Genomic DNA, 72089 nt, shown 5'->3' with positions numbered 1-72089 from the left:
TAGAGAGATGCTAGAGCTTTATCTTCCAATTCTGGCATGTTTTATCTGAAATAGCAAATGAATGCATTCCATTTTTAGAAGATCACTGAGTTTCCCTAAATAAAATTGTTCCTTACAAGATCAACAAGAAAATAGTACTAAAAATGGAATGCATTTGGAAAGCCTCTATTCCACCTTTTTAGAATGTTTGACTATAGCTGCATGGTTCTTCGTGTAGCTCCCATCTTCAGAGGCAGTCTTTGGATACTTGTGTTAAGTTACTTAATAGAGCAAAGTTTATGAGGCAGTCACTGATGTAGTCCTCTCTGTTGGCTTATGGCTGTTAATTTACATGTATTTATTTATTCATGACAAATGAATTCACCATGAGAAATTGCACTTCCCCYTCAAAAGAACAGTCAGGGTTACCAAGTCTCACTGTGACTGGCTCATATATATATATATATACACATGTATATTTTTATCCCTAGTCCCAGGAGTCAAGCAAATGAGAGGAGTTTATCGGCTTTCACTGAGAAGAAAAATTCTAGTCTTCACCATTTCAGTGAAAGTCTTGAGAATATGATCCATACAGTTAAGAAACCAGAAGCTGAAACTCATTTTTTAAATCTCATTATTTTTTGGTTCCTCATGGAATTTGTAAGTCTTGGGATTGGCAGTAGTAATGAAGCCCACAGAAAGCTCTTAGGATGAGGCAAGAGGTTTGGATAGCATAGGGAAGCTATCAGATATATAGTCCCAGTCAGGAAACACTACTGAAGCTGGGCAGAATTATTAGTGGATGCTATCTTGGTTAAGAGTAATTCAGTAGATTTGCAGACTTCTGGATACTTTCCACAGTGAAACTGGATCATTTCTGCTTTCAGCTAGGCTCATATCAGTGCTGAATTTTCTGATAGAGTTTTGCACATTGACAGACCATAATGAAACAAAAATATAAAGTTTCCCAGCAAAATTAGTTGTCAAAATTGTCCTTTTTAAGCTATTGCACAAAGTGTGGAAAACTTGTCGCGTAAGTCCTTTTCCACTGCTACCTTGTTTAAAGTTTCTATATTTTGTATGTGGAATTGGTAGAAGCATCATAAAATTAAGGTAAGTAACATCTCTAGAAATACAGTCACGTAGACTTTATTTGCTGAGTAAATCTTTCTAGTTTCCTCAAAAAGCTGGATTTGTTGGACATGGCAGGAGTCATACAGTATGAGCTCTGCAGTAAATTCTAGGCAATCTATTAAGAACACCGCACTGTGTTCTTCATTTCATGTCCTTTCCAAGGTGAACAGAAGTGTCATCAGCAAGTGGTTTGTGAAGGTGTCTGTGAGTGTTGGCAGGTAAATAATTTTTTTTAAACCAAAGTTAACAGTCCATGTAATCATGTGCATCAATCTGATTTCTGTAGAGGCAGCTGTTCTGCTTAGTCTACTTTGGTAAGAAGTCCAAAATATGCAAGACGAATGGGAGCACAAGGCTGGCGAAGGAGCATAACGAGAGCATTCAGTGAAGTTGGAATGCAGGTGTTACAAGCGCTGGCAGCGTGGCGTACAGAGGGGCTGTGCCCGATCTGTGCAAACAGAATAAGAGATACTCAGGGGCCTACTGTTTTGTAGGTGTTTGTTTATGTAATTCTCCTGTGATTGCTGCAAGAGAGCTATAGCATTCCTCTCAGAAAGGGAAAAAAATAGTAAAATACCTATCTATTAAGATGCCAGCATTGTGTTTAAGAAACCTATCTGGCATGCAAACACCTCTCAACCTTGTGATGTCTGCATCAGCTGGCTAACCTCAATCTGGGAAAGTGTTTGCTTAATGATGTCGGGCCAGTGGGGCAGCTAGAGCCAAATCCTGCAGTCAGCTCCACTCCTTTTTAAAGGGTTCCTGTAGCCCTGACTAACCTTTGCTCATGCAAGTCTTTTAAGGGAATCTTCCTCTGCATTATGGGTCTGTTCTGCTGCTTTGAAAGGCGTGGTATAAAATACACATCAGACCTTGAGATCTCCCTAGTGATAAGATCCTTGGGTGCTGTATGTCCAGGAAATCCTAACCTTGAAGAGGCAGAATAAAGAAACGTAGATAGACAAATTCTGAATTACTTTTTTCTAACAAAAACCAGCTCGAGGGAACTTTCATCACTACTGAAAGAGTAAGGGGAGTGCTGAGTAATCTGTGATCAAATAGGTCCTAATGGCAGCCAGCCATAGAGAGGCTTTTTGGGTGCATTTTACAACCAATTCTATTAACAAAATTTCATGCCTCCGTAATATGTTGCATTGAAGACCATTCATATTTTAATTAAGATACTTTTTTCCCTTTGTATGTCATCTTTTAATACCATAATCCTCATGTTATTAGGTTTATTGGCCAAAGAAACCACCTGCTGGGTGGATTTAGACATCATCCACACCTTCTATGGACAGTGAACCTAAACCTTCTATGGACAGTGAACCTAAAGAATTGAAACTCCTCTTAATCCATTTTTCTGCCCTCCAAATAATATTTTGCTGCAGTGCATCCAGCAGAACTGCAGTGCTCCAATCTTCTCTTGCAGTCAATCACAGTTACAGTTTGTGTGGCTTTCCCAGGTGAATGATGGCCCAGTGCTGTCATTTTAAGGATGTATTACTCACTCAAGGTATTTACATCTTGAGCTGGACTGTCAAGAAGATGAAAGGGAGGTTTCGTTGCTTGGCCAGCTTTTGTTTTATAATTTAAAACAGCCTTTGTATTCATCCCTATTTCAGTGTCTCTATTTCATCCAGAAGCTGAAAAAATTTATAGCTCCCAGATCTCACATCTTTTTTTAAATACTGTGAATAATCACAGAGAGTACACTGATAAACAGCAATTAAAAGGCCATTTCTTGTTAACYATTTATAGTTCTGCATTATGTATTTCAGTGGTAGGATAAATGAGACATACAGAAAGTAAAGATGTTAGTTTGCCACTTTGATTGCAATCCACACAGATCAAATATTTCACACTTGACGTCCGAAGGTAGTAAGGGTTTCCAAAGATGCTTCTCTTTTTAGTTGGAAGAAAGATACCTTAAAGAAGTCTAGAGTTATGTTCTGTGAAAACCCAGAGAATCTAGCTAGTGTTTGCAATTTCTCCCCCTTGTAAACCATCAAGAGCCTAAAGATCATTTGAGGCCATTTTGAAAGGCATTTGTTTCGATTTAAGAGTGACTTTTTAAAAAAAAAAAAAAAAAAAAAAAAAAAAAAAAAAAAAAAAAAAAAAGTGGAATAAATCATTACTTACTTAAACTGCAGTCACACTCCAAGGTTCTGGTAGTGCTCACAGTCCATTATGCTGGGTGCTACATGAACACATAGGAGAACATGTTCCATACAAAGAAAAGCTCGGTGTGAATAAAAACCTTCTCATTTTTTTGTATGCTRTATCAGCAACTCGCACTTTTTTTCGATAAACTTTTCCCCAAAATCTCCTTAGAAGAGACCATACAAACACAGAGAGCAGCAGATGGCACCCAGCAGGCGTCTGCATGAAATGCTGCTCCTGAAGAGACTTCCCAGAGCTATTGCACTGCCTTTACCTTTGATCTTTTCCTCACCCAAAAGTGTGTTGTGTTTTTGTTATGTTTTGTTCTCCCTCCTGCTACTCASCCTCAGCCACAAACACGTTCGATAGAATTTCTGCCCTTCATGTTTTTCAGCCAGGATGAGAGGTTTGAAATCCGACTGGCAAGGCCAACTATCTTATCTCGTTGTCTAAACACCAATTATTTACAAGAACCTTTAAGCYTTCAGGTCATTTAGGGAGTCCTGCATGACTCTGAATATGAACACCAGGCCACAGACACCTTGTCTACATCCTGTTACTGAGTACGGTAGCTAATGTTGATTCAAGCTTTATAAAACTAGGGAGCCATTTAGAATTCAGAAGTCTTTAAATTGTCACTTGAATTATTATAGATACTGTTCCAGCTCATCAGCTGATGAATATTCATGTAAAGATATTACTAATAAAGGCAAATATACACTCCTATGCACTGAAAATCAGGCCAAATACTTATTTAAAAACATCTGTCTTATGGTACACTATAGGTACTTTGTCATGCTACCTTGTTAGCAAATATAAAGATGCAATATTTGCTGCAAGATGTTTACTGTCTGAAATGAATACAGAATTGTGGTGGTAATATGGAAAGAAAGCTTGTCTGCAGAGAAGAAAAATCGAGTTGTGAGTGCTGGAGACTGACAGCCTTTTTCCTGCGCTGTACATCCCTTGCTGGGCGAGCTGCCTGCCCCCGCTTCCCAAGTGAGGAGGGAGAGGGATTAACATGTCTGTAGAGCCAGGCCAGGGATCAAGGCTAGCAATTCAGCTTATGTTTAAAAAGAGGTGGTGCAGAGGTTCTCAAAACCTTGGTCTTGATGCTGGTGATGTTCTTCTCTGTTTCTGTGCATTCACYCACTTCATGGCAATGAAGAGTTCAGCTGTTTGTTGAAGCAGCTGCATTAAGAGGTACCATCTTCGTCATTTTTAAGCAGCTACTCTAATTGCCAGAGGGATCTGAATTAGTATTATCTTCAGAGGGAGAGGGAATGTATTCCGTGCAGCAGTAACTGGAGGAGTAAGTGGTCCTCGGATAGGTTTTCTAGTAAGCCAAGCTACGAAAAATGTGACAGTGCCCAGGATGGAAAAGAAGGTGGCATGATGACAGGGCCTGCAAAGAACTCTCTCGTGCTTTTAGACACCACAGCAATTCTCATTTTTTAACCTGAAAAGAACAGTCAGTCAAATCATTTCCTTCCAGGGCAAAGACTTGYTAACATAGGCTTGTGCTGCTGCTCAGGGCTACAAATTCAGCCGGGAGTTTCCTTCACCTCYTGACTCCGCACACCCCGCCTTTGCCCCTCGCCTGGGAGCCTTCGCCGAGGACTGCCCAGCCGGCCGCAGCCTGCTGCTCCCGCTTCACCCAGTTAGCGCCTGGCGCGGCTGCATCCCCGTCAGTCGTGGTCACGCCGGCGGGGCTGCTCCCAGCCATGCCAGCTCAACAAACACCGGACAAACAGCCTAATGGTGCCAGCAGCTGAAGTCAGGCTGAGGCTGAATAACCGTTTCAAGTATCTGGGACATTACTAAAATACACTCACCTACACAAGAACAAATCGCTATAGACATACGGGGATGGCAAAGTGACATGTGAGCTTCGCTCTTTGATACCAGCTGTAGTTCTTGCCTGTTGCCAGCAGCAGGAGTGTTCACTWATTGAACGGAAAGCGGTAGGACCTGCCTGCACATCCGCTCCTCCTTGGAAGCCAGAGTCAGTCAAGCGCGATGTTGCCATTGCGGTGACTTTCACACTTCCTCGGATTCAGCAGGAATACTGCTACGTACCGATAGGAGGCACATTCACAGCCTGGCCCACAGAGACGGCAGGCCTCGGTCTCTGCCATCATATGATTAACAAAGATGAGCAGCAGCTGTTTTATATTTTAAGAGACAGAAATTAATCATTCTTGGTTGGAGAGAAAAATAAATGAGTCTCTGAACCAATCCACCTGCAAGCACTACTGAGTGCTTCACACAAGTTCTTGTTGCAAGCAGCCCTTGGGCTGCCTGATATGTCATGAAAGAGATGCTACCTCTCCCTTTCTGTATGCATACCCAGTAACATTTCTGCAGCTTTACTGCACTATTTGACTTGTTTATTTACAGCTGCAGCACAAACTTTTGATTTTATTTCCTCAGAAGAGTCTGCTGAGAAAAAAAGCATCTCCTGCCCTACTAAGACTGAATATTTGGACTCATTAACCYGACTTTTACTGGTTATGCCTTCATTTCTTCCTGCTTTGTCTAAAATTTCCTAGTCATAGGATTCCTAATCAGAGCACAAATTCCRCAGCAAGGGTGGCAGTATCATGCTTTGCGTGCTGTTTAACACTGACATGATATYCTTCCTCTTCAGAGATGCAGATTCCCTGCGGATATATGATCTGGTTTATTTGTGTGCACATTAAAGAACACAGAGAACAGTCGAGTCACTAGTCATAAAAATCCATGAGAAAAGTCAAAAATAAAAACACTACTGCCAGTTCCCTGCCTAACAACAATTCCCGTTTCCTAACATCTATTCAGCGTGTGTTACCACACCAGCAACGTGAAATTCACTTCCATTAAAAATAATCTTTGAGCTAAAGGACTTCAAAAAATCATCTTTGCTCTGTGTTTTCATAGTTCCTTCCCACTATTGCCAATGGCCTTGCAGATCACAGGTGACTAGCGTGGTTTGGGAAGCTGTAATCTTACCATTCTCCTCAAATATCTTTGTAAAATTCTTCAAAGATGATGATTCTGCTCTATCCATAAGTAATCTGTTTCCATGCTTCACATGAGAAAAACTGACTGTTATCATTTTCCTTAATGAAAGTGAAATGGTATACTTCTTGTTCTAGTCTCCATAGACAAATAGAACAATTCAGTGGCAATATATTTAAAAATTATTATCATCCTCATCTCTTCTTCAGTCTTTTCTTCAATAAACCAATCCAAGTCTTTTTTCAACATTTCCTGCCATTTTTATCCCTCTCCTCTGTTTTCTGTTCATTTTATCACAGAATCACAGAATCAGAGAATGGTTGAGGTTGGAAGGGACCTCTGGAGATCATCTAATCCACCCACCCCCCTGCCCAAATGTGGTCTCCTAGAACACATTGMACAGGATCACGTCCAGGTGGGTTTTGAATATCTCYAGAGAGGGAGACTCCACAACCTCTCTGGGCAACCTGTTCCAGCGCTCTGTCACTCTCACAGAGAAGACGTTTYTCCTCATGTTTAGGTGGAGCTTCCTGTGTTTCAGTTTGTGCCCATTGCCTCTTGTCCTGTCGCATGGCACTACTGAAGACTCTGGTCCCATGCTCTTGACACCTTSTCTTAAGACRTTTGTRTACACTGATAAGATCCCTTCTCTCTCAGTCTTCTCTTACCCTAAACTATCCTATCTAAACTATCCTAAGCTAAACAGGCCCAGCTCTCGCAGCTGTTCCGCATAGGGCAGAGGCTGCAGTCCTCTAATCATCTTTGTAGCCCTATGCTGGACTCTCTCCAGTAGAGCCATGTCTCTCTTGTACTGGRGAGCCTAGAATTGGATGTGGCCTCACCAGGACTGAGCAGAGGGAGAGGATCACCTCCTGATAACACTCTTCCTAATGCACCCCAGGAGACCATTGGCCTTCTTGGCCACAAGAGCACGTTGCTGGCTCATGGTCAACTTGTCATCCACCAGCACTCCCAGGTCTTTCTCCTCAGAGCTGCTTTCCAGCAGGTCAGCCCCCAGCCCATACTGGTGCATGGGATTCTTTCTCCCTACGTGCAGGACCATGCACTTGCCTTTGTTGAACTTCATGAGGTTCCCCTCCAACTCTCCAGCCTGTCCAGGTCTCTCTGAATGGCAGCACAGCCTTCTGGTGTATCAGCCACTCCTCCTCGTTTGGTATCATCAGCARACTTGCTGAGGAGGCACTCCGTCCCTTCATCCAAGTCACTGATGAATAAGTTGAACAAGACTGGACTCAGTACTGGCCTGGGGTACATCACTAGCTGCTGGCCTCCAACTAGACTGCACCACTGATCACAACTCTCTGAGATCTGCATATCAGTAAGTTCTCAATCTGCCTCGCTGTCCATTCGTCTAACTCACACTTCCTGAGCTTACCTATGAGGACATTATGGGAGACAGTGTCGAAAGCCTTAATGAAGTCAAGGTAGAMAACATCCACTGCTCTCCCCTCACCTAACCAGCCAGTCATTCCATCATAGAAGGCTATCACGCACGGTTAAGTATGATTTCCCCTTGGTGAACCCATGCTGACTGCTCCTGATAACCTTCTTTTCCTCCAAATGCTTAGATATGCCATCCAGCATGAGCTATTCCATCACCTTTCCAGGGGTGCAGGTGAGCCTGTAGTTGCCTGGGTCCTCCTTCTTGCTCTTTTTGAAGACTGGAGTGACACTGTCTTTCTTCCAGTTCYCAGGCTTCTCTCCTGTTCTCCAGGACCTTTCAGAGATGATAGAGTGGCCTAGCAACAACAACAGCTATCCTAAAGCATGAATTTCAGATCCAGAGATACACTTCACCGAAGAGTTAGTGCTGGTTGCAGAGAAATAATTACCACTTGTATTTTAACAAAATTGCATTTATTTTGTATTTTTCTGTCATAGCATGACCTTACTGACTCTCAKATAATTTATGGTCCACTATTACTCCCACATACTTTATGCATTATGATGCTTTTTATATGCTTTTCTGGCTACAGTACTTAGCAATTATTTGGTTGGATTTCATCTTATATTTGTCTTATATCTGATCGGCCAATCTAACATAGAAGATCTCTCTGTTTCAGTCTGTAAAGCTGCAGAATATGTAATACCTCACATGACCAAGCTTGTTATGAGGAGGGAAGGGGTCCTATGTCTCTGCATCTGACAGCAAAGACTTGGAATCTGCATTCTAGACTTACTAGTAATTTTCTATTAGAATAATATTTAAAACAAAGAAAAAAGTAAGTATGAAATGCTAATAGGAAGTGTTACAGCTTATTTGGTGGAGTGTGGTTCGTTGACCCGGTCAGTGTCAATATATGTGGGGTTTTTAAGCATCATTACATACAGTATTGATGCTTCTCTGCTTATTGCTGTGGAAATACATTTGGCACAAGGGACATATATAATGCTAACATTTCTATGATATACATACCCAATAAAAGCTTTTTCAATTTCATTATTTTGACAGGCAGATTCCATTAATACATCCACAACAATCATGTTCCTTTTCTTTAGAAGCTAAGAGAAGAGGATTATTAAAAATTACAGGCAATRCCCCCATACACTTAATCTCCCCAAATTCTCTTTACAATTGCTGTCAACATCAATAATGTCAGAAAGTATAATCAGGTTTGCATAAAACATCAGAACCTGGGTATTCTCCGAAGGGATTTCTCCCCCCCAACAACACAACTGATTTGCTTCATCACAAAAAGATGCTCCCAAATGCCTTATAAAGAAGATGTGTGTTGTATGATAGCCAGGTTTCAGCTCTTTTCTCCTGCTATTTCATCCCATTTTCCTTACAATACCTTTGGTCCACCTTTCCATTTCAAAAACCATGCAGGAAATAGTGAGAGGAACAGGCTTCCCAATATCACAGGAGCTTTTCTGTAGGAGAAGAGGGAGATTAGAAAATTCGTGTCCTTTCTTCCTCTACTCTCATAGCTTGCAGATTCATAACCAGGAGCGTGCGGGTACAAGCCAATGACAAAATTAGATTTACTAAATTTACAGTGCATGATAAACATTCTCATCACCAACAAGTGTGCTGCAAAGTAAATGTACTTTKGCTGAGCTGTTTTTTTTGATATGCTTAGCTTTGAGGCATGTCCAGCAGCTGTAGTGGCATTCTTAAACACAGTTAATGCTGGTCTAGTTCAGCTCATACTAATTTTGATGCATGGAGCATGGAACAATTGAATCCTTTTGAAAATCAACATTTTCCATTAAGCCATCCTGGGAAAAAAATCATACTATCTTCATATATTTTTCTTATAAATGAAACAATGCCTGCTGATTTCATCTTTATTTTTACTGATACTACATTCCAGAATGTTGGTATCATCTCTCCTTCTGTACCAACCGTGTGTGCAACATTTGTAAAACCAGTTTCCATCACAACTTTGTACGAAACGGCTGTGGCCACCCACTTTCACACCTGGCATACAGTTAACTTATTAAACAAACTACAGCTTAGTTTTTCCATTGGGCTCCTGGAAAGTCAAGCTGATTTGAGCAACTGGAGCTTGTTACTGGTGTTTGATACAGTTTTGCAACAGTTCTCTGAGTTGTCATGGAATGGTAACTATTATATAGAGGTATTAGCTTTGATTTAAAGTGAAAAGTGGCTTTCACACTGCTAAATGTTGTCTGTACAGGTTTCCAACAGTGTATTGTTAAGTACTGATGACTTAATGGCACCCACTTTATATTGAACGAGGGGCTTTTATCCTTTTATATTCCAGTGGTGTGTAAATTTATTGCAAGTATCTCTGACAGGGGAAACACATAATAGAGAATGGCTCTAATGTCTGAGCAATAATACAACATCAACAGCATATAGGCTTAATAAGTTTAATAAGAATGATGACCCCTAATCCCAGCACAGTCCGGGCCTCAGTCAGATAATCTGGTTCTTAATGCCCAGTTTGTAAACCACAGAATAGATACTTCCGATATATGCATACGGATATCGATCAAAGGGTGACTGCACATGTTGGCAGGACACTAATTAAACTGATCCACAGTTAGTGATTCACCTGTTCTGCGCTGTTGATTTTGCAAGTGATAAGATAGGCTGCCTTCTTTCTCTAATTAAAGAGGCACTGATCCTATCTCTTCAAGATAGTGAGTGCCACCTACTGTACATGCTCTGTCTCAGAACTGCCGAGAATTCCTTCTTTTAACACAAGCACACCTGAACAAAGAGAGTGCACTGCAGTAATACAGAAAAGTGCTTCTTTCTTCAGAGCTGAAGTCTTAGTTCTGGCCTATGGTATGTAAATGGCCAGATTCTTTGCAATGAATTATTAAAAAAAGGAATGAAATTTTTATGCAAATCTCCAGAAAATTGGTGAGTAATGGTTCTTCCATCGGTTGTTGTACATGGTCATGCAAGTGTTTTCATAGGCAGTGATGAAGAGGAATSTAGAAGTTGTGAGTGTGATACCTCCCAGTACTAAGACATTGCTTTTTTGCTACACGCTCCATGGATGTGCTATGATCACACCTTWGCTGAGATCTGAAGGTAAAAGTATTGAAGTACTTCCTAGTATAGATATTTAGAAATAAAAAATAGTCATATTTCTGGTAATGATTCCAGTGAACAAAGGCAGGAAAAAAGAGATTATAAGGCACTTATCAAAACTTCTTTATCAAGAGGAATTTCACGGGTAATTATCAGAAAAAGTGCTTTACGGGAGTTCAACAAGCCGTTAAGTGACTGTGCAAAGAAAAGTGATAGAAGAATACCTGTAAAATTTGACTCTATTAAGAGAAGCTACATGGATTCAATAATGTCTTTAAGATTCTGTAGTATACCAGGCAGAACTATCATTTTGCATCCTTAGAAATAGCCCTGTTGTGTCAAGAAACAATACTAAGAGCTTTATTGACAAATGGTTACCAAAGAGGTTACTCAAATGCACGTTACTGTGCATGCAGTACATTTTACTGTCTAACAAAAGGAGATAAGCATGACTCCTCTGATGGAGGGGATGAGGCAAAGCAAGGGGAGTTCCAATGAAAAGGCAGAAGCGCTGAAGTTTTACTGAAATGAAAACAAATTCAAGAAAGGAATTCTAGTCAGTTCATTTTTTTCTGTATTTCACTCTAGTAGGAGTTTAGAAGCTGAAGGTGTGCTTTAAATGACCGCATAGAAAACTTTGCAACTCTTTTATGGCAAGGATTTCCCTGTAAGCTAAAGAAAAAGATACAGATTGCTGAAAGCTTATGTACCTTGTTTAGGGTCTGAACCAAGCACCATAGAATTAAAAAAATGTATTTTCGTATTTCATAGAGCTTTGATTCAGGTASCTGGCAATGAAAAACTGAAAAAAATGAAATTGAGAAGTAAAAACAGTTCAAGGTCAAAAGAATTTACAAATGATAAGCTAACACATTACAGCTATGTATATTTAATACATATTGATGAACATCTCAGGAACAAAGGATTTAGGATGGATCCATACTTTATTGCAAACCTTTCCTTCAATCTAATAGATTTTACTGTTTGTAGGCCAGATGCATAATTTAAGGGAAGGATTTTCGAGAGGAGACAAAAGGATGTAAGCACTCAGCTGTTCATGAAGTTCAATGGCATTTGAGTGTCTGACTCCCCCAGGCTCTATTAGGAATTYTAACTAGAAATTCTTGAAAACAGACTTTCAGTTCAGAAAGAACAAAATGACCATCCTATACAACAACAGAGTATTTGTTTTGTAGCTGTAACAAGAGTCTTGTCTGTCCTTCAGGGAAAATTTTGTTGTCAAAAATTGACATTATTTATTATTGACGTTATTTATTATTAAATTGACATAATTTACCCCAGTGGAAAATTTGGCTTTGTGTATGTGAGACTACTGACTTTACTATAGATTTACAAGTACGTTATCACCTGCTGTAGTTTCTCACATCCAGATAGTTTTTCCCTCCTGTCTGGTGACCATGTCTCTTCAGCAGGCCTTCAGTCCAGCCTTTATACAGGCTTCCTCAGCATTTCTATCCGAAGCCTGATCCACAGACTTTATTCCCTTAGCTGCCTTAGCTCAGGAATCAGTGTGATTCCAGAAAACATCCCAGCTCCTCACTGGGGATGGTGTTTCTATCTGTCTGTAAGATTCTAGGTTATGCCTTATGACAGAAAAACAGGCTTGACTTAGGCAGAGAGGAACCTTGAGCATCAGGTAAAGATCCATTTTGTAGTCTTTATATGGAAAATTTTGCTGGACTAAATTCTAATAAATGTCTGCATATATACAAAAGGGAATCTGCCCCTGCAGCTGAGCTATACTTGGTGTGAGATCTGGAGAGAGGAGCAAGCAGAGCTTAGAGCCATATTTTGCTCTCCTGATAGTTGAGCTGGCGAAAGGCAGGGACAAATGCCTGTTTTACCATTATTCATGTTAGATAAAGGATATTAAACTTTATAGCTGCCATTGCATAGCATTTCTTGACTACTAAAATGTCTGCTAAAAAGTGCAAGGAGACAGGGAGGAAATTGAATGCCTTTGCAATAGGGCCAAAATGAGGATGGTCATAGCTGTTATGGGAATACTTAATAAGGTCTCTGTGTTGCTCTAGCAGCTCAACATATMCTTTTGACACAGTGCCTATAAATAGTGATTACTGCTTGAGTGAGGGTGTGAGGAGGGAAATTCTAAGACCAAGTTAATTTACATCTTACAAGAGTTTCTTTTTTTAAAAAAAACACATCATAGTAACAAAATTTCAATATTGTAATGATTAATGGCACCACACTATACTGGCTCTAGTGCCTCATAATTAAGTAGAAGATACTCAGTTGTATAGCACTTGAATATGATAATAGGCTATGTATTAACTCATTCACCTTGCAATTTCTTGACCTATTTTTCRTTTTTAGATACACATAGTGATGGAATATATACAGCAGCATAAACTCTAAAAGTGGTCTCTAAGTATTCACGGAGGAAGGAGAGATGCTGTTGATACTGGCTTTATCCAAGCCTTCCTGATAAACTCAAATCAAAACCTGGAAGTATGTTTTAGAGGACTTCTAGGAATTCCAATTTAAGTACAGGAACTAAGTATTTCCCAGAATATGGTTGTAAAAATCATCCATTTTTTCATCTGAGCCAATGAACTAAATGACAGCTGAAAAGGAAAACTGGGAACAATAAAGTTCCCATTGTGAATTACCGCTTGTTGATAGTAAGGTTTGTCTTCATCCACTAAGAAGGAGAGAACACTTAATGTACTGTTCAAGCACACCTTTCCTGTGTGCTTAAACATCCCCAACATCCCCAGCATCCTTCCCATCCCTATTTGGAGATAGATCTGCTTTCATCTATTTCAGTAGAAACATTTCCATTGCTTTGGAAAAAAATAGAACTGACTCTTCATTTCTATTGGAGAAGCAAAATTACAGATATTTATGCATAAACCCCTATTTGCTCCAAAATAAAGTACTTTTGTTCAGCCTCAAGCTTTCCACAGCCTACTTCCTTTTCAGTCAGTTCATAATGAATACTTCATTACCCACTTGTTAATATTTCCAAAAAGCGTTTTTGTGAATTCTCGTGTGTTGCCTTTCATTCTTGGGAAGAGGTCTACACACAAATACTGACTTTCAGTAAAAACATACAAAGGAAATCTAGGAATGCTTAGGCTGCTATGACCTCGAAGAAGGCTATCCAACTGACTAATACTGTTTTTAAACAATATTAGTTYTTATGCTACCACATCTCCAGACAGGTACATCTATTGCATCTCTTATTCTTGATATGGAAGCTTGTTTGGGTCCTTGTGTGCACAGCATCTAATACAGTGGGACTATAGACCAGGATTATGGTCTGCAAGTACTAACAGCAATAAAATATCTACATAGCTTCTTCAATTCCATCTTTGTCTTCATCCCCAGATTTACATATTATAATTCATCTTATTATTAATAAAGTAACCCATAAAACCAGCCATAATCTCCAGGCAAACAAGCTCATGTAGAATGCTGTGTTCTGTTTCTTCCTCCASTGGTTATTGTATGTAAATGATTACTTAGATTTTTCAACTCATGTTTGAGCCCAATTTCCCCATTATCAGTCATATCATAGTGTTAGCTTGCTCTCTGGCTGTGTTTTGGAATAAGCCACCTGGATCTCGAGCAAGGAAACTTAGACTATGCCCTAATTATTGGCCTTCTGTTATGGTATGTAAATGATGGCAAAGGTGGCATCATTTACATACCATAACATAACGGCATATCCTGTCTGCAATGTTTGAAGCAAATATTAATTTTCATAACAGAAAAGCATAATACAATGAGAAGTGATGAGGAGCAGAGGATTTCACTGCAAGTGAGTGAGCTGCCTGGGGCAAGGGGTGGCAAAGGACTGCTCTCTCTCAAAACATCTCTATGGAAAGGTAGGCCTGCAGCTAAGGCCCGGAGGTTTTATTTGGTTGTGTTTGTTTTGCGCTATAATTCCTCTCTTTCTTGGGGCACAGTGGCTATTCAGGAGATCAGTGGGATTAGTGACTTGATTTGGCCTTTTTGTAGGGCATGTAGGCTATTGCACAGTAGGGATTTAATCCTTAATTTTTCTGTTCAAGTAAAACTCCCACTGGCTTCCATTTGGCATGTTGCCTGTGTAAGGAGGGCACAATTGAGCTGTAAAATGATAAAGGGGTAGGTGTGTAATTGTTGTAATTCAAATGTCAAGCAACCAGCCAACCTGTTGTGTCTTTCCTTCTTGTTCCTTTCTATATTTCCGCCTTCTGCCATTCTACAGTGCCTTTGCAGTCTTACCTGTTTCAACAAGATCAGTCTACATTTCTTTTGGACTGTAGTCGAGTAAGGAAGCAGTAATCCAGAAAGTGGRAAAAAAAAAATCATAAGCATTTTGAGCCTAAGACAAAATTCACAACAACAGTGCTTCTCAGCAGTGGTAAAACCACCTGCGCATTTAAAGAGTTTGGGATTTTAAATCAAGAAAGTTGTTTGTTTGGGGTTTTTTCCCTGTTTTTGTCAATGCCTCGTCCTGTGATGTTTGCCAGGTATCTTATGACAACTATTTGAGTGCCTGAAGTTAACCATTGTAGCTCACCAATATACTGAAATAAACCTGAATTTTTGTGTGAACTCCCACACTCTCCATTCAAGGCAAGCACATGCATAAATTGTTTCACCCTCGTCATGTTCTTGTTAGGAAATATCCAGCAACTTCACAGCAAGGTGTCAGTTTTCTTCCTSATTTCTGAAATAAATAGCTTGTCTACATGAAAGCACAGACTCTGTATAATATTGGATCTTTAGCTTAAAAAATTCATATCCTGTTGAATATTTATTTAGCATATAAGCATAGTATCCATTCAGAAATACTTCACATTTCTATCTAGGRTACTTACATGATTCCTATTACTGTCCTGTCAAAACACCTCATAATCTTTAGAAGTATTTCTTTGAGATAGGAAGAACCATTGATTCCATTTTACAGTAGGGAGACATAGGAAATAGACTATTTTTAATGATACTTAGCCATTTGATTCCCATTAATTCCAGTGGAAGTTAGACACTTAATACATTTTAAAAAGCTCGCTGCTAGAGTTTACAAAAGAGTCTCATGAAGTAGGAATTTCAGAGTTAAAGATTAGCAATCACCATGTTGGGATATCTAGTTTCCTGATTTTCTTCTCATTCTGAGAGTACTTTATCCATAACTATGTGTATACAGCAATATTAGCTTACATTTTCAGCTCATGTTTGAGCCCAGTTTCCCCATTATCAGTCATATTGTAGTGTTAGCTTGCTCTCTGGCAGTGTTTTGGAATAGGCCACCTGGATCTCGAAGCAAGGAAACTTAGACTCTGCTTTAATTATTGGCCTTGGCAGTGCTCACCAGCTCCTGGACTAGATGGGACTTTTGCAGCTCTGTTGTAACAAGACACTCATGTTTGTGTTTCCTCTACCTAAAGTCATGGTTTTCATGGTAAGCGRTACTGTTCTGTTTGTAATTTGAGTACTCTTGCATGTATGGAGTTTCCCTGGAGACACAGCACTGCTCTGAGACAGCTTGTCTAGGCTTACATTACACCTGTAGTACAGTGCTCTACTAACAGGCAATATTAAACCCTTCAAGCTTTAGTGTTGAGTCATTCCAGAATTCTTTCTGTTCTTTCTTGCATTTGAAAAGACACAGTTCTACATTGTGATTTCTAGAATTATTTGAACAAAAAAAGCCAAGATTCTTCATTTTGCCCAGATTTTACAGTCCAAGTTTTCTCTAGCTTCTGACATCATTGGCAAAGTTAAGTTGTTTTTCCAAATTCCTTAACTTTGTCTCCCTTTAAATACCTGCTTTCTGTAGCATCCTCTCTTCAGCAAGGATTCCTCCTGTGTAATGCTGGCTGAAGTAGGTAGAAGGACTATGTTAACAGAGTCATGTACACTCTGACCAAGAAATATATAGACCTCATCCCCTGCTTATTTGCTTCGTTTCATCTCGCTGGCTTCATTAGAATCATTCCTGATTTGCCCTAGTATAACAGAAAGAAGGACCAGGCACCAGAGTGAGAAATCCTTTCCACTGTAGATGGAAATAGGAACTCACTTGTCATTGCTACTTTCATATGAATTTCTAAATGAGAATAACTTTTATACTGTCAATAATATAACACAGAGATGACCATCAGTAAAGATGGTTCTGTGATGGTCCACATTTTTTACTAGAATGTAGGATTTTTCCTCGGTTTCTAGTTTTTGAAATAGGTATGTTTATTACTTTCTCTTCTGCAAATCAGCTTGCTCGTCTCTTCCAATATGTGGGCGTTCTACTTTCCCACTTCTGAGGAATTAATTCAGAACCTAGAAATGTGATGGTTGCCTTGCCAGCTGTTTACAAATCTCCCTACATAACTGAATCATTGCATGTCATCTCAGAGATGACTTGCAACAACCCTACTAACCCATCTCTTGGCCTTTCATAAGGAGAGGCTGCAACTATGACATGCTGCAGCACTTTGCAAATGACTAGAGAAAAGAGATKAAGACAGGAACAATTAAGATCATTTTCAGCAGCTGCTTAATTAGGGTTTGACCCACGGTCCCAGAGGACTGCATGTTTCATTGCCTTTCTCCATGGTTTCGCTCCTGGACAATAGCCTTAGTGCAGCAGACAGCAGATTTCAAGTTGGCAAATTTCAGACTATCTCCAAGGACACTCATATTCGCAAGAACTTCAGCTTGACATTATCAAATGTCTCCTTGAGCCGTGATTTAGGCATTTAAATACACTGAGCGAAGGCAGAGAACCATCCTCTACCTCTTTTGTTTCTCCTTTTGATGGTCAATTACTGCAGTGTGTAAAGGACTATCATATCTTCTCTGTTTATAGAATTTATATTTTTGAATACTGAAAATACCTCTTGGAATAAGTAAATTGCTCACATGGAAAGTTACATATTCAAGGCCAGTTTTGAGCAAAAATCTCCTTTTTGTGCTCCTAAGTGGTCATTTGCTGGTGTTAATGGACTCTCCCATATGCCCTATACTTTTGGAAATCATTTGAATGAAACCCTTTGGAAAGGCTAACAGAATGAAATGAGCTAGACAGAGAACATGCAGCTAGAAAGAAAATATAGAACTCTTTCGTATTGGTCATTCTTACTGTCTCTTCCTTGAAACAAAGTGGAGAAGTGGAAAAACGTTGTTTGTAATGGACATAGCCTAATCCAAAAAAACATAAGCACCTGCTTAAGATTTTCATATTACTGTTCTCTCATTCTTTTTTCTCAGTACTGCTGTATAACCATTAAATGGTATTTTCCTCACTTGATGCTGTTTTGATTGGCTATGTCATACGAAAGAAAACCCTTTCTCTCCACTGACCACATCAAAATACGTAATTTTATAAAGAGCTTTATTTTGAAAGCAGCTACACTAAAGGTCCTTCCTTATTTTTCCCTTCCTGCTACTGGGGCCTACATAACTGGCCTATATACGCCATCTTCTGGATAATTACAGAACTATCTTCACACATAAAAGGCCTCAATCAGAAGCATTAGCCTTGATATAATTTGCTAACTGCATCCTTGAAATATATTTTTTTTATTTTATAGAATTTAGAACAAAGCAAAATTTACTGAATTATTAACAACATTGCATTCAGCATTTATGAATAATCAATACATTTTACAAAAAAAGATCTTCRTAAGCGTGGTCCAAGCAATATTGATATATTCAGTGATGTTATGTTTTGAGAGAAAATACTGTTTTATAGTTACATTTTACTAGTGAGAGCTCCATTTTCTCCAAATATTGGCATTTAGAGGATAAGTAGAAAGAGGGAATAGATGTTTGTTGTGTTGTATAATATGTTACTGTGCTGTCTAACACTCAGTTACTATTTTGATGCAGGTGGAATAAGGCCCTGCAAAGAACACATCATGTTGTATGGGCTTCTGGAAATTTTAGCTTATTCATTTAACCATCTGTGCCAAAATCTCACATTCAGTAATTACCTCTTTCCAGAAGACAGGGAGAAGGCTGAAGGAAACTCCAGTGTCTTCTGTTACTTCATTAACTTAATTTTGCACCCCAAATTTATGTCTTAAGTTGCTGCAATAAGGAGTGGATACCTTGCAACCCCATGTGTCTTTCCTCTGCAGGGAAGAGGTGGCACAGGCAGAGCACAARAAATGCAGGAATGTATTCTTCAGGATGAAACATGTTTTGTGAGTACAAGATTCACTTCATACTTCATAGGGTAACTGGAAATGGACTCCTGTACAACCTACATAGCCTACCAGAGGTGTTAGGAAAAACAAAGTGGACATCTAAAATATTAGTGTAAGTTTTTCAAATGCCTTCTGTTTCCTGAGAAATGCACCAGTCCCTAAGAAAAATGCATTCAAGATAGTATTAAGTAATTACAGTAGACACTGAATTATCTTATTCTAGACATTGAGAAAGTATCCAAGTCAGATCCAGGTCAGTGTGCCACATCTCAGCGTTCAGGATCAGCATAGGAGAGAAAGGAGGTTACCAAAGCAATTATTTATTGCTTTCTCTTGTCCTAAGTAGCTCATTGCCAGGACTGTAATACGAGAGTATTRTATCTTCCTCTCCTCTCCCTCTCCCTCTCTTCAGCATTTGACTTCCTAATACTGGATTCAGTGAAAAATAGTTCCAAAAAGCAGATTCAGGCAAAGCAAGAGGTGGCTTGATGAAAAAAAAATCTGTAGGGAAGCCCCAGATGCACCTTCTCTGAGAACGGGTCAGACCCACAAATCCAGGGAGGCCCCTTCAGCCAGGGCAAAAGCATTTGTTCCTGAAGGATGGAAGAGACTGAATTAAGACAGTCAGTTGATATGTGCTCAGTTAAATATTTCTATTTTGAAGACTTCTCATCACTTTCAAAAAGGGTGAAATCATGGGAGCGTGAAAGGGAGAAATGGCACAAGGAAAATGACGGTGCAACAGCCACTTGCCTGTGCTTTGCACATTTCCCTCCACTTTTCGCCAGTCACCAGCTTTCCCATCTAAATGCAATTATAGGTAAGCTGGAAGACCACAATTGAATAACATAATTCATTATTCTCAGTCTTCAGGACCAGCACACTGTAAGAAAGAAAAAGCCCATTTTCAGTTTCTTTAAAGGTATCAGTGGTTTTCGGACAGAATCGAGAAGCTTTGCCACTAGCACAGTTGCTACAAAATCTGTTCACTGCTTGCTACCAGCAAACCTTGAAAAAGTCTCCAGCTTGGGCTTCTTTTTTTTTTTTTTTTTTAGCACTAATCCAACACTCTGCTACTAAGCATTTAATTATTAGGACTGTGAAGTATGACAACACCTAAGGCATTACAGAAGTAACTAATTATAGCCCGCTCATCACGTGGTTTACCCTTCACTTTAAAAAGTCTCCTGTCATTTATTTGTCCTTTGATGACTTCTTGTAATACCTTAATCTGGAGAAACAAGTCCTTCAAAAGGGAGAAGATGACCCTAAAAACTGGCGCAGGAAGATTTGATTAAAACTTCTCCTTCGGTGGCAATGTAAAAATCCTAGGGGATCTGCCATTGCTCAAGCAGAGCAGGGGAAATAAAGCAGACAGGGGAAATGCTTTCTTTTGGAGACAAAAGGATTTTATTACTAACATGCCGGCATCCACTCTCTCCAGGACCATCCTATGATCAAGCTCTTTCCTTTAAAACTCACAGGCAAGAGTTTGGTTCCAGTGTGATTAATTTCTCCTTTGCTGATTTTGTGTCATTTACTTTTAAGTAAGGTTTTTATAAATGAGGCAAAACAAAGACACAGATGAAGACTGTGCGGAGATAAACATTTGTGCTGCTGGGACTCCCGCTGACTTGGGCGCAGCAGGGGCAGAAGTAATGGGGATTCACAGGCATCATGATTAGACCTCTCGCTGCGAACAGGTAATTGAAGCACTCTAGCCCATCACCAGCATTTACGAAATGGCAAGCCATGAAGGTGCCTAGTTAAAGCAGACCCTGAATAAGCCAGAGGATCACACGCTTCCTCTGCCATTATGTACGATCCAAGCATAAGCTTAGGCCATCAGTAGCATATAGCTCTTTAATTTTAATCCTCAGGGCATGTTCAGGGAGAACGGAGGATTAAGCCCCCGTGCATTTCTTCCTCTAAATTGGCAGCAGCCGCAGCTGTTTTACGCCTGTTAGCGGGCCAGGTTAGTTGTGGTGTCACCGCAAGCGCGTGCCCACGGGGAGTCTCGTGCGTGCAGGGCGATGGGGGCGATCGGGCTGCGCGCCCCGCGCGGCCCAGCCATCGCGGGGGCCAGCACAGCTCCAGCCTTCCCGCCCCAGGCCGCCACAGCACCCCGGGCGCTGCGCAGCGCCAGGCTGTGGTTGCCGGGCAACTGGAGTCTGCCTGGCAACTGGATTACGTCAGCATTGGCCGTGGCCAATGGGAGGACAACTGCCCAACACATGGCGCACCCGGCGCCATTTTGTGGGCTGAGAGCCACCAGGCAGGGTGAGGGCGGCTGCAGGGCCGCAGCTTTTTCCTGCTCCCGACCGGTGGACGCCTGCATCCAGTGCCTTTCCCAAAGGTGCAGCAACACTGGCCTCAGCCAGCATGCATGGAGATGGGCATGCAGGGAAAAAGTGTCCTTTTTTCACACATCAGGCAAAGCTCTGAAGCCAGCTCAGTATGCCCTGGTGCTGTCCCCTGAGGAATAGCTATCTCTGTGTGGTTACTTGTGAGGATAATTCGTGAGCTGCCTACCTGGCCTTGTGTGGGCCACCAGGCACAAGCAGAGAGGCCTTGAGAGGAAACATGCCAAGCTGCCCTGGCTGAATGGCCTGTCTCTCCGCCCAGGTTTGCTCCTTCCCCTTTTTGCAGACACAAAAGGGGCACATGTCAGGCTGGGAGCTCGTGTCAACCCCTACGTGGACATCTGGAAGCACACTCAGGGCCTGAGAGCCTGGTGGTTCGCTGTCACCCTCAGTGGAGACAGGATAACAGCAAGCAGTTTTGTGGGAGCAAAGACTGCCTGGGACATCATCCCAGTAAGGTTATAGTCACAGTGTATTGTGTGACTCAAGTAAACAAGCTGCCTCGGACACCTGCCTGCATATCTGTCTCCAGATGCATCCCTCAGCCTCACACAACAAAGAACCATTTATTGACTAGCTTGCTGCAGCAGTCTTTAAAAGTTGGTGGAAATGTAGGAGAGATACGCTCTGATTCATGCCGCATTTTCACTGCTTATTATGTCTCTTAAAAGCCTCCAAATAATCCTCTTTAGTTGTAGTAGTTTGTAACAAAGCCATACCTCGTCAGCTTGGGCTTCCCTGCTGCCAAACTCCACTAAAAAAGTATCTCAAGCAGATGTTTCTAGTTTTTAAGCCAGTGGGAGATTAATAGGCTATTTTAGGTTTTCTTCACTCCCATTTGAGAAGAAACGTCAACTCAAAGCTTAGGCACAGAGGTAGAAAGAAGAAAATGTCATGTGGAGCTGAGACACAGGCCAACAACTCTAGACTTTCTGGATCCTCTCTTGAGGTTTGCTGTTGTGCCGAGACCTCTAGTTAATGTGTGACGGTTCTCTTACCTATAGTTTGGCAGCAGGGATAATAGCAGTTTAGTAATCTGAGAGGAATTATTTCGCTGTTTATAGCATGCTTTGTGATTCCTATGTGAAAGTACTCATCTCTATTAAGAGGCAGATAGTGATGTGAAGAAGTGTGACATGACCCAATTTGTGACCACAAATGCTTAATGAGAAAAAGAAGGAATACTTTTTGTCCGGGTAGTTGGCAGGTAAATGACGGGTTTGACAAGAGTTGTGAATAGAATGGCAGTTCTGTGACTATAGTGCTAAGATGGGATTCTGAAAAAGATCTGCATCTGTTCTCTACTTTTCCAAGTCTCTTTTTGACTATCGGAGCAGATTTAACAATTTCAGTGCATCAGTCCCTTTCTATAAAATGAAGATTTTAATTATTTCTTGATTTTCTTCATTGTTTGTTTCAAGACTGCATATGTAAAAGATCTTCTACTGTTCTGAGCAAAGGTGCCTCTTTCAACCTTTGTTTCTGTTGTTTAGACTGTAAACACAGCATCCTGTCCATCACAATCATGTTGGGAAGCTGCATTAGTTTACTATATTTGAAGGTCTTTTAGATCGTTGAGTAGAAGACTTTGAAGGAGTGGATGTCACTGCCTGCATGGACACATTGTATGTGACGGTAACAACCTCCAGCAAATGTTCTCATTTGCTATACAGGTGGCTTTTAGTTGAAACAGTTCTTTTTTTTTCATTTAAGAGAGAATTTTTTTAGCACTAGCAACAGTGGGTCTGATCACATCTTATGATTTTAGTGGTTTGTAAGGCATGGTAAACTGTAGACACAATACTTCCATTATTGTTTTTAATCTTGCTTCATTTTCAGTGGAAATAGCAAAACACAGCACAATTCTAATCTTACCTATATGGTTATAGTTTGCAATAAAAAAGTCATCTTGGTTATTGACAGTGCTGCAAAATCGCTGGACTGATTTAAACTTTTCTATCTGGAATTATAAGTTAAGGTCAATTTATCAAAGTAGTGATTTATTGTGTAAACAGATCTGGCTGCTGGCATGCAGAAAAATTTAGATCCTTGCCATTCAGCCAGGTTCTTTAATCACACTTGATGATTGAAAGTTTCTACCCTTGAATTATTGGTTAATAACATCAGAAAAAAAAGTATAATTTATTGCTTAAGTAAACTTTGAAACAGAAGAGCAGTGCCTTAGATGCCAGATCCAGTGTTTGCCTTAGGTGGAACATTTTTCTTTAGCACAAATACAGGATAAATGATTAATTCCATCTCTTGTTGCTTATATATCTTATCTAATGGCAGAATACTATCTTCTGGAGTCATTCTTTCCTCATTCATGTATTGTAACATTGATTGCCATCATGCCACATAGACCAATGCACATATGCAGATATGTACAAACCACACAATTTAAAAGTAACACATCTGTGGTTTCCATATAAAGAAATATGATACCATCCTTTCTTTATCATGCCAGCATTTTGTCAGTGATGCCTGAGGAAGTCCATAAATATCTTTAGCACAATCACTTTTAGCTAATTCAGTGAAGCTAGTTATTTGGGAAAAAAATGAAAAGAATTTCTCCTATGTCAACAATTTCTTAGCATTTAGTGTTATTTACGATAGTGTAATAATACTAACAGCCACTAGATGCCAGCATAGGTGTGCAAGGACTAAATGAGTGCCTATTTTTTGCTGTAAGGCAAGGATGGTGGCAACCTCTCAGAATATTTTGAAAGTTGTAAGCTTGATAAGAGTAGAGGTGCATTTTCTCTTAGATGTTTCAAGATCATATGGAAAGAAAAGATATGATCATCCAGCCAGATCTGCATGGTTGTACTAAAGATAATCTTTTTGAAAACCACCTTGAATTTAAAGAATCCACTTCCTGGAGAGAGGACTATATCCCTGGCATAGCCAAAAATTGCCCTCCCTTTTCAAAGTTGTCTTATTTCCATATGGAACTTTGACTTCAATTTTTAGCCTGGTAGATCCATTTTTAACTTTGTATACTATGTCATATACATGTCATGTTCTCGGCTGCAGACATGCAAACATTATAGCCAGGAAGAAAAAAAGGCCAGGTACTGGTGGTCCAAACACACTGCAAATCTTTCAAATGTGGATGGTTCTTAGAATTTTGTCAGTGTTTCTGCCAGAAGCCTTTGTAACATTGTAAGTAGCCATGGCCTTCTGAAATTAGTTTAATGATGGAAATTGCTACTGGCAGATTTTATCCAGAGCAGAAAATTTTGGCCCCAGAGTTTGCAAAAAATCCCAAGGCAATTCCTCACTGACAATAGAGAGAGAGTGGAAGGAGCTGCTTCTCTCTGGTTCTCCTTCCTCAGCATATATGCAAGGTTCATAGCTGTGCCCATCATCTTCCAGTCTGTTTTGGTCGTACAATTTCTAAAGAGGAGAAGAAACAATAAAAATCACCGTGGAAGCTTGTACTGCCCATTTGGAAAGGAATGGGATTCATGGTATGCAAATTAGGCAGGAGGCTACAGTGAAGAGTATCAGTATCTCTCTGATAAGGAAAAGTTGTATTGCAGCTCTCATTCAGCTCTCAAAGCATTTGAGCCTGAACTTCCCCTTGAGTGCAAATAAGGCAAAAAGGAGTATTTGACCTGTACTGGAACAGAGAACCACCAAGTAAACATGATTGTATTCTGAAAACACAATCTGATGCAAGGAAGCATGAAGGAAGGAAAGGGCTGTGAACCTTCAGTGGCCTGACAGGGAGTGGTAAGAGGAACTAAGATTTCCCAACTGACACAGTGTGAAATAGCAGGCAACTGAACTTTAATCTTTAAATCTAGCACTGCAGTTGGAAATATTTTAGCCCTGTCTCCTAATCTTGAAAAAGAAATTTGTCATATTTGACAGACCCCAGCCTTATGCTAACTTCTGGGTGACCACTGAGAGGCAACAAGATGTGTAGGAGGCAAGGCATTTTCAACAAGGAAGAGCCTTGACTGCTTCTCCATCAAATATATCCCTTCCTTTCAATTGCAATACTTCTTTCTGAGACGCTGAGACATGTGCTGAGAAAGTAGCTCAAGCTATAGCAACCTTCCAGTTTTGTAAGTCTTATTTCCTGTTCTTGTTTCCTATTCCTGTAAGTCAACTTCACACAGGGCAGATTCACTAGCTGCTGCTTCTTACCTGATCCAGTATTTTGTCCACTGTCTGTAGGGTGTGATGAAGATACCTTGTTTGGGAGGTCTTGTTGTATCTAGTGTACAAACCATCCTGAAAGACAGACATAATATCTAAGCAGTTGACCAGCCCAAAGGCCCCTACTAACATTTCTTTGCAATACAAATACATCCAACTGTATTTCTGTGTGTCATCTTCTCCAGTTTCAGTGCAGCTTTTCCTAGTCATGAACTGTTTCTTCTTTGGAGTTTGTAAATCACTCAGTGTATGGAGCCACAAACTATAGGCATTCTTCATAATCTCCAGTAATTAAATACATTTCTTCCTCTAAATTTGTTGGATTCTTTTTCATTAACTGCACCAAACATGGCATCTTTAAGATGTAAACTTACACAAGTAATCCTAATTCCCAATTAAGGAGTTAAGGATGGTGGAATTGGGTTCTCACATCTGTGAAAAAGACTGTATACTTTACAGTTTCTTTGCCTACTGTAAGACAGGAAGAGATTCTTAGAATCTCTTGGAGAACGCTGCATACATATGAATAGAACACATGGCAGTCAGTGATACAGATCCAGAATTTCCTTCAGGCATTCTTTACAATAAAAATAGAGATCTGTTACACAAGTTAGAGAATTACTGGCAGTACAAAAATCTGCAGAACAAACTTAAAAGCATTCAACTCCCCCTCCAAATGTGCTATTTCTAGTCAGAAAAATACTCATAAATTGTGTTCGCACTTTTACCGTATGTTTAGTAAAAGCTATTGACCAATGTGTTTTTGATATCTGGAGAATGATAGTTCAATTTCATTTCCATCAAGAACTGAATAAAAACTCCTGCATACCAATTCAGATATTGTTATAAGAACTTAGGAAGAAATTACACTTCCAAATATTTTGACCAGATACTAATGAAAAAATGATGATCTCAAACTGAAAGCTGATAAAAAAAATGTTTCCACTGGTATTTAAAATAATGTTGGCATCTCCATCAAATGGCATTTATTTTCTAATTGAGCTACATTGCATTATTCTTTCTACTATTCTTAATACTATATCTCATTCTCAGGATTACTACTTACTGCAGTACAAAAAAGGGCATTTACAGTAAAATGTAAAGACACTGGCAGTTACCTTGACAGTCACTTTTCCAACTTCTGTAGACACAGGCAGTAGAGTGACATAATCTGTAGTGTCTAGCTTAGCCTGCATGCAGGGAGAGGGAAGGTGTTAATAACAAACTGAACTAGACTGTGAAGGGTCACGCTTTTGCAGACTCTTTGCTTTTTCACTTCCATTTACCTCCTAGCTGAAAACACTAGTGTGTGCAATGTGACAAGAGATTGTGTGCCTCCTCATGTGTCAGATTCATCATAGGATGAGGCACCTGTGAAGGTCTAGGAGATACTGAAAAATGGTAGGAGTGAAAATAGAGTCTGTCACCAAAGTAGCATCATCCAGTCCATGAAGAACACTACTCCCTAGATATACTTAGTGACAAAAGAGGCTTTATTCTGCTCAATACCAAAAGCAGAGGCAACATAAGAAAAAGGATGACTAGCACAGATTCAACCACACAGCACTGACAGAGTGAGGAGAATTCATGCTTTTGTACTTACCTGAGACAAAGGCTTTCTATTCTCTTCGTTATAGGTGATTAAAGTCTGTTCACCTTCCTGAGGTGGAAGACTGGCTTTGCCTTTGGATCCTGATGCATAAAACCGACAAAGTAGAATACTGGAAACTGTTGGAACAAGAAAAGAAATGGTGAAATGGAGTTTGTAAATAGATGTATGGCTCAATACAAGGGGCTGGTGAGGTACCCAAGCCAGTTCAGAATGAACTGAAACCTCTGGCAATATACTGTGCAGATGCAATGCTTGGCCTAGAGTGAGCTGTCTGCTTCGAAAGCAAAGCTGTTACTGCCTCGGAACACTGCATTGAGCAAGCACGCATACTAGATCACTTGCAAGTAGCCTGAGGACTGCATGGTGGGAGGATAATCTGTTAATTTTTGTTTCAGATAAAGGATCAGTAGTTTAGTCTGCCATCTCTCCAGCAGTAGCCACATGTCGCAGAGGAAGCAGCTCTATAACAAGCAATCACTGAGTGGCATAACCTATGGGAGAAGTTCTTACTCTTCCAGGTAGTGAGCGTTTGGCTAATGCCAAACTAATTACATGTCTTCTAGTTTCATCCAGTCTGAACAAGAATATTCACTTTGTACTAGAGTTCTACTTACTACTTTTCACAAATAATTTGCAAGTTGTCTTCTGTCTGTCTGTCTGCAATATAATCATGATTTTCACAGGTTGCAAGCTGGAAAAATCCTCATGTCAACATTACATTTCTAACTTTTCCGCTTAGATACTTTCTTTTTTTCCTAGGTTGTATACTTGTTTTATTGTTCATACACATGTAAGTATTCCATACAACCATATTATCTTCGCCTTTTTCACTTCTCTATAATATACAGTCCTCACCTTTTCACATCCCAGCCATGAGTGGAGATAGATTGCACTGATCTTTTCAGGGTCTGCTACCCTGCATTGCCAGCCTGGGATACCATCTTTCACTGCATTACACACTGTATCATAGTAGCCAGTAGTATAAAAGCTTTCTTGGCTAGCAACAATGAAAAAAAAGCTCTCCAGTTACCAAATGCAAAAGGCAATGATGTCTTCTGTCACAAAACTAGTCTTTCCAAAATTTAAAGAGGGAAGGGGTCATGGACCAAGACAAGTGCATGGAAGTGCCACGAGAATGAACTTGTTACACCTTGATGACACTAATACATTAAGGCAAATGGTCTTTCCTATTTGCCGTAATGTATTAGGCTGGGAGATCACAGCACGTGTTCATAGGTTGCAACTGCACTGAGGTATGCAGCCAGATGGTAGCTAACTGGCGTGTGTGAGTTAGGAGGTCACTTACCCAGTAATAATAGGAGAGCTATCAGCATTACTGCAATGGCATTGCCTCCAAGTCTCACTTGTGAACGTGGTGAATCTGCACATGTATACCCATCTGGGCAAACACAGAGCCTTACGTGTTGATTCTGCCGTGTAGAAAATCCTTGCCCATCCTGAATAATGAATGGCACCAAGTAACTACCTTGTGGGAGTCTTCTTAACATTAATAGCTCAACCGACTCCCCTAAAAAGAAGATAAGCAAATTACTTCAAGACTAAAGGAAAGAAGTCAGATATTCTGTTGTCCCTTGTATTGATGATCAACAATTGAGTTTCAAGGGAAACTCATCTGCAGCCCAATGTCAAATACTTTTCCATCTTCAATGAACCAAAGTTAACAGGGCAGAATGGCATCCTGTTCTATGATCTTGCTGAGTCTTTCGGGATCTGTCCCAGTTTCTTCTGGCATAACTGCACTGATAACCTCTAGAATTCATTAGGAATTTAATCAAATGCAGAAGCTGTTCCTCATCTGTTTTATCCCCTTTCCTGCAGTTTGAACACATTTCTTCTGGTCCTGACCTTCACAGAGATGAAGAACAATAAAGCTTTTTTCAAATTGCAGCAACCTTTTACATTTTGAAAGCTGTTCTTCCATGTCCTTTCAGATTCCCAGAGACTAACAACTAACGGACCGTAAAGATAAGGCACAGTAAAACATCTAGAGGGCACATACATGACAGTAATTTTCTCATTAAGCACACGGAAGGAAGCACTCACCAAAGTTCCTTCCTAATTTCCAGTTACGCTTCACATCTTCAGAGTCCTCAGCCAGTTCAAATGTAAATGGTCCATTCACATTCTGAACCAGAGCAGACTTAGCTTTTATAATGAGAGGTGTCCTTTCTTTTTGGTCACACAGATCTAAAGAAGGAGTCACTAATGCTGGCATGCGATCATTAATGTCAGACAAGTAAAGGAGGATGGTGCCAGTACCAGTCTGTGGTGGAATACCTAGACAGGAGCAAAAGAAACACAAAAATACTGATAACTCTTTATTGATAAAGGCCAACCCATTGGCAGAGTATCATCTGCCTGGTTTATCTTACTAGTCACCTGACACAGTTAAGTTTTAAACATCAGGGTGTTCTGCATTACAATTCTTTGTTCAGATCCCTAGCCTTGCTGTCATTTTAGACCTCTGCCATGCATCTCTTTTCAAACAGTCCAAGTACTACTTGAATATTGTTTGAGTGGCTACTCACCATCATCAACAGCCTGAACAATAATGGTATATAGACTGTTGTTCACATAAGGTGATTCTTGATCAAATTCTTTTGCCACAGTAAGGACTCCAGAGTTTTCATTCACTTTCACCCAACCAGCTGGATCATGAGCTAGTTCATATCTTGAAAAGAAGAGCAAAAGTTACAAAGTGCCTTTATTTTCTTAAATGGAGTTTGAAGCAGAGAAAAATTTTACTGCGTCTTTATTTTTATAAGCTATTTAAGTCTTTTTGCTTATTAGTGATGCTTACTTTTGCTGACTCTACAACAAGTGGTATGTTTCAGCATAGCCAAAAGAAAAATTTCCCCACACTATGCTAATAGACCTTGCATAGACCTGTCAAATCTGTTCTTAGAGGCTAAGAAGGTATCTAATTTCCACACCAAATTACTATTCTTAGAACCAATTCTTTCTATAGCATCTAAGTTTTTTTGTTAGAAGTCAACATACAAATCATGCAAACTGGTTTTAGGTAAAACTCTTACTAGGAAGACAGCAAAAGTGTTGAGCAATCAGGGATTGAGTGAAAGATCTTTAAAACTGTACTTTACTGCAGATCCAGATAGCTTGTTCTGTATTATCAGGAGTAACCCGCAGCTCTAATGTGTATATTCATATCACTAAATATATATGTGTATATGTATAGGTAGAGGTGCCAAATTAAACTTGAAAACTTCTTTGTTTCCTAAGGTATTTCTTATTTCTGGACTTAGAGAAATCTCTGCTTACTTTATCTTCCTTGGTGTATTATCTGGATATGTAGCAAGATATCTTCTGAATACTGTTCCAGGCTTCACCGGATCTTCTTTTTGGACAACAAGTATAGGAGGGTGAAACTGAGGAGCATGTTGTGATTTTAAGACCTTGATGTTCACAGTTACATTCATGGATTCTGTGCTGGAGATCATCACTTTGCCATTTTTACATGAGAAGAAAGGTTCTTCATTTTCTACAGAAATGACAAGTCTCTTTTCAGAATTCTCTTCGAAGATGAGAGGCTGAAAATCCCAGATAAAAGCCTCATTAGTGATTATGACCTTTGCTGTGGCAGTCATCTCTATGTACCTGGGACATAGAGGTGAGCTGTCAAACTCAGCTAAGCTGCTAAACTATTAGTCTTGCAGTCAGAATAACAATGCTGTGGATTTCCATGTTGTAGCTTATCTATTACTTCTCTAGCTTGCTCGGTAATATTACCTTAACGATACTCAAAATGCCATCATTTGTTTCTGGATCAGTCATAATGGCAAAATGTTTCTTCTCGTTGCCTTTTGTTATGTTGTATTTTGCTCTCCAAGCTGGAGTGTTGGCAGAGTCTTTATCTTCCACTTGGAGCCGTAATGCAGCTGGATGTTCTTGGCCTGCTGAAATCTGTAGCTGGTACTGGGAGGGGAAAGGAAAGAAATAATCCTTATTTTCTCCCAAGAAAAAGGAGCCTGTTAGCCAGGCATTTGACCTTCTGAGTCAGAGCTCCAACACCGGGAGCTCCATGTGGAACTACTTTCTTATGGCTCTGTGATTGTCTCCTGTGGTCCACAGGCCCCCTTCAGTGATACAGAATCCTCATTTTTTTCTGTCTTGTAGAAGGGTTTTGTGTATACAGGCTTAAGCCAGAACTTGTTGGCAGATGCTACTTGTTTTCTAGAGGGTCAGGAATGTATGTGTGAGATTTTAGTTCATTGTTGCACAATGGTTTAAATTTTTAAGGGTGCGGTCTAGCCTAAACAGCATCCAAAGCAATGCCAATTAAGTCACCTAAAGTAGAAATATAACTTAAAAGATGAGAAGGTGACAAAATTTAATTTATTTAATTCATATAGGATGCTCATTGTTTGAGATACTGTGAAAATTCAAATTCTTACCTTCTGATATGTAAACCGTCCCCTCCTGGCATCTTGTTACACACCTTTAACCATACACATGTTAAACAGTTACACAGTTTAAATGTACTGTAAAGAAGAATGTATGTACTAGACAGAGGAGACAAATCGTTGCTGTGAGAGGATGGGAGTTTTTACTAGGCTGGGGTTAACGATAATGAAGCACAGATTTCTTGTATAAACTTACTTTGACAGATTATCTACCCTTACTCCTTCCAGTCTCCCAACACCATTCTGCAGGCAGAAAACCTACTATAACCTACCACAGTAACATTCAGGCCACTGTTTGCTTTTGCAGGTTTCTTTGTACCCACTGCTGTAACACAGCATCTATCCTTACTGTTCACATCTTCAAATCTTTACATATACCTGAGCTTGACAAGCCTCTATACTTTGAATGTGTCAACATACAAATCACAAAACCAGTTTTTGGCTTTCTGTCCTGTTATTTAGGCCTGAACCTGAAAATTGATGAGCTGTTACCTGACTTCAAGTGTAGCTGTCTACTCATTCAGAGCTCTTAACTCCTCAGAGCCCTCTTCCTACTAGCAAGTTTGATTGCTCCCATTCTTGCAGTGCATGCTCTACAAGCACCATCGCCGGTATTACAAACAATCCCATCACAGAATGTGACAGCAGACACATTACCACCAGACCTGACTGCCACTTTAAGATGTACTGAGTTTGTAGGCAGGCAGGTCTAGAGCCATTGAGGCCCTCATGAATCAATGCTGGCGTCTTTCAAGGGTAGACTGTAATCAGTACCTCAGCTTCTCAAATACGTTAAAATAGGCTAGTCTGGCAGCTTTGCAGATGGCAAGACAAAAACCTTGTAGTGCTGTACATGGAAATCTAACAAAGTTTATCACTGTCATTAGTCAAGCACTCTATTTCTGTCTGCATTTTAAAGAGGTTTTTCTTCTAATACTGTGCCATTATATCCCTAAAGCTCATTTGTATGTGTTTTGGCCTGACCCTGCAAGAGTTTGAGGGGTCCTACTTCCCCCACTGAACACATTCAGCAGTTTGAAAGACTGAACTGTGTTTAGGAAGTCTTAGTAAAGTAATGATGCTTCTTCTCACATGATCGTTAATAAATACAGGGAGGTGGTTGTTTGCATCTTCAATAGCTACATTCACTGTTGCCGTAGATGACTGCTGGGGGACTCCGTGGTCACTGGCTTCAACCAGAAGTTTAAAAAAACTAGCAATCTGAAAAACAACAACAGAATTTCCAACTTTATTCAGAAGCAATTCCCAGATTTTGTCAATCACAGCTCTAAAGCTGGATTTGAGACTCCCCCTCCCCTTGTATCTGTTTGATGTGTATCATACATTAAATGATAAGAAACTGTCATATTTACATCACCTCATAATTTAGGCATCCAGACAGGAGTATCAAACCTGTGGTAGGGTCAATATTATATGTGAATCCATCTAGAATGGGCATTTGCATAATTAGAGAATAGGACACTTGAGAATTATCGGTGCCTCCTTCATCTTTGTCCGAGGCAGTAACTTGGAAGACTGGCTCATCTGCAATGAAGAATTGAGACATTAATAGAAGTGTTCAATATTGTCATGGAGCTTCTCAGACACAGCTGCAAGCTCTTGGACACTTATGTCCTCAGAACTCCTGCATCTTCTCCCACCTCTGGTTATCTCTGCAAAGACTGTGGCCTCCACCTCATCTGAGTGGCAGATTTGCCTAAAGTACTGTAGGCTGATGGAGAGGGTTATTGCACTCCTCAGCTCCCTTATCAGAAATGTTCAACAGTATTTAAGTCAACTCTCAGCCAGCTCCTAAGGAGTTGGCACCACTTCCATGTGTCTATATGTCTGTCTAGGTGAGCACACCTAGCTAAAGTATTTGTAGGATCTTTTTATGTTTCTCAAACAGTGTGTCTGACCATATCCCGTGAAGCAGTGTGTATGTGCAGGTTCCAGATCTACAGTTCAGATTATTCTGCTAAAGTCTTTGCTTGTAGGTAGGAACAAAGACTTCAAAGTTTTTCCGAAATATCTTCAACGTTATGCTTATCTACATTGAAGTTAATCAGACAACAAATGAAGTAGTAAATAGTCCTTCATCCCCTAAATCCATGAGTGTTTAAGTGATACAAAAGGAGAACAGATTTAGCAAGAAAGGAAAATGCAAGACAAATTAAAAAGAGAGCACCTGTGCACAAACCAGTAGTATCCCTTTTTTGGCTTACACGTACCTTTACTGTGGTTCTCTCTTATTGTAATGTTAAATTCTTTCTTGGAAAACTCAGGTGCATTATCATTAACATCTTTAACCTTAATCTTGAAAAATAAAGGTCGGTCCAATAGTTCAGCATTTTTTCTGTGCACAACATCGAAACGTACCTAAATGAGCAGCAACACAGAAATCTGTTTAGAGAATAGAATGGAACAAGACACTTAATGTTGAAGCTGGCTCAGAAATATTTGGTTAGGTCTTTGAATTGCATAGCTAAGCCATTGTTTCACTTCCCAAAAGCCATCATTTGAAAGGATAGCCCTTTCAGATGTCATCCAAGGTTCGTGACTGGTCATCCTTTGCATTAACAATACTTAAAATCAGTATATGGAGCTGGATTATTTGTAATGACTGCCTAACATAAAATTTGCAAGTATCTTCGGGGGTAGAAACCAGATAAGGGAGTAGCCTTTCACATTTCCTTCCCAATTCTAAAGTATTCATTTGACTAGTATGCTCAGTTTTCTGTAGCTGCATTTCAAAGATTTTTTTGGTTCCCTCCTCATGCATGTGCAGGGAATTAAATTCTGAATGCTGAGGTCTGCTTTGCTACACCTATTTCTGTTTTAAAACCAAGCATTGAGTATCTGCGCTGGAACATCAACATGTCCAGTAAAGTAGAAGAGAAGACTCCAAAATTTATCTTTTCATTACAGAAAACCACATGGAACTGTGAATTTCCAGCATATACAATCTGCAGGAACACAAGCATATCATAGAATAGGCATAAGGAGAGGACAGTTGAAGGTCTTTTGCAAGAAGAAAACAAACCCACGCTCCCATATTTCATTCATGCACTCATTACTGCATTTCATTCATTACACTTACTGCTTATGACCATTTTCTGCTTTTTAAGGACAAGCATATGTTTACTCATCTGTAAAGTCATTGTAATCTGCCTTTGCAGCTCCTTCAATATTATCTATATTTCTTTTGTAATATATAACCTTTTGCTTCCAAATAGTGCTGTTCTCTTGATAGCAATTTTGGGGTTTACAACTCCAACATTCTGGCCACTACAACTGCAACCTGTTTAGAACTTCAGGACAATTTTTTTCATTTTTAGGCCATGATCTAGGTCATATGAAAAACACAACAGAACAGAAGTGTACTGATATCTGTGGAACACTAAACATATCACAGAAGTTATAGAATCGATAGTGATGCAGGAGTTACCTGTTGGTTTCTGCTGAAACAATCACCATTGCATTTATTTAGAGATTCAGAATAAGAAAAGGAGGTCAAAAAAATACCCCCTTCAGATTCTTGCTGGTATGTATCATTCCTGAGAATTCCATTCTCATTTGGCAATGAGAAAGCAATAAATATTTGCTGAATGTATTCTTTTAAAGTGTGTTTACCTGAAAAGATGGAGTCTTTTCTCTGTCAATGGTACGATGTACATATACATGTCCATTTACATCATCCTCTATAGAAAACAATCCAATCTCTGGATATTCATCTACTCCAGGTCCACTGATTAAATATCGTACTGATGCATTAAATGCTTTGTTATTGAACAGCTTTGGAAAAGAGAAATAGCACAATTCAGTGTGAGTAGGGAAGACAGAACAGAAGTAAAAGATTTTAGACCAATTCTCTTCCTGTCTACTCTGCCTTTGGAGACAGGATCTTGCTTACAGGCTTACATTCAAGGTTTTTTGAGTTGTAACACATTCCTTGCAGTCTTCTCTGTCTCCTCCGAGGCACAGCTGGCAGCCCACTACATTCTTTACGCTCTCTGCACACTGTGCAGGCTCACAGCTCTGTGCAGTGACTCTCCCCTCTGCTACACTATATTCTCTTCTTTCTCCCGAGTGTGCCAACAGCTTCCCAAAGAAAGGGGCAATCATCTCCCCTACCCACTACATGATTCCATCCAGTTCTGTTTAAATACAACAATTTTGATCAAAAGAAGTCAAAAAAAGTGTCTGATACACAGTGATATCCTTGTCCTCTCCTAGCCTTCATATTTTGTTGCAGAATTGGTGGTAAATAATAGAATCAGTAAGGTTGGAAGGGACCTCTGGAGATCATCTAGTCCAACCCCCCTGCTCAGCAGGGTCACCTAGAGCATGGTAGACAGGGTTGCATCCAGGCGGACCTTGAAGATCTCCAGAGAAGGAGACTCCACAATCTCTTTGGGCAGCCTGTTCCAGTGCTCTGTCACTCTCACAGGGAAGAAATTCCCCCTCGCATTCAGGCGGAACTTCCTGTGCTTCAATTTCTGCCCATTACCTCTTGTCCTGTCACATGGGACAACTGAAAAGAGTTTGGCCCCATCCCCTTGACACCCTCCCTTCAGGTACTTATACACGTTGATAAGATCCTCGCTCAGTCTTCTCTTCCCCAGGCTAAAGAGGCCCAGCTTTCACAGCCATTCTTCATAGGGCAGAAGCACCAGCCCTCTGATCATCTTCGTAGCCCTACGCTGGGCTCTCTCCAGTAGCTCCATGTCTCTCTTACTGTTTTATTTAGTACTGGGGAGCCCAGAACTGGACGCAGGACTCGAGATGAGGCCTCACCAGGGCTGAGTAGAGGGGCAGGATCACCTCCCTTGACCTGCTGGCAACAGTCCTCCTAATGCACCCCAGGAGACCATTGGCCTTCCTGGCCACAAGGGCACATTGCTGGCTCATGGTCAACTTGTCGTCCACCAGCACTCCCAGGTCCTTCTCTGCAGAGCTGCTCTCCAGAAAGTCAGCCCGCAGCTTGTACTGGTGCCTAGAGTTATTTCTCCCTAGGTACAGGACTCTGCACTTGCTCTTGTTGAACCTCAGCAGGTTCCTCYCCACCCAGCTCTCCAGCCTGTCCAGGTCTCTCTGAATGGCAGCACAGCCCTCAGGCGTATCAGCCACTCCTCCCAGCTTGGTATCATCAGCAAACTTGCTGAGGAGGCACTCCGTCCCCTCATCCAGGTCATTGATGAAGAAGTTGAACAGGATGGGACCCAGAACTGAGCCCTGGGAGACGCCACTAGCCACAGACCTCCAACTAGACTCCACACCACTGATGACGACCCTCTCTACAGAGGTTCGAGAAGAGCTTGTACTAAAAGCTTGTTGGTACCTGTCCAGCATATTTTGGGAATGGTCCTTTTTCTTCCTCTTGAACAACAATGGTGGTGATAACCCATGTCCTTTTTGTACGCCGTAGAGGATGTAGACCATCCAATTGATAAGGATCTAGCCACTATTGGATAAAGAAGTGCATTTAGTGTTGTACTTTAACTACTAGTGGTTGTGTATGTGTTACTAAATAACACTGACTACAAACCTGAGTAGTCTTCTTTTGGATAGCTTGTCCTAAATGGAAATTTTCAACTTCATGAGAAAAAGTGTTGGCAGCAGTAACCTTATAAAAGAGAAGTCCTGAGTGAGAAGTGTGATTAGCTAGAAAACATTGGTATGAATGTTGCATAGGAGGAATTTGGTTTCACAGAAATGTATTGATTCAGTTCTGACAGCACTGTATTAAATTGTTAATGCTAGAAAATTATAGAAATTCCAGAGATATCATCCTTCCCATTGCAAGTGAATTGGCATGAGACCTTGGACACTGATTTTTTTGGTTAGCTGATGCCAGTCCCACAAACATGCAAACACTGCATCTCACTCTCCAGAGTGTTATCTCTATGGCTTCTTCTCAAATCAGCTCCTGGTAATTGAAATTCTGAAATATTCCTCTGTGTCTCTCCCTGCTTTTACAATCTGTATTGACAGGACTGTAAACTTTCTACTGAAAAAAATAAGAAGTCTGGAGAGTATTTCAGGTTCTCAAAAACTTTATCATATTACTCTGTGTCCCAAACTGAACCAAAGTCTGTAATCCAGAGTTGAGTAAAATACATTGTTGAGAATGGGACTCCACCCTAATTASCAGGATTTGTCCTGTTATAAGCACAAACTTTTTGCACAAACTTCAAACATCATTACTTTTTACTTAAAATCTTCCTTCCACCACTAGTGTGATAGTACTCAAATTACACTATTGGCGTTTGCTCAAAGATAGCTTGTACTCTTTTTCCTCATTCTGACATTCCTGTGAGCACTTGCTTTTTACCAGCCTATTCTGTCAAATGTCTCCAGTGTACTTTAAAGAATGGAGCAGAGCCATTCCCACCTAGGCTGGGCAAAGGTCAGGCCTTTATCTCCAGAACTGTTTTGGGAGCAACAAACTAATGGAATTGCCATGGTTATGCAATGGGCGCTCCTGAGTAATGCTTTGGAGCTATTCTGCGAAGCTGTTGTGTGTTGTGTTGTTGTGTGTTGWGTGACGTGAGCCTCTGTGGTGTAGAAACAGCAAGCAAGGCTTTATCCTAGCACTCAAACGGTAGCACTTAGCTTGGCTCTAGGTTCAGCTCTGGTGGACTTTGTTAATCCTTGTCTGTGCCGGGCAGCACCTCCCACACACAGACACACACTCCCCATGTGTGTATAACCACTCTTAAGTATACTAAGAGCTTTAATCATGCGGTTTATGGCTTCTACACTCCTTTGTGTGCAGCTGCAGCTGTTGCCGTATCCATTCCAGCCTTGGCCACTGTTAGTAAGGAGCAACCTGCTTCAGACCCATGAACCCCACAGAAACGTGCATGGAAATGCTGCTGAATTACCATGGAGGATCGTAAATGCAGCAGACACACCACAGGACACCAGGGACAAATGCCCCAGGATCCTCACCAGGAGCCGAAGGCCTCAGCTCCATGGGGCCATTTCCCCATCAACCCTTTACGCGAGGCCTCAGCCCGGCATTTGGGAGCAGAGCCGCTACCATTCCCCAGGGCGCTGCGCTCAGGGGCACACTGCACCCTTGGGGCTGCAGCCCAGTAGCTCGCCTGGTGGCCAGAGGTCTCGTCCCTGGAGGGAGCCAAGCACTGCACCCCGCGCCCACACCTACCGCCAGGAGAAGCAGCGCAGCAAGTTGCTCCATGAGGGCGCAGCACCGGGTGCGGAGCTGGGCAGGCGCCCACCGGCTGCGGAGCCCCAGGAGGGCCCGGCAGCACCCCAGCGTCCGCCCGCCCCTGGGCAGCATGGAGCCACTGGAGCCACGGGAGGAGGGACTGGGGCTGTGCCAGGGCCACCTGCTCCTCAGGGCACCTCCTCCTCGGCTCCTCCGTGAATCCCAGGCCTWCAGCAGCGTTCAGCCGGCCCCGCTCCCTTCCTGTCTGCCTTGATGATGTTTTACGTCGGTGCTGGTGCACAAGCTGGCTACCCCAATGGCGCTTCTCACGGTACATTGACCGTACCGGTATCCACGGGAGTCTTGCAAGCCTGGGTTTCCTATTTCAAACAGGTTAGGCGACACCAAACTGTGCTTCATACATGGGAACTGTGTCTGTTCTCTTCACAAAAGCCACAGCAATGTATCTCCTCTAGTACTAATGCCTTTTTGAGGTAGCATCGGTCTCAGTTGTTCAGAGATGCTCTCAGCTCAGCTGTTCCCCTTGGCAGGGCATAGTGACAATCCCCTGCCCACCACAGCTGGCTGGAACGCAGAGGTGGGAGCAGAGGACGCTGAGCTTCTGTTCTGCCCAGGGAACCTTTCAGACAATTCCCATCTTCCATGTGCCAGTTCWGAGGGCACAGATTAGGATTTTGGATGCTCTCAATTGAGTTGTGCCTAGGAATTGTGTACAATGGCTTATTATAGCAAAATCTGTTTCCACTGTTCTTCACTGTTCTCAGTATCTCACTATTTCTGTTTTTATTATATCGTTGCCTATGGTTCCACAGGCATTAGAGTTGCTCCAGAGAAATGCGGYTATTTCTGCCTGGCTGATAGAACAGGAACAAAATGAAACTCTGTTCTGTAATACTGAAATGACTCAAAGGAAAGCTCAACTCCACTTTGGTGGGCTTTTTTTTTTTGCCTTCTCTGGTTGCTTTATAATTGACACTTCCAGTATCACTCAAATCAGATGTGTCATTACTGCACTTTTATAGCCATTATACAGCTATACTAAAACGGGCAGCTTCCGTTAAAGAGTAGTTATTTGGAAATACGATTTCCTGGTAACTTTGCAGTTGTTTACAAAAATGCAAACATACTACTTCGTATTTAATGGTGACATGCTATTACAAATACTTCTGATATATGCAGGACCCTGAACAATTCTTATCTGTCATTACCATGTCAGTTACTTTTATATTACTTAAGACTTTGAACCAAGAACAGGTTCTGAAAAGGTTACTTAAACACCAGATTGTTCTGTGCAACCCCTTGAGCAAGTATGAATTTGCATACCTGAAGCTGAAGTTTATGCACAAYTTGAGAACTATTATAAATAAAAAAGAGAATTAAAAATTAAGTTTTGTAACATTGTGTAAAAAGAAGATTTTGAGTCACAGAGAAAGTGGAGAATGTCATTGTTTCTATGAAAACAATTTATTACAGGGTTTCCCTTACTCCTTCTGTATGACTCTTACTGAGCACAAGGTTTATTCCTTTTAGAATTGGGAAAAAATTATTTGGGGATGTGGAAGTTGTGAAAGGAAGACTAGGGGAAGAACTGGTCTTCAATTCAGTGAAGAAAAACTAGCAATAGGTGATGTCAAATAGGCCACAATATTTTGAATAAAAATGAGTGGGGAGGAGAAAATAAGGAAGGAAGGAAATCTTCACTGATTGACTTTTAACAGGATAAGAAATAACAGGGTTAAATAGTAGAAGATATGAAGGTTAGACATCAGCAAAACCTCAAATAGTAAGAATCATGAAAGAYTGGAGAAATTCTCCACTGCTGGAAGTTCTTAATAACTGGCCAGACAAACAGCTGCCAAAGATGGTTTATCCATATTCTGCCTCCAAGTGAACAGATGAGTTGACCAGGAAAGCTCCCTCTGGAGTATTTTCTGTGATTCTATGAATACACCAAAGTAAATGGAATCAATAATTTAGAACATGTGAATGAAATTCAGAGATACAACGTGGAARCTGGGCCATTAACTATCAGTGGCTGCTAACCAAGGGTGCTTTATGGATATGGGTCAGGAACTTCTTTTCCACAACCCTTCTTCTATATGAACGTCTAAAGCTAAATACCCAATGCAGCGTGAGTGCAAAGACAAAGGACATGGGCATTATGGAACATAGATAACTTAGCAATTCCACTCCAGAGGTTCAAACGGGAGAGCGGCTCCTTTTCAGTCCAGGGCAAACTGATACTTGCCTAAGTAAGCTGAAAAGAGAACTAGTAAGTAAAATTTATAACCTTAAGCTTCATTATACTTAGCGCAGTTTCCTTGAACACAGTGATTGAGTTGATCAATAGCACACTTGAAAAAGCCTGTTCTGGGTTGTTGGTTACATTTTCCCTGGAAAAGCTGTATCCTCTCTTTCATTCTGATTGTCAAATTCTTGTGTGATACCTCACAAGGGAGTTTTATCTTGTTTAATTTTTAAATTATGGAACAGTGTTTCAGAATAGGAAAGCAAAGGGATTTTCAGAAATAATAATGCCATTTTTTCCATTTGAACCTTTCTCCCTGTTTCCCCTTGATTAGTCAGAGCTGAATATATGAACTGTGAAATGTTTGAAATTAAGTAAAATGCATTTGTCCATCTAAGCAAAATGAGAAAGTGGTAAATACCCCAGTGATGCAAGCATTTATCCATGTCTCTGCTGTTCATTGGATCAGGAGATTGTAACAGAGAATGTCAAATTTATTAATTACTTTCTTTAAAATCTCTCTCTGGAGAGAAGAGGAGAGAGGAAGAATGAGGGATCTCAATATGATGAAGTATGGTCTGTATTTTCATGTATTATGATGCCTTAAAACAGCAATTACAGAAGTAACTGCCATGTTACTGTGCAGAATAACTGCCATGAACAGAAATAATCATATAGCTTTTAACTAGCTAGCTTGGCTATCAGTAGGAATATAGCTGAGATACCCTGGAGCTCAGCTTCCTAGGCTGCTGTAACAGAAAAATTTTAAAAGAAAAATTCACGGGTGCCATCTTGTGGAAGATCCAAAAAAATACAAGTAACAAAAATGCAGTATCTCACTTTATTAATAAAGTAAAGAGTAACTTATGGGGTACAAGATGATTTCCAATGAAATTACAAGGGGGAAAAAAAAAGAGAAACTTTGAATAAATAAGAACACGTGATTACCAGACATCAAAAACTGAGCCACACAATTGCCAGTCAACAAAGTTCCATTCTTTCTGGACAGGGTGGTTTCCTTCTGCAAGAAAATCCACCAACTCCAATGAGATCAGCAAAGGCTCAACACCTTTGAAAAATAAGCCAAAAAATTACACTATAGGCAGTTTATACTGTAGAATTTTAATATCACACAATAACTGAAGAAACTCCCATCAAAATATTCTCTATCTCATAAAACAAGATTCTTTAAACAGCAAATGCAAGGTATAAATTACCTCAAACAACACTAAATGATGCACAGAAAGGGAGTGTGCAGGGACAAGATTAAGGCATAATTAAGAAGTCTGAAGCCAAATAAGTGTGCAACATTATTACCCCTGTTCCATCACGTTGGCCACAGGTCAGCAGGAAGCAGCAGAGGCAGAGTTRGCACACAGATTAATAGTAGGGCCAGGAGCTAGTTGCAGCATGTTGGGAGAGGCAGTCGTGGGAGAAAARAGCTTCCGAGCTGTGGCAACCCATTTGCTCTAAACTCACAGGAGTTGGGGCCTCCTGTCTTACTTGCAAAGAATACTGGGCCTTTTGCTTCTTCCAGAAGCAGTGTCACCCCGCTACTGCTGAACTTTTATCAGCCTTAGAGGTGGACACCCCGATTTAGGATAGTGAACCAGTGGTAGAGACTGATCTGAGTCTGCCTTGCAAGTCTCTTCCACATGAGGAAGATGATTCCACATCATACATGAACCTCCTTTTCCCAGGATGTTAAATATCACTCACACAAATGCTCCCTCTTTGGAGCATAACTTCTCAGTGAATAGCTGCAAAAGCTCGATTTCTTACAAAATGAGGATTGGGAGACATTGTGCGTAAACATCAGTCTTTAACTGAAAGCTACCACAAGGTGGGGAACAACTCTCTAAGTGACCACAGTATTTCACTGCAGATGATTACAGGCAATAGAGAGAAAAAAATCATGTAAAGAGAACTCTATTGTTTTAAAATTCTTAGTGTTAAGCATTAATAATAGGGTACACCATTAGTAAGGAAAATGGTGGGAGCAAAATTCGGTTTTGTTACAGCTTTGTTGCAGGGTTTTTTCACTGAAAATAGTTATTCAAAGTTTATACTAGTGTAACTGAAGTAGAATCTAGCTATTTTATTTAAAATGCAACCTGAGTGTATTAGCTCTCTAGATAGTACTACAGAACATTAAATGTTTAAATTATCTAGAAAAGAGAATTGCCCCATTTAAATATCTCAAATCATAGGAAAAATGTTCTTCAAAAATACCGTGAATATATGAATAGGGTTAGACACACAAGAATGTATCATCATATTGCTAAGTACAGTGAAGAAAAATATATAACCACACAAACGTCCTGTGGACATATTTTAATTCCAAACAGAATGTACCTGATGTCATAAACTTTTCTGCTCTGTTTAGAGGTGCTTTTAAAGACAACATCCATAAATACAAAATGAAGGAAATGTAAACCTTAGTCCTCATCATAAAAGGAACTCTTTTCATCTATAAAGCCAGAACTTGGACAACTTAAAACAGAATGAAAAGTACTGCAGGATAAAATCCAATCCTTGTGAGCCTGCTTAGTTTCAGAGCAGTTTATTAAGGCTAACACAAAGTTTGCATTTCTGTGTAGGAACAGAGGGACTGTGTAAGAAGTACTAAATCATCAATGAACAGAAATTACACTTGTGTGATTACCACGTGAGACAAACTTACCAGATCAGAGCTCAATGTTTAACAAGTTTTCAGATTTATTTAAGTGGCATCAACATCTTTGCCTACTTAACTTTTCAGCACCCAAGAACAGATTCATGTCCTTCAGACTACAAGCACATTAAAATAAAACTTTCCAATCTCCTTCTCTTTTTGCCACTTTTGCTCTGTTCAAGGCAAATTGAAACACTACTTATTTTTTAGGAATTGACCATGCAAAATGTGCATGTATCTACAAGCTTTCCTTGTAACTTAGGGAAACACCAATATGCAACAAATTCTCAGAAGAAAATTCGGTATACACTAATACTCAATGCTATAATAACATGCTAATTAATTACAACTTCTAACAGAATTTGTTTAGAAAAACTTGCCATGTTGATTATGGAGTTGATCCTGGTCACTTTGCTTTTGATGCTTAATAGTGTGCCAAAATAGTGCACTGATAACAGTGCTTATTAGCAACAGCAGTTCTACTAAATTTCACTACTGAATCAGGAAAATTCACRTAATAAAAGCTTGCAGAATTTGGCCAAAATTTGAAATTCAAGCATTGGATGCAGGACCCTTTGATCCCAAAAAGCTGACCTACATGATGAGTCTGAAACAAGCAAACAGAAGCATGTGCTACTGCTCTGCAGTTGCTGGTAACTGAATGCCGACCACTTTAGTGTCACCGCACCTCTGACACAGCCAATTTATTTGATCATTGAGCATGTCAGATTAAGTTTCACTTTAATTGCATAGAACAGAATGTACATGCAACTACAATTTTTTTTTAACTGTACATTTAACTGTAATGTAACAAACACTGGATATGTAAATATAATACTATATATTAAATTTCTTTAACAATTTAAAATTTCACATTTGGTCTCAAAAAAGCCACTAAAAATATTTCTTAAACTATTCCTGAGCATTGGTTTTTTTATGTACTGTAAAATACTCTAGTTTATTACTACATTTATTAATATTATCACATTTTAAATTACATTAAATCCATGCTTTGAAATTTTACAAAGCTGAAGATCAGGTAGGCACAATGAAAGAATAGAAACAGCTAAATGTCTTACAATCAAGATGAGATCAACCAATAAAAGTGCAATTTAACTATATATAGAATTTAATATTTACTACTTTTTCATTTTACAACACAGTGGGAAGGATCCACTTGAAAAGTCTGGTCTGTCAGACCTCAGCTCACTTCTCATAAATAGTTCACTGTGATAGGTTTCTGAGAATGAAGTCAATGCTGCTCAATAAATATTTCATTTAAGAAATGAAAGTGCAAAACATTCTCTAGCATTTCTTCTTTATTTTAATAGGACCAGGTCCCTAGCTACTGTAGTTAAATAGAAATTGTAGCAGACAAACTGCCACTTGAATTTACAGTACTCATGAAACTATCTTTCATATTCTCTTGTATCTCACAGGCAGAAGAACGAACAGGGGGTCCAGGAACAGGACATATTGCACATATTGCCTAGGTGATCAGCTGTCAGTTCACTTCTATAACATTCACATTCCTCTTTCTGAAGCAGAGAAATAATCTAACTAAAATAGGAACCTTAGAATCTGAATTAGTGTAAATTTTATGCATACCTTGTCTTGGGAAATAGTCAAACTGCTCTATTGAACTCAGTTTGCTTCCCAAATGTGAAGAAAATGTGAAGTATTCATTGATTCTCTTGATGTAGCTTGTAAGAGACTGTGATTGGGTTTTAACAAAATCAAGATGTCATTTCACAGCAAGTGTATACAGTGTAGCAAGTGTATACATTTCACAGCAAGCGTACACATGCAGTAAAGAGAGCACATACCAAATACTAGGAGAACTTGGTGCAGAGTGGTCAAGGAAAATAAAGAACAGCTTCAACTTGCATTGCCATCACTACAAGCTGACAGTATAAAAAATCTTTCAAGATTGGGACCTTTGTCACAACAACCAGGAATCTGATTATTTGTTCTAAACGACAATAAGCATCAAGACTTAAAAAAYGAACTTGAAGGAAAGCAGTTTATAAACACAGTGAAGGTTTCTGGATAAAAAAAATATGGATTCCATGTTCTTCATCTTTCACTACTGAAGCTATCTATTCCCTCATAATTTTCTTTAATAGAAACCTTTGTGCATTAAAACATTTCAGAACATTCTCTCCATTCTTCTTCCTATCTAAAAAAAATCCAATTTATTATCTTCTATCAAGAATTAGAGAGATTAACTTTGCATAGATAAGCCTGGCCTGTTTCATTATTTTATAAAAACAATTCAGCCCTTTTCCATCAAAAAAATACCAACCCCACCATCATACCCATCTCACAAAATAGCAAATGTGCTCAAGAAAAAGAGCATAGATCTTGTTCGTCTCTGAAATACACCAAAGTAACCAGAAGAAACACCACAAACTTCAATGGAGTTAGAGTGGTGCTAATAAGAATTTTTTTAATTAAATATTTCTCTAAACTTGCTTATTTAGCTAATCTTATCTTCATTTAGCAATTGTAAATATTTTTGAGGAAAGACYAGTGGAAGACATTTGCCTTAAAGGAAAAGATTCCTGATGGCCTTGCTGGTTTATGATCAAATATATTGGATTGAACAGTGGTGATTTAGAACAATGCATCAAGAACATATTTTCCTCAAGGTTTTCCTACAAGGAAAACATGATCCTTCTACATGGCCAAATGCTTTCTAGCAGTCAAGAAGCATCAACATTTACTGATTTTTTCATTTAAATTTACGTGATGTTTGCATCGTGCCATTTGTTTTCATTTTCCTGTCTCCTGTTGCTTTTTTGGAAGGAACATAATTACTAGCATTGCCATTTTTCTTCGGATTTGTACATGTATATGTTTTTAAGCTTTTAACGGAAGCAGCTGAACTATGGTATTGAGGGTTCTGCTTAGGGAGTCTGATGTTACTAATGCCTTGTATTTTAGAACTGTTCTCAGAGGGCTGAATATTGAGAAGCTGCTGCTTTGCAGTTGGTCTCTTTCTCAACTCACTCCTTAGTTCACCAGATTGTCTCTCAGATGACAGTGCACATCCCATTCGCTCAGAAACTTTAAAGTGACCTGGATGTGCATGTAATTGGCGGTTTTCTTCACAGTATGAGTCTCTCCTGTGACATGAATAGCTTGTGGGTTGCTTTGTAATGCTTTCTTGGGGAATTCCTTGCTTGTTAGGCAAAGAGCTGTGCAATGCTTTACCTTTGCCAGGGCTTTTTAGGGGACGGATGGAGCTGGGAGCAGTCTGAGGTCTGGCTTTTGCTGCCTTTCCTTTCTCATTCTGTACAGTCTGCATTTGCAGCCATTCTAGCTGCAAAAGACGATCAATGTATTTCTCAAGAAATCCTGCTGGCTTTGGTCGAAATTCAGATTTACCCTCTACGTTAACAAAAATAGACAGCTGCTTCAAATCCCAAGAGTTGAAAGGGGGTGGGAGGAAGTCGGGGTAATAATACTCTGATTTTTTGAACCCTGTATCTAGGACATGTTCCAGACAAACCGGATCAATTTCTTCGGCTCTGAGAATGAGTTCTGGTGGTGTGCAGGGAGACGGGGGAATGGGAATCCTTTCTGAATCGGAAAGGTCACTGGCACTATCGTCTTCAGCATCTTCTTTAATAATTCGTACTGATTCAAAATTGAGAAGCATCTCATCTACAGATGCTTCTTGCCATTTAGAAGAACATGGACTAGCTTCAGCATTATGTTCTTTATGAGTGTTTTCCAACTGTTCTTTTTCACTGCAATAAAAATGTTGCATTGGGACATCTTTTACCCTATTGAAGCTACCTTGTGAGCTGCCCTTAATGCTAGGAGGGATCCTGTGTAGTACAGATCCACTTTGCTTTCTTTCTGGGATACTCCCCTTTGATCCTTGTACTCTGTGCAACGATGTGCAAGCACTCATCATTCTAGATAGAAAGAAAAATCATATACAAGTAAAATGATCAATGTCTTTGAAACAGTAAGTTAAAAGGGACTTGCTAGTGTTTTCAGGAATTTGAATATACATGAATGAAGCTAAAATTGGCATGAAAATTTACTGATGAGGTAAGGTTAATATTTGCTGGCAGAAAGAACACTGTCTGCTACCCTATTTTCTGGTTTGACTTATTTGATATACATTGCAGTGCATGTTACATATGAAATAAAAATTAGTCTAAAAACAGAGACCATTGCCAGAATGAACAGTTAGGATATACAACAAAACAATCAAGCTTTCATGGTCAAATCACTACTGGTATAAACTGACGTTAACTCCCTTCACTCATTCATGGCAGCTGAGAATGCGGCCCTCTCTGTAATGAATGCTGAATAGTTTAAAAATAAAAACTTACTGCTGTGTATAGCTCCCATTGTGCTCATCAATCATAAATTAAAGGCAGCATTCACCTCAAAATATCCTGAGGTATAATCCTAAATATAAGATGTTACTAAGTCTTAAAAGAGGAAATATAACAGARAATGTCAGAAACAGTACCTTATAAATACAACGAACTGTGAGCGTCTGCATTCAAACTTGGAGGGACTAGCGGACAACAGATAAAATTTTATATAATGAGAAGCACAAAAAGAGCTCATGAACAACGGTCTCTATTTACAGAGAMATCACTGTGGATAGAGTCAAGATTCAGCAGTAAAAATAATGTTGGTATGCCACCAAACTTAACTATTTATCCAAAATAGCTTCCATTTCTGTAGCGGACACTAGTTTAAATAGATCTTTCTCACCTGCTTGTTAAAGAAGTAGTAAGATCCAAAAACAGAATTCTAAAATTAAATATAGGTTCGTAATACTTGCTTGTATCCACTCCATTCTTTTGCCAGGAATCTATGTATCTGGCAATATTATTCCGATCTATTTCCTCAGCCCAAGCATGAATCCGCTCTGAATTTGTTTTAATCCACTATTAAAACTCTACATAACATAGTCATTTAATTTTTCAGTCTTTTTGCCCTGTTTGCATTTCCCTCCCAGCATCAGTTTTCTTCTCTCACACATTGCATTATGTTTTGTGTTTTGTGTGCCGCTCAACTTGTTCTTGAAAACTTCTTAGATCCAGAATTCTCCTCTTCCCTCAAACAGATCTTTTAAAGGTACTTTCACTGTGAAAAYTCCTATGTTGATTCTTAATTCTCAGGGCCTCTATCAAGAGTAATTATTTTTCTGGGTTTTTTTTTTTTGTCTTTTTTTTTTTTTGATTCTGCTTGGAAGATTATTGAAGCAGGATAACAAGTTTCCATATTGATAACCTAAGTTTGTTTTCCTCATAAATACTGAATTACGGGGCCAGTGAAGTCAAAGGCAAAATTCTCATGGAAATCAATGAAGCCATGATTTCATCACAATCATTTTAYATACTGGTTTGAAAGGTCTACAAATTAAGCAGAGTATCTTAACATAAAATTACCTGCTTGGCTGAATATTGTCATCCAGATGGTTACTTYCCTTGTAAAAAATACTTGGTTGTTTATCATCTTGAGTGTCATGGGAAGTCTGAAAAGACAGGAAAGTATGTGATACTGTTACTGTGATCAAGAAAGCTGATAGAAACTAAGTACCCATTTTGTAAAGGAACAAGGATCAGGAATGATTTACCTTTTCAATCGTATTTGCTATATTTTTGCCTAATCTTCCAGAAGATTTCAGATAAGATATTTGATTCTTTAGTCCTTTGGTACTCAGATGGCTTTTCCCACCACTGTAACTAAAAAGGATTAAACAGATTATCACACTTGAATATTAACATATTTCATCATCAGAACAGAAATACAGTAAAATTTTACAGTGCAAGTCAGTTTAAAAGACAGAGTTGGCTTCAATTAGACTTAATGTTCATCAGAACTATGCTCTGGTCACTTTTTATTTTTATACTAGACAAAATTGCATAATTCCAATAGAAAATATAATAAGAGAACTTGGTCCTTAAATAGRTTATTCTGTCAGAGGAAACCAAAGTTATTTTGGGCATAGTAAATATCAGAGACTGTATATTTAACTACTAATTTATGTAGTACCTGGTGCTTGTGGACCCTTGCAATTTAACAAAAGTAATTTTTAAATAAAATATGAAGACCACTGCAATTCAAATTCTGCTTTACTATCTCATTTGCATAGTCTCAACAAAATTTAAAGAAATATTTTTATGAAGATAATGAGCAAAGTGAGCAGGTAGCGTATAGTTTTTTATAATATTAAAAGAAACCCCCACACAGAATCATTAAAATAGTGTATTCTGTAAGAATCAAAAAAATGATGTTTGTTCTGCAATACAAAATATTACTGTTTCAAAAAGGAAAGCTTTAAAATGTCATTTTAGAGCAGGAATAAACAAATTGTACCCTCCCAGACTACTTTAGATCGAGTGCAGTGCAGCTCATTTTGCCAGGCAGTACATATTCTTCATAGTTCTGGTGTCAGTTTAGTTTGATCTTGTTTAAAAAAAAATACGTCATCACTTTAAGAGCTTATAAAATAAGGAAAACAAGTCTTGTGCCTCCAGCACTGCCGCAGTTGTCTCTGTCGCTGCAACCTGCGAGATCGTACAGCGCAATCGTTTGCGTTGCTGCGGATCAGAGAGGAGGATGAGAATCTGAGCAGTACACAGCCATGCGTTTATTAACCAATAYAGGGTACTTAGAGACTTCTCTAACTATAAAGAGAGAAGATGATTTCCTTACTTTACCATTCCTTTGTGGTTTTCATTGATTTGGCTTTCCTTTTGCTGTGTCTCTCTGGGCAGTAATAAAGGATATTCTTGAATGCCTGGTCCCATTATTACTCTCTTTGAAGAGTACCTTGCACCTTTATTTTTACATAATCTTCAAAGGACTCCAGTGTTTTGCATTCACGAGACACAGCATATCAAACGCAAACATCACCACGTCCTAGAGATACAGTAGACAAACACCATGCAATTCCTCCCAGCGTGTGACTTAAAAAATAACGTAACATAAAAAAGCAGTAACGTAATCAGCTCCCAGACGGTACTGGAAGACACTCTGCCACCCCCGGCACTTGCTTGTTTAACGGCAGTCGGCATCATTCACCCTGCTGTCGCTGATCCTCGCGGAGCCGCGGGCTCTGCGCGGCGGCGGGCGGGGCCCCTCGCTGCGGGCCGCCTGCCGGCCCAGCGCCGCGGGTCCGGGCCGCGGAGCGCGGCGGCCTCCCGCGTGCGCGGCCCGAGCCTCCGGGAACCGGGCCAGCCGCCTCCCGGGCTAAGGGCTTACAGGCATCCGAGAAGATGCTTGGTGAAGATACCGAAAAAAAMTAACATCTGAGGGCACAGCAGCACTGGAAGAGCTGCTTTGCATTTTATGGCGTGCTCCTCACCCTTCTTTCCTTGCACTATGGTGCCTGCATTGACCAGAGCCAAGTATCACAGACGAATGGCTCGTGGGTGTCTCTGCTCTTAATTTAGCAAGAACAGAGGCTCAGCCAGCTCCGCTCCKTGCGGGCTGCGTTCTCCTTTCTTGTGTCAGAAAATGCACTCTTGGTGCAGACCGACACGCAAGTTTTATATCGAATGCTTCGCTTTCTTCTTCCAAAACAATCCCTCGCTACCCTTAAGCTCATACTAAAAATACTTCAAGCGCAACGTGCAATATTCCTTTATCTTCCAGCAGCTGCATTCCCGGAGATGCGCAGTTTTCTCGAGGTGCAGATGAGCAGCACCGAATCGTCCCCCCCGCCCCGCGGCGCGGCGCTGCTCCGGGCCGCGGCTGCGGCTGCCGCTGCGCGACCCCGGCCCGTCTCCTGGGCGCCCCTCGCTCCCCTCCCTCTGCCCCTCGAGCTCCCCCCGCCCCGGTCCCGCCAGCCCCTGCCCGCTACCTGCCTCCGCCGACAGCTAAGGGCAAGTCGGCGGCGGCGGCGTCACTCTGGCTAGCGCGCACGCGCCGAGCGGCGACGCATGCGCGTGGCAGCGCACGGGCGGCTCTCTCTGATTGGTTGCGGGGGGGTGGGTTGCGCATGCGCTGCTGGCCCGGGCGGCGGCGGCTCGGGCGCGCAGGGGCGGCGGGGCGGCGGCCGGCTGCGGGCGCCGGGCCGGGCTTGAGGGGGCCGCTCCGCCGGCAGCCGATGTGGGCCGCGAAGCCCCCGAGCGCGGCTCGCTCCCCCTCCGGCCGCAGTCCCCGCTCCGCCGCGCCGCCCGACAGCCCGTAGCCGGGCGGTGTGGCAGCCTCGAGCGTCCCTGCGGCCGCTGCGGGGACAGCCCGCAGCGCCGCGCCGTGCAGCGGCCGCGCCCGGCCTCCCGCAGCCCCTGGGGCAGCCTGGAGCCCGCCGGCGCCCCGCACGACAGCCTCCAGTCGGTCTCCAGCCCGCGGGAGAACTTCGGGTCCTCCAGCAGCAGCTGTGATACAGCTCGTGCCCTTTCCAGCCTGAGCACCGGCTCCGCCAGCCAAGGTAACAGCCTCGAATTCACCAGCCAGTGAGGCCGCCCTCATCTTTCCCCTTCAATGCAGGAGCTGCCAGCTACTGCGAGAGCTTCCAAGTTTCTACCCTTTGTTGCAGAAGGCTGCGTTGCTCCCGTGGGCTCTTGCCGCCATCAGCACAACCACCCCCAGTACCCTCCTGCTCTGGCCGTCATTCCCAAGTTACGTGCTTCAGAAAGGCAGTACTCTATCTGCAGTGGCAACTTCAGCTCCTTGTCATCGGTAAAGAATGGAGGTACGTGTTCCTCGGAGGAGTCCCAGCTACCTCTCCGATCTCTGTCGGAGAGCTGAGGCAGCGCCAGGTCAGGGGCAGCAGCAGCCCCGGGCGGTTCACACAAGTAGCAGCATGAATCTTCTGAGCGGTATCCCAGCCAAGGGCGACTCGCAACCAAATCAGTTTCAGAGCAGCACCGCCACCAGCTGCGATCCGGCTTTACGGCCTATCATACGCCGCCGAGCAAGGTCTTTGCCTACATCGCCTGAAAGAAGAAAGCGAGCAGGAGTGCAGTGCCGAGTTCCAGGATGCAAGGGTCGTACGAACAGGGTGAGATTTGCTGATGCTTTGGGCTTAGAGCTGACTGAAGTCAAAGTCTTCCAAACTGGAGAGGATCCATCAGTCCCCTTGCATGTCCTTTCCAGGCTCTCCATAAACTCAGACCTCTGGTGCAACAGCTTGGACCTGGAGTTCACCATGCAATGCTTGGTGCCCGACTTCCAGCAGCCCGCGGATTGTGTGGATTTCTCTGCCCGACTTCAGGAGCAGCAGGTGTGTCTTGAACGAGTGACCAGTTCAGATCTGGGGCTCAGTGGCAACATCCAAGTTTGTAATATTGCTTTTGAGAAGCAGGTATCTGTGCGATACACCTTCAATCAGTGGAAAAGCCTCCATGAAGTGTATGCTCATTGGCATAATAGCATCCTTGAGAAAAATGGACAGGCTCACATTGATGTTTTCACTTTTTTTCTCCCTGTACCTCCTTTCCTCCTTCAACTGTGTTCTGTAGTCCAATTTGCAGCAAGATACCAAGTCAACGGCCAGGAGTATTGGGATAACAACAGAGGCAAAAACTACAGTTTTACCTGCCGGAATTACCCKCTTAAGATGCCTAGAGAATGTGAAGAGAGCTGGATCCACTTCATCTGAGCAAAAGAAATGGGATGCAGAGCAGATTTTGAACAGCCTTATTCTCCTCCCTTGCATTGCTCTGTGCTCCTATGGCCTACAGCTTCTTTTTGAAGCCTGCCAAACCTGGCAAAGTGTTTCAGCACAGGAAAGTAGCCAGTGATGTGTACAAACTGTTCTAAACCTCTCAAAAAGTATAAAGGGCCAAAATGTTTGCTGAGTTACATCCGTTGAAAGCCCATGTGATTTCTTGTAGTGTGTGAATCAGTGCAGAATAGTTCAAAGGGATGCTGTCAGCAAAGAGAGAGACTTTTATGTTGCTAATAGTATTCTGGACTGCATAAAATATTTGTAACCAGTTTATTTTACCATTTTGTACGGTCTGTTTTTTTAAATGGACAGTGTAGCTTTACTGTTTTTATTTCTATTTTTGTTTATATTATCTCAGCAAGTCTGGGCACTATTCCAGCTTAGCAAAATTTGGATGGCAGCCACTATAGGGAAGTGTTTGTATTCATACAAGTATATTTTTTTTATGTTTTAACCATGTTAAGTGTTTCTATTAATATTTGGGTTAATTAAATTTAATTATGAGGTAAAACAAAATGAAAATGTCCCGGCTGCTCTTCCTATTTCCCAAAAAAAAAAAAAAAAAAAAAAAAAAAAAAAAAAAAAAGAATTTAACCATGTGCCTTTTCTCATCTCCAATGTTTGCTGTAGGCAGCAGGAGTGATTTAAGTGTATATAAGGCTGACCATGGGCAAGGTCTCATTTTTTTGCCATGATGTACAAGTAGACTTTTTCTCCAGGGAAATGGAATTGTTCATTCCTTGTGCAACTCTTTTTGTTAAGGGAAACTAGAGCAATTTTGCACTTGTGTTGCAGTTGCACTCGGAAGATCTCAAAGCACTACGTGAATAGTAATGATCTTACACCCATACTGGGAACAGGTAAATTTATAAATCCAGACAAGRGTATGAAAGACAAACTATAAAGACAGTGCAGTGAGCTGGTCACAGAATCTTTGAATAGAACATTGAATCCCTGTTTCCTAGTGTCTCAGTACTATTGCAGTAGCATTTTGCATTCTCTAATCAACTACTACTGATTATAAAGTAGTTCAACTCCAGGACCATCCTATGAACACAAAACTTCAAAGGAAAATGGTGATTTTACTGGTAAATTKATGCTTACATGGCTCCACAAATAGAGTTTTGCAGCAGTGAGAGCAAAGTAACTGAGAACAGTTTGGCAAATACATAGTTTATTGCTATGCTACTTTTTGAAGTTCTGTTTTGARTTGCAACATGTTTAGTTCATTTCATACCTGCTGTCTAACCTAGACAGCTCTGAAATTGATTTCAGAACAAAATTCTTGAATTAGAAATACTTTCCATGTATTAGGGTAGTTAGCCAGCCTTCTAGGGAAATTGTATTCTTTACTTGGATGTTGTCTCAGTACATGGGAGATTTATTCCAAAAAAACTCTTGTGATAAAATTTGAAAATCATGGGTTTTTTTCCTGTTCTAATTTGAATAGTCATTTCTGTTAGCAATTGCTGTTACCAGAGTGGCTGCTTATATGCCTTTTTCATTTCTAAACTAAGTCAACCATCTAAAACTCACAGAACCAATTTGTGTAAGTTACATAGTTACTCAGTATAGCAGGAAATACAAGATGTATTTTGAATGTCTTATTTTCAGCTGTAGTAGGCATTTGTTGGGACTTTAATTCAGTTTGAGTTGCAAGTACTTTCTGCCTCTGAAAGTCAAGTTCTGATTATTGCTGTTATTGTAAGCCCCCCTACTTGCAGTAACAATAGGTTTTATTGCTTATATATGTAGTGTTATGTGTGTGTCAGTGGTTATCTATTACTAGAGAATGGTAAAAATAGTCATTTCTTTGTTAGTGGTTAGTCCATTTAAGAGACAGTGAATGCTGTTAATACTTCCATTTTGTACTGGAGCATTCTGAGGTTGCAAGTTTAGGCTGATACGGTTTTGAAGGAGTAATACAACTGCTCTATTAGGATATTTCATAACCTAATGGCAGGTAGAGCGCTTTGAGATTGGGATGAGGTGTGATTGCCTACTGCACAGATTGAAGGGCTGCTATAGACTTTTCAGTCCACTCGCATTGTTTTCTGCATCTGGATCACAGGAGTGGCCATAAGCAATCTGGAAGCACAACTTGTGTCCTGGAAGAATAAGTACAGGGAATTGAGAAGTTTGATCTTCCTTGTATACCACAGAAGAAATAAGCAGCTCTGTAAGATGGGGCACTATCAGATTATAAGGTCTGTTGCCTCCTATGGCAGGCTTCATATGACTAAATAATGTATAAACATATGTGACATATATATCTATAAACTCATCATCCTAAACTCAATCAATGGAGATGTAGTCAGTGTAGTCAGTAGACAAGCTGTTGTCTCCACTGAATGCTGGGATAACATTGGGGGACTAGTTCAGACATAACGTAATCCTTAGCATTAGTATAAACCATGCCAAGTAATGCCAAGCATGTTCTGTAGACGTAAAGTCAGGTGAGATGAATCACACCTTAAGTGCCTGCAGAAAAATCTTGGTATAAATTGAATTTTGTTGCATTACTTTGTTGAAACTTGCTCACTTAAGTTGACCTAGTACTGGTAAAGTCTATAGAAGTGGAGTTATATATTTTTTTCAGAAAAGAAGACAGTGAAAACACACATAGAAGCACTTGTGTTGATTAAAAGGCACTGTTTTAAAGTGTTGTTCCTCCTCCAGTCACTGAACACTGAATTGGCTGCGAGAACATTGAATTGCCTCCCAGCACACCATTAAAAATCTCTTTCTGAGACTAGTATCAAATACCAGTTAATCTGGATGTTGCTGGAACCCAATATAATATTTGACTTACTGGTAGAAATACCCCGTGGCTGCCATCTGGGAGACAATCATTCGTGTGCTAGCAAACGTAAAAATCTCAGTGCTACTGCAAAGTCAGATTTTGTAAAGCTAAGGCTCTCAGTTTAAAGGTTAATGCTGCATRTCTCACAGTATCAGAGAGAGGGCAGAACTGAATGGCTCAGCACTATGAATTCAGCTTGTATTGTCTTCCTTCTGCAACCTCTTAGCGTATTTGCACATGCAAAATCTTGAGTATTAAAGTACTATTACAAGATTGCCTTTTATCTCTTTGCTTGTCTTGCACTGCTGGAGAAGAATTGAAAGTAGCTGTTACTAAATCAGTTGTTTGGCATTGCTGACTCTGAGTTAAGCAGGCCTAACTTATAAAAGAACTGAGAGCAATCTCTCAATTCAKTGTATGAAGAAGCTTTTCTTTACGATGTTCTTAAATTGCTAATATTCACACATTAGAACTGACTCCTGTCGTATGGAAGATGAAATTTGCACTCATTTCCCCCTCCCCCCTATACTCACCAGTGAAAATCAAAAGGATTCTAGTTGATGAAAAAGATACTAAGTCATTAAGTAGTGTTAACGGGTACCTATCCTGATGGTAAACTTATGACCACCTTTATAAATTCTCAGGGCAACTTGACTTCTTGCACCGTGTTCAGACGGCGCACTTCCCTTATAACCAGGCTTTTGTAATAGTTAATTCTTCACAGAGGTTACTGTCATATAATGCACTTTAAAAAAAAAGCCCTGTATTTATTACAGATATAAGTGAATGTATAGTAGTCCACAATTTCGGGGCTCTTTCAAGCATATTTTTTACACAAACGTGGAATCTGTGTAAGTGAGAAGGAGTTGTCTTTCCTGATTAAATGTCTTGTCCAGAATAAAATACATTATGCACTATGTCAATAAAGCACATATACTAGGCAAAAGGTCATTTTGTTTTAATAGAGAGTTGTAAAATTGTGAAGTGCTTAATTCATTTTGAAATAAAATTATTGCTACTTTAATATGGGAGATTGTCATAAAATTGTTCCACTTTTCTGTTGTATTTGCTTAGTGGTACTACTGTTAGACAGTACTGGTCATCAGGCAACTCAGTGCTGAGCTGTTGCTCCCAGAGTAACATACAGGTTAGAAAATATGATGGGTGGGTTCAATAATTGCTAAAAAATGACCAGCACTTGAAAAAATTACAGTGATTAGTCTGTATAACCACAAAAATGACCATGCTGCTGCTTCTTACATGGAACTTGCTGTCATTTCACCTAGGAGTTCTGTGCAGATAGCAGCTATAGGATTAAAATCTGATACTGGGAAAAGGCAATCTGCCTGTTGATTATAATGTGGTTGCAAGAAAAAGAGAAAGAGTCTCTCTTCTAGTAACACATCCCAAAGCTGTACCAGATAGTCTTCTTTACTCTTTAATTTCAAAGCCTCACAGTTCAATTGCATTATTCTTTCCTCATTTTGTTTTTCTTKTTTCTGTTGCTGAATTCTTTGTCTTCCTTCAGATCTGTTGTTTTCACTTACAGGTTTCATTAAAATATATCAAAATAGGGCATGTTATAAGACTGTTCATATCTACTATAGTAACTGATTCTAACTTGWAGTAATTCTTAAATGTGAATTCTGATTTATCCTCATCTGAGATGCATCTCCTTCAGCACTGAGCAGTTATTTGATACAGTTCAAAGACTGAATAACCTGTTGTGAGGTTTCTTTTATGGAAAATTGAGATATTTCATTAGAAGACATAATTAATACAGACATATTACCAATTACTTTTTAATCAGTGTTAGTGTCTTTGACATTTAATTGTCAAGTTTGTTTGGGATAAAAATGGTTATTGCAAATGACAGATTAAATACACAGGAGTGTTTATATTGTTTCAGAATTTCAGTGTCATTCATTTTATTCAGTGTCATTATAAAGTATGCAGATAATGTGATATATACTATATATATATATATATATATAAAAATGTACATGCATGTTGATGCATAGAGGAGAGTGCCACTCTTGTTTTCCCCTTTTCCTATGCTATTGATCTCAGTCAGAACTAGCAGTACCACCTTCATAGTCCTTACATTATCCACTCAAATACAATATTAAGCATCACCTAGAACTAAATATGGTAATCATTGTTTAGACTAACCAGGAGACTAGCAAGGGATAGTGATCTTTGATTTTAACAAATTACTTTAAAACAATGTGAACTTACTTTAGTGWATATTGTGTCAGTGTGCAGGCACACATATCAAAGAAACATCACAAATCAGAATACTTAGGGGCAGGATATTCTAGTTCCTTTATTTCATCTGAAATCTCCCTGTATCTAGATAACCAGCAATAAAAATATCGATACTATTTTGCTGAGCTGGTTTTTCAAGACTTCGGCACGGCTTCAGCTGTGAGCATCCAATAGGTTTATCTTACAGATAGTGTTATTTCTGACACAGATGTTATTTTTACATTTAACTTCAAAGTCATAGTTTGTTTTTATCTTACAAAAAAAAGATTCTAGCATATAGTAGCATGCTAATACTCTATTGTAGCTACAGTACTTAATTTAGTGTTTCATCAGTGCTTAGTACTTGCATGTACTTTCCAGCTTTGCCTGTTAAAGACCCAGAAGGGCAAGTCTAAGTGATTAGTCATTTGTCAACATGAGTCTAATGTTAGAACTAGCTTCTTTCCTGATTTGGCCTTCTGCTTGTAATCTCAGACCTGCAACTATTTCTGCTGATACTTGATATTAAAACTGTTTGGCATAAATGCTTTTGACCCTTCTTAGTTCTACATACAAGAGCAGCTGTACCAAAGACTGATTATATTGACTTTTATGATGTTTTTCAGTATCTCTAATGAAGTTAAACTTTTGTGCTACTATAGTGAAGAAAGAGTTCCTGTATATAGTCCTAAAAACAAATTTGATTCCTTTTTCTCTGCACTTCTTAAGCATTTTTTATAATCAAAGAATGCCTTCCAAAGGAATTGTCTGCAGAAGGGTCATGGAACTCAGCATGTGAAGTGATAAAATGTTTCAACCTTTGTATTTTTCATAAATAGCCTCAGAGGTGAAAAAATGTATTTTCAATATGAATGCTGGGATATGGGAATTGAAAAGTATTTCCCAGCATTTTCTGTAAATCCTAGCAGATGTATGTGCAGAGAACTGATGGCTTTTGTTGCTTTCTCCAGTCTGTTTAATGCAAAACTGTATGAAAAGTCTATTGACCTTTTATCTCTCTCTGCTGCACAAAACATATGCTAAAGAATTAGCAAAGAACRTAGAGTAGCCTCCTAATCATGTCAGACATGATTATAATAGCAAAGATGTATGTACCTGGTGCAGGAAGGAAAGTGTATGATGGCGTTCTGCCCTTCTTTATGCCTGATTCTCCTTCCGTTGTGGAATGAGGAAGGCTGGTTGCTCTAAAAGATACGAATCTGCGGACAGTCTGAGCGGGTGTGTACTCTGCTGTGACTCATAAGGGAAAGCATTAAATGTAAATTAACTTTTATTTACTTATGCTTCATATGGTAAAAAGAGAATTCAGTACAGTTTTATAGAAAATTTCTGAGGCTCCAAGTTTCTCATGCAAAATTTTGTCCCTGGTAGGTTTCTCAGTAAAGYTGTATTTCTAGAGATGTGCTTCAAACCACCTATTTATCTTTTAATAAAGCTTTCTCGATAGAAAATGTGATAGCAGTTAAGGTTATAATTGATCTTTTTAGATTAACCAGTAAAACTCTCAGCACTCGTCTCTCCTATTAAGTCGACTCCTCAGCACATACTTAAAATTCTCATAGCAGTTGTCATTTACTTGAGTTACAGTGACATCTGGTGGTGTTTTAAACCATTTCTTGTTTAAATGACAAAAAACAGCTTCTTTGTCGTTCTTTCTTTTAGAAAATTAATGGCATTATTTTATTTAAAATACAGTTGGATTAAAAAACTGTTTATTTAAAAACTGTTGGATTTAATTCCCTGTGTATAATAAAGACCATGGATGTCAATACAGGCCCCTAATTTTTAAAGTTTTGTGGCTTCGGTTAACTGTTCTACCTGTTCGCATGCTTGATGGTAGTGAAAATGTTTTTGAATTACGGAGTTTTGAATGATGTACACTGGTTTATCAAATGCATGTCCAGTAACTCTTGTCTACACAGAGCAATGACGCGAGCGTGGTTTAAATACTGACTGTGGATGAAGACACGCTGGAATATAAAACAGGGAGAACATGAGCACTCCTACACACAGCCCTTCGATAACGCGGGGCACGAGGGCGCACCGGGCATTAGTGAAGCCCCGCGACGGGCACCTCTCCTCTGAGGGAGGGGGCAGAGGCGTCCTGGCCCTTGCGCGGTCAGGCAGCCCCGGCCGCGGCGTCGCGCGCGCGCTCTGCCCCCGCGGGCGTTTCGGCGGTTAGAGCAGCTGTGGGGCCGCGCCTCGGCCACGCACCGCCCCCTCCTCAGCGGCTCATTGGCTGGGAGTGGCGCACGAGGGAGCGGCGGGAGGAGGAGCAGCCGCTTCCACASCGCCGTCCCGCCTCCGGAAAGCGCTCGAGGGGTCTTGATTGGCTGGAAGGTCTTCGTGCCTGGACGTGATTGGCTGACGGGATTTGGCGCCTCTTTCGCTCCGGCGGGGAGGGGAGGGTGTCGTGAGGTGCGCTGAGGTGAAGTGCGTTATGTCCTTCAGGGACCATTTGCGGCCTGTTGCTCTCCTGTCGGAGCGTGACACCGCTGGGGAGGTGTGATGGAGAGTTTTCCTTTCAGGAGCCAGGCTCTCAGGGAAGGTGTCGGTGACTGTGTGTCTTGAGGGCAGGTGTGTCTCTGCCTCAAGAATCAGGAGGTGCCTGGAAATGGGGTCTTTGTTTTTCCTTTCCTGATTTCCCTGACTAGGCAGGAGATAAGAGAATTGTGAGGTGATAGTAAAGGCTTCAGTGAAGACTTGCATTCTTGCATTGGAAAGCATGAAAAACGACCTTGTATTTCTTGGTTTTGTGTTACTTTGGAATGTTGCATCTATTCTGAGTTCCCCCATCACGTGTTTGGGAGCTGCGCTGCATGTTTAATCATTATTTCTCTCTTCTGTGCTTTTTCTATAGAGTTTGTGGGATGGGCAATCTAGAACTGCATGACATATTCAAGATGTAGATGAGTTTATACACAGCATAAAAATGTTTTTGCTTTGTTAATTTTGAAAACTAAATTTTATCTGCTCCTGAGCATTAAACTGATGTTTTCAGAAAACTACTGTCATCCCAAGATCTTGCTCTTTACTGGTAATAGTCACTTCAGAACCCGTCGCTATAGCTGTAATTAGGGTGATTTTTCCTCCATATGCTTCATCATATTTTTCTTCAACGATTTCATCTGCCATTTTATAATGAGGCCCTTCTGCTATTCTTCACTTTTGGCTGTTAATTTACCTTTTCTGAATAACCTCAAGTTGGCAGTTGGCGTTGCTATCTTGCTACTTGCCCTATTTCTGTATAACGAGAGTCCACTGCAGAACCTCCCACATCTCCACTGTTGAAGCTGATCATTCACTTTGTCTTTTCTTATTTTAACCAATTGCATTTAAGGATGTTCCTTTATATGCCATAGTAGGTTAATTCCCACTCCTGAAAAATTCTGGAATTTGTAATATATTTTGCCTGGTTAATTTTTGACACCATGTTTGTGAAACTGATTCGAAATTTGTCTGGAAGTCTATGTTAATGAATTGATTTTTAGTCAAGTGATGATTATTCCTTTGTTATGCAGCTGAATAGATGAAATGCCAAAATGGCAGCAAGGAATGAGGTGAAGGTATGTACTTTTAAAGTAAGAAAATGAGTATTGGTTATTTTAATTACTACTAACTTAAAGAACCTCTTCTAGTATTTAAGTAGAAGGGAAAATTGCAGTATGAAAAAGAATGTGATAAGAAGATTTTTTTCATTGACTGTATCGGTGATAAGCTGGATAAAGAGCAAGAGGATTTGGAAGTTATTATTGATAAAAATAAAGATATGCAATTGATATTCATGAATTAATTGGGATGGTACCTAGGATCAAAAATTTTAAAATCAGTTTATAACTGCTCTAAAAAGAATAGAGTAGCAAAATATATGAGAAAGACAGGAGTCATTATTAAATATKTTAGTATCTTTAAAGTCACAGATAACTTAGAAATGCAAAATATTAAATGTACTAAGGAAGGGATGTTAATACAATGAACAAGTACCTATTTGTAATATGAGGAGAAAATAACTGTCCAGTTTGGGAAAGCTAGCAAATACAAATACTTCTTCACTGAGTTTTTGTTATGATTAATACATTAAATACGGTGTTCTGTACTTCAGTTTTTACATTTAATGGTTTTGTAATTTGCTATGTTCACTTAGAGTCCAGCAGATAATACATAAAAGCTTACATCAAATTTTTTTTTTTTTTACTCTGACAGTTGGAAAAGCTAATTGATGAAGCTACAAGGAAAAAAGATTTCCAATTATTAGAACATTTTCTGCAAACAAAGGACTGTGAAAATCTCTCTCATAAATGCAGCAAACAATTTGTCAACAAATTAGACAAGCTTCTGTGTCGGGTAATGTAGTCATTACATCAGAGGTTTATGCTGTTATTGTAATAGTCAAAAATGTTTCAGGTGGCTTGGTTTATACCAGCAGTTAATTGAAAAACGTACATAAAATTTAAGAATGAAACTTCTATTTCAAGGAGTAATTAAGGTGACTTTTGAGAACAAAAAGGCATTTAGTTGATTAAGTAAAGATTCTTCTAGAATCATACATTAAAGCTTATAATATAACTTCTGTTTTAGGAACTTGACAAACAAGAAGTCAAAAATATTTCAACTTTACTAAGTTCTTTTCAGAAATGTGGGAAAAAAATCAGCATAGCAGGCGAAGATGGGCTCCCAGCGATGATGAAATACGGTCTTGTTGAAAGGATAAGTATAACCATAAAGCATATGTAACTTAAAAATAAAAAATAATGAAGCAAACCTAAATAATACTTCAGTGCTGAATAGCTTAGTATGCAGTTTAGCCTTCAGTTATTTCTAAGTTAAGATTTTCTTCCAATCTTGTTAAAAACAGTTTTTGTTTTCAGAAGTCAGCTGTGCAAGTGACTCAGGTTAAGATCACCTACATTTGCTTAGTCAATGTGTGAAATTTCTGTCTGGGACTAAAGTACACTCAGGAGACTGATAACCATAGTTTTCTAATCTTTATACACTTTGCATAAGTTTGCTTAAGTATATTACAAACCAYTGTTCTTTTTTCATGGTATTAAGACACTGATTTGCTTTTATTTTTTCCTTTTACATGGTGAATTGGTTTGAAAAGGTAAAAACAGTTCTGATTCTTAGAGGAAATGAGAAAAATGAAGTGCTTACAAGTTTAGCTGAAGATTTCTTCGACGTGTTACTGGTAAAAATATGTTGATAATAAAATACATTAAGCGTATGTTTGTGAAAATTATTAGTAGTTGAGCAACAAAAAGACTTTCAAACGTATTTCAATTTAATTTCTTTCTATAGTTAATGTTGCACTGAGTTCTGAAATATGTTGCAAGTCTTTTTGGATAGTTTGCCTGTATTCATAGTCATTATTATTCGTATTCATACTCATCTGATGTGTATGAATATGAATAATAATAACTGTTTAATTTAAAAAAAWTTTCAGTCTAATTTTTGTTGCATAGTTGTTGGTATGCTGTATCCTAATTCTGCAAGTTTTTGTCTAAAATTTATAAGGTCCGTGAGACTTCTTATGTTTCTAAACAAAAGTCTATGCATAAATGTTTTTATTATTGGAGGAAAATATTCCCGCAAGTTTAACTGAAATACAGTTTCAGGCAACTAGCCTTGGTATTAGAAGAGGATTCTTACAGCCCTCATTAAGGGATGACAAAACTAGAATATTAAATGCATTTAGATTATTTGTTTTAGATGTGCGTTACCTGATTTTTATGTTGTTTTTTTTTATCGTAGATTATATGTGATACCAGTCCTGAAGGTGAGTTTAAAAATGTTTACACTAGATATGGTATTAAAAATGTCTCTTTAGAACAACTTGAAGTGTTCTAAAGCTACCAGATTTGTTGTGGGAATGCCCAAGTGGTGCAAGAATGCTCATGGAGCCGTCTAAAAGCAAGCTAGTTTTGAGAACAGTTCTACGTATATGATGGAGGGTGGTACAAAGTTTCTTGATTTAATGYAGATATACCAGATCTGTGTGCTTCAGCTAATAGGTGATGATAGAAAAAGGCTTATTCTTAAGAAGGCTTAATCTATGCGCAAGCCCAAGGACTATGCTAGTTCGGATTCATATGAAACAAGCTTGATTATCAAGTGTACCTTTGATTGTTCGAGTTCTGTACTGATAGATTTTCTTTAAAAATAATTTGCTTATATCAGTATAAAAGAGTCTAGTCTCCTCAGTGACAGCGAYTAAATTGTTTTTTTCTTTAAAAGTACAGTGTTTCTAACCTACTGCAGTAGCTAGCCATAGCACAGTAGTCCTTRATCTTTTTTGACCTTGTTATTGTAAGATCTCAATCTTGTTATTCTTCAGTATAGCACTGGTGGTAGAAAGTCACTGCAGACCTTTATGCTATCATAATCAAAATGAAAGTTTTATTTCCTTGTCCTTGGCAAGGTACAATTCCAGGATCTGAATTATATTTCAGAGAGCTTAGTTGCAGAATTGATTTGAGTGTCTTTTAAAGGTGATCTCATGCACAGGGGACTTGTGCTTTCAGAATATGATTTGCAGTAACCATTCTGTTTACAGATGAGCCATGAAGTTCAAAATGTTTGTTTTTTAAATATCAGTAATTGCATATGGAAAGGAAAACATACTCTTTTATTTCTAAATGAAGATGAATTTGTGTTTGCAAGCACTGCTGAGGAATTACCCTTCATGCACTTCTGATAACTTTTTTTTTTTTCCTCACTATTCACTAGGTAAAATGCAAATACTAGAAAACTTTGTACTGAGAGCATGTACCCTCATTGCTGATGTAAGAATTAATATTTACGTTCAGCAGGAGGTAAATAATTCCTTTTTCTAAGCAGTAGTGTTTTGATTCTAGCAGTTTTTGGTGTTCTAATGGGTTTTTATAAAGCTGGTTAATATTTTAATTGTACTGTTGCTACAGAAAGAAGAATATTCTAGTGCTTTAGTATTTAGAGAAACATTACTAAATGTTTCTCTGGGAGTGTTTTTGTTGTCCTTTGTATGTTTGTAACTACTGTTTGTAACTACTTTTAGCTCACTGACCTGAATTTTCATTTTGGACAGTAAATAACGTAACACTGATRGAACAGATTCTGGGGAGATAATCTCCAATGCTTTTATTTATCTATATGCTCTGTTACAATTGCTATGAATAGCTTTAAGACTTGTATAAATTCCTTAAAAATTCCTACACCTCTAGCATACTGTGAATTTATTCTATTTACTTTAGTAACATCACATTTCCAGGTCTTTGTTCCCCTTTAAGGAAGGTAAAATTACAAAAAAAGTCTTCAATAAGGGCTACATGTTCAAAGCAGAGGCATTTTGATGGAAATTTAAGGTACATTTTAGTCCAGCAATCAACCATAGATAAAACTCTGGCACTGAAAGTTTGTTTCCATGTTTGTATCTGCAAGTAAGAAATACAACCTGTTAATAACTTATATTTACATTAATTTACTGACATTAGTTGAGGTAGTTTATTAAGGTAGTCGCAATTTAAGATCAGTCTACCTCTTGCTATCTTTTCTTGCCTTGCAATTATTTAAACATGTTACTTTCTTGATATTCATCAAATGTGCCACATGGACCCAATATCTAGTTAGAGAAGAACTTAAACTGTAACAATTTACATTATATTTAATCTACTCTCTTTTTTCATTTTTTTCTTAGGTAGTAAGAAAACTTAATTTAATGCTTGACAACATGCCTCGAGATGCAAGGAAAAAGATATTTTCTGCAAAGGAAATATTGCTTGTCATGTAAATAATTTTCAGTATAATTTTTGTATGATTATGTTGTTTATGTTGCTGGGAAGACAGTTTTGACTGAGGCTATTTATAATGATTGCAGGTAGGTTGCTGCTTAACACATTTTTACATTTGTAGCTGTGTAGCCGGTGGTGTTGCCTTGCGGCAGTTGTTCTTATAAAGAGGTTATTCTCACTTACAGACCTGAATTGTCTCTTTCTCAATCTGAGTTAGGCTTCACCTGATATGAGTTGTCTTAAAACTATTGAACACTTATTAAGAACTTCTGGTAAGGCACAGTGAATCACCTACTGGAAGGACAGGCTGTTTACAGAATTTTTTGGAAAAGTTTTGATAGCATTTGTTTATATTTGTATATATCAGATGATTTACTTCCCCAGAGGTGCTTTCAGATATATGAAATGTGGGCAAAAAGGAGCCAGGCAGAACACTGGTACCAGGAGGCCATCTCAATGAACTAAGTTATTACAATTACTTTTGGGTCAGTTGACTCCAGGAGGCTTTGCATGAACTTGGGATATGCATTCCTCTTCCTGTCACGTAAAGGTTTCCTTTTAACTTGTGATTTGTTGAGTTTTTCTTAATTCCAGGAGTTTTTCTTAATTCCAAGAGGTCATTCTAATGGACACGAAACTGGTGATTTACTGGGGTCCTAACACTTAATGTGAGTGAAAGGGAAGGAATAGGAATGAAGATCTCCCTTTTCTTTTTAATACTTATTGTATACATTAACAGACTATGCTGTTTGTGAAGAGAAAGGAGACAGGGTTATTTTAAACTGCATCCCCAAAACCATCTATGTATTTCTTGGGATGATTACTGTTGTACTTTTTCAAATGCTTATGTCCTGAACCAGAAATACTGCTGCTGCGTAGCAGGTAAAAAAACTTACCCTCTTTAAAGTTTGTTATTTTACTGGAATCAGGGTTTCCTCCTTGTTCTTAGGTTGTACTTGGAACTCCTCTGTGCTTTGTATTGCTGTTGTATATTGATTGAGCATGTTGTTTATTTGCAGGAGTGATATGGGGAGAAGAATTTTAGATGCTGGAGGTAAGCATGGGATTTAACAAACAATTTAGTAGTGAGCTGCTTTTCTCGTTCATTAAAAAGCCTGAAAAGACACTTCAGGTTGGAGAGTGTTGTAATTATAGTCCTTTGAAAAATGCAAATATTACATGGAAATAATCTGCTATCTGGAATGCTTCAGATGTCTGTAGAGTATGGCTAGCTTTGAGCTTTTCCTCCTTTTCTTCTCAAACATAGAGGTTTTAAAACAGAAGATCAGAAGGAAGTCAGTCTTTGAGGTCAGCACACTGCTGACTAATTTAGTGATACTGTAATTTCTGTAAGGAGTCACTGTGGTAACCAACAAYTTCCAAATTCAGGGATTGGAAAGCTGGAAACTTCTTAACTGTTATATATGTAGTGTTACTCTAACGTTCCTTCATAGCTAGGTTGAAATTTATTTCTGAAAAATAAATTGTTTAGTCATCTTTATTCCTTTAATTCTTTATTTATCTAGTATGGGTTACATATCTGATATATGATATGTAATATGAAAAATCCGGTGCTGCTAATACTGCTTTCTTCTATACAACTTTTTTCCAAATCAGTAGCATCTCTGAAAGTACTGTTTCTGTAAARTGTTTTACGCTGTAGCCATCTCTAAGGCTCCTGTTTCTGTAAAATGTATTATAACCTGCAGACTATGACCTGCAAGTAGCCATTACAGAAGCGTTGTGCAGAATGACATCAGAAAAACAAAGAGGAGAACTGGCATGCCAGTGGTTTTCCATGGAGTTTGTGTCCAATGCATTTAAAGGAATTAAAGATTCTGAGTTTGAAACAGTAAGTCATGTGCAATCTGTTTCCAAGGAGCTAAACTTCAGTGTTACATTTCTTCAAGAAATTTCTCTATGTTTTAATAGGACTGCAGAAAATTTCTTAACCAGGTGAATGGCATGCTTGGAGACAACAGAAGGTAAAGTAGAAATTTGAAAGCCAGTATGTTTTCGTGCTGTGCTTGATGGCTGTTAATCAGGGATAACCTTGTTATCAAAATACCTGTTTTCTATAAACTATGAGTTATAGTGGTATAAATAGATAAAACTAATTTTGCTGTAGTGTAAAATCAAGGTATGCTTAAAATACTGAATTGAGAAAATAAATTGAGTAATACTCTCTCTTGGCACATAGCCAGTGGTATTGTCTTAACTATCTGGGTGGTAAGTATGTAACTCCCATATTTGGGGGAAAATTTGACATTACATATTATTAGCTGGTGTAATAGTATAAAAGAATTTGTCATTAAACCAAAAACATCTATTTGACAAGATTCTTAATCAATACAAAGCCTAGGCTACAGTTTCTCTAATAAATGTTTATAAACAAGGATAGTTCTTTGCAATCTGCTTAGCTCTACTGCAAAATTCTGGATGTTCATTAATTCCAATAGGCATGTCATCTAAAAATAGCTAGCAATCTGTTGGTATATATTCCATTATTCATTGACATAGGATAGTTATGTTGAGCTAATGATCAGTTAGAGTATTAGTGAGAATATCTACTAGAGAAGAGGGACCTTAAAAGGAAGAGGAAGTAACAAGCTTTTTTTGACTATATGATTGTGTATTCTGCATGTTACCTACATCATTATGTCATGACAGCAAAGAGGTTGTCTGATACCTATTCATAACAAGCATGTATTCAGTTTGGATACCTGCTATAACACTACTTTTAAAATACCAGGAGATAAACTAGTCCTATGAACATAGTAGTGAGATCTGAGACTTGTGCTTCTGCTTTAGTTGTAAAGATGTATTCATGTCATGTCTTTGGGGGGAAACAATACAATAAAATGATAGTTCTTTTGATTACCCTCACCTCCTAGTCTCTAAAGTATACAAGTCTTGTATTGAAAGCACARTCCAGGTGCTCTGTTCAGGTACACAAAATTTATTTACAGCATTTTACAATATTTAACAAAATAACCTTTCCTTACAGGGTTTTTACATATCCATGTTTATCAGCAAGTCTTGATAAATATGAGGTAAGCTACAGAACTAAACATAYGTCCAGCAATTTTTATTTGTGCAGCTCAACTACACTTGTCTTCTAGCTAAGGAAAATAAAGGAATAAATGAGACAAGGATTATTTTCAAGTGTATACAGAAGTCTATGTATTTAAAATTTGCTTAGACCATAGCACAAAAACTTAACTGCATGTTAAGTGGCATAAATTTTTATTCTCACATCTTACTCTTATGTGTTACCTTTTTGTGTTTTAGCTACGGATACCATTGGATGAAAATCTTGAAGAATTTTGGATTGATTTTAACATTGGTAGTAGAAGTATATCTTTCTATGTGGCAGCAGATGATGCTGTAAGCTAACTTTGTCCATCATACTTGATTCCTCGAGGCAGTAGATTTTTTTTTTAATATATCAAATTTGTTTTCCCACATTAAATGTGGATTTTTTATTTGCAACTATATTGATGTTGCTGTTACGTTAGATCTGTGTTAGGGGGTTTTATACGTGTTTAGATCAAACAATTTCAAAATAATGGATTTCTAATACTATTTTAATGAACATTTTAACGTATAATTGCACACGTGAAAAAGAAGGCATTTATGAAGTTGCAGTAGTAGTTCTCATAAATRAGATTTAGTTGTTTAGATGAATATTTCTGCCAGAACTGTTCTATAATGTTATTCTATGTTATAAATGTCACATATATTCGTTGTCACCTCTTCTAACAGAGGCTTTAAAAAGTTGAAAATTTGGCCTCATTGAATAGCTTTGTGATCACGCACTTGATTTAATTGTAATATAGTACGAATTTTTATCTCAAAAATATGTATTTTTTTTATATAAGGATCATCAATGGGAAACAGTCATTATACCAGAAGAAGAGGTAGAAGAGTACAGCCTTGAAGGTACAGACACTCATGAATGTATTTCATTGTTTGTTACACGCTAACTTAGATTTTCTGATTGTTGAAGTCCTTAAGTGCTGACTCAATTCTTAGAAAAGCAAAATTACCATCTAAAACATTACACGTGTAAGCWTAATAAATTCTAATGAAAGTACTTTTTAAATGTTGCTTGCTTTCAGAGAAAGATTCAAAGAAATTATTAACGATAAGTCTAAAAAACCCAGTGAGTGTGGGTGATCAAGGAGGAGATGTTTTTTTTATATATTTTGATTCTATCTTGGAAATTAAAGATGTGACCAGAAAGATTTATGGAGTACACAAATGTAAGGTAAATAAACATAAAGTAGAGTTTAAAAACCTTTTCTAATAGCTTTTTTTCTTTCTATTCACTGAAAATGAGTGTCTCTTGCCATATAAATGTTATAAATGTGGGGGTTTTTTGATGTATGTTTATATACAGTTCCTGACTACTGTGGCCCCTACAGAACAGCATTTACCCTTCTGGAATTCATTTTAAATGAAAAGAAACCCTTTACGGGCTTAAACGCGACATGGTAGATTAAGTTTTGCATGGGAAGTGAATGTTTACAAATGCAGAACTGTTTCCGAACTGACTCGCTGCAAGCTGARTGTCTAACATGCTTACCAGTCTCATGAACTTAAGAATTTTGGATTGATTTCAACATAGTTGTAGCTTCTGTCACATCTTCTCATTCTCCAGCTCCCTGATTCAGGTCAGGGAGTTGAGCCAAGGTTTAGTCTCACATGCTAACCACTGTAGTATTAGACTCCTCCTTTTGCCCAGTTAATGTTATTTATGGGAAGCTGAAGAAGCTCTGATAAGAACCATTGGGAAAGACTCATTCAAATCAAAGACTTGAAACTGGATCTTCCACATTGCAGCTCAATGCCCTAACCTTCTGGAATATCACGCGCTGGTTTCGGTCTTTCTTCTTCAGAATTGCCACGTAAGACTAAATGGATAATTGTAGTGGGCTGGAATTTTAAAATGAAAAACATTTGCCCAAAAATTTTTAGCCAGCCATAGCTTTCTCCTTACTGCCTGTGGCATCCAGTCTGCCTTCAGTTCTTCCTGACTGAGGAGCTCGTGAGGAATGTAGCTGCTGACAACTTGCAGAATTTATTTTCCCCTTTAATCTAGTTTCAGACATTTACGTTCTATGACTTAAAAATTTCCTTTGTGATTGTTTTTTTAAAAATTGAGCAAAATTTATATTCTACACTGATGATTTTTCATTTTATAGGGATTTAATAAGAAGCAGTCTACGTCAGTTGCCAAAACAACTGTACATGTTGTTTTTGATGAAAGTGGTTCACAGGTATTATAGTATGCTGGGATTTTTTTTTTATTCGCATTATTTTTATGTTTATTCTGGTTAATAGCTAATTTAAGATCAATCATCATCTTTTAAGATACTGATAATTACTGTTAACTAATTTGTGATAAGTATGCATGTGTCAAATTTGCATCTCTGGGGAGAAAATCAGAAAAAAATATGCAAATCGTAGTCCTTCAGAGAAATCTACACAAGGGAGGTTCTTTGTGTGAATCAAATATAATCTCATAGCCTGTTCTTGTTAGCCAAAGTAACAGCTGGATTCTTTTCAAAAAAAATACATATGTAGAAAAGCAGTGAAGTTCCTATCCAAATCTAGAGTGCAGAAAGTGATAGGGTAAAGAAGTTTTTATATATAAATATATATGTATTAATATGTATGTACACATATACACTATATATATGTATAGGTCTATAACATACATTTTATGTCTGTGCATATATGTAGAGAGAAAAAGAAAGAAAGAAATATTTAGTACTTTTGTTTTTCCTCCAAAATACTATATAGGTTCTGGTACCAGAAAGTCAGTTGTCATCATGTTTAGAAGAAAAAGCTGAAGTGGAAGAGAAATTCAGTGAGTCTAAAAACCAGCARCTTCC

The 72089-nt window shown here is 39.3% G+C and overlaps 4 protein-coding genes across 6 annotated transcripts in view; 2 read left to right on the top strand and 2 right to left on the bottom strand.

The window, feature by feature from the left end:
* Positions 1–24542: 24542 nt before the first annotated feature.
* Positions 24543–38781, bottom strand: CDH26 (cadherin 26). Its single transcript, XM_085313893.1, is given in 16 exon segments — positions 24543–24752; positions 25512–25598; positions 25872–25878; positions 27134–27251; positions 28442–28663; positions 29200–29433; positions 29685–29827; positions 30436–30704; positions 30904–31089; positions 32670–32798; positions 32956–33122; positions 33809–33956; positions 35211–35372; positions 36919–37041; positions 37126–37203; positions 38749–38781. Coding segments are annotated over 16 exon segments (2316 nt in total).
* Positions 38782–45604: 6823 nt separating this feature from the next.
* Positions 45605–51648, bottom strand: FAM217B (family with sequence similarity 217 member B). 3 transcript variants are annotated; one of them, XM_085314131.1, is made up of 5 exons: positions 51541–51630; positions 50391–50597; positions 49309–49417; positions 49121–49206; positions 45605–47620 (listed from the first exon to the last, which is right to left on the bottom strand). In XM_085314131.1, the coding sequence occupies exons 2-5, from the start codon at positions 50483–50485 to the stop codon at positions 46429–46431; spliced, it is 1482 nt and encodes a 493-aa protein (XP_085170257.1). In that variant the 5' UTR covers positions 50486–50597; positions 51541–51630; the 3' UTR covers positions 45605–46428. The 3 variants fall into 3 exon arrangements, with proteins under 3 accessions (XP_085170257.1, XP_085170259.1, XP_085170260.1); XM_085314133.1 differs by having other exon boundaries at positions 50396–50597; XM_085314134.1 differs by lacking the exon at positions 50391–50597 and having other exon boundaries at positions 51541–51648.
* A 115-nt stretch (positions 51649–51763) lies between these two features.
* PPP1R3D (protein phosphatase 1 regulatory subunit 3D) lies at positions 51764–57181 on the top strand. The gene has a single exon (XM_085314130.1). It carries the CDS (start codon positions 52369–52371, stop codon positions 53281–53283), a length of 915 nt encoding a protein of 304 aa, XP_085170256.1. The 5' UTR covers positions 51764–52368; the 3' UTR covers positions 53284–57181.
* Positions 57182–61965: 4784 nt separating this feature from the next.
* Positions 61966–72089, top strand: part of SYCP2 (synaptonemal complex protein 2) — a 31192-nt gene continuing 21068 nt past the window's right edge. The window contains exons 1-16 of the mRNA XM_085313892.1: positions 61966–61989; positions 62627–62767; positions 63002–63130; positions 63507–63611; positions 64175–64199; positions 65150–65235; positions 66096–66184; positions 67209–67243; positions 67899–68041; positions 68122–68174; positions 69197–69242; positions 69481–69576; positions 70071–70131; positions 70311–70459; positions 71397–71471; positions 71998–72089. The exon at positions 71998–72089 is cut by the window's right edge and continues 64 nt beyond it. Of these exons, the coding sequence (XP_085170018.1) occupies positions 61966–61989; positions 62627–62767; positions 63002–63130; positions 63507–63611; positions 64175–64199; positions 65150–65235; positions 66096–66184; positions 67209–67243; positions 67899–68041; positions 68122–68174; positions 69197–69242; positions 69481–69576; positions 70071–70131; positions 70311–70459; positions 71397–71471; positions 71998–72089 (1349 nt within the window). The remainder of the gene's footprint in view (positions 61990–62626; positions 62768–63001; positions 63131–63506; positions 63612–64174; positions 64200–65149; positions 65236–66095; positions 66185–67208; positions 67244–67898; positions 68042–68121; positions 68175–69196; positions 69243–69480; positions 69577–70070; positions 70132–70310; positions 70460–71396; positions 71472–71997) is intronic.

This window comes from Rhea americana, unplaced genomic scaffold (genome assembly GCF_003343005.1).
Source record: "Rhea americana isolate MKP2758 unplaced genomic scaffold, rheAme1 scaffold_4, whole genome shotgun sequence".
NCBI classification, from domain to species: Eukaryota; Metazoa; Chordata; class Aves; order Rheiformes; family Rheidae; genus Rhea; species Rhea americana.
This window is presented reverse-complemented; position numbering and strand designations above follow the sequence as displayed.